The sequence below is a fragment of the Pan paniscus genome, chromosome 23, assembly GCF_029289425.2.
Source record: "Pan paniscus chromosome 23, NHGRI_mPanPan1-v2.0_pri, whole genome shotgun sequence".
Taxonomy (NCBI): Eukaryota; Metazoa; Chordata; class Mammalia; order Primates; family Hominidae; genus Pan; species Pan paniscus.
Window position 1 is genome coordinate 37,127,478 of NC_085927.1, and position 72,089 is coordinate 37,199,566.

At 45.2% G+C, this 72,089-nt stretch overlaps 2 long non-coding RNA genes across 2 annotated transcripts; both read left to right on the forward strand.

Moving 5' to 3' along the window:
• The first annotated feature begins 13,514 nt into the window (after positions 1-13,514).
• Positions 13,515-33,911, forward strand: LOC117977450 (uncharacterized). Its single transcript, XR_004668607.2, has 4 exons — positions 13,515-13,601; positions 14,157-14,321; positions 18,991-19,061; positions 32,775-33,911. It is a non-coding gene; the product is annotated as an uncharacterized LOC117977450 (long non-coding RNA).
• Positions 33,912-60,746: 26,835 nt separating this feature from the next.
• On the forward strand, positions 60,747-62,442 carry LOC130541143 (uncharacterized). The gene is made up of 3 exons (XR_008955186.1): positions 60,747-60,824; positions 61,712-61,762; positions 62,092-62,442. It is a non-coding gene; the product is annotated as an uncharacterized LOC130541143 (long non-coding RNA).
• The last annotated feature ends 9,647 nt before the right edge of the window (positions 62,443-72,089 follow it).

A 72,089-nucleotide genomic window follows, 5' to 3' on the forward strand; every position in this document is an offset into this window, starting at 1 on the left:
GAGGGCTCCCAGAAGGCGGCAGGTCCTTGGCTGAGGATGGAGAACTGCCAGATGGATCAGGCTCCGGAGACAGAGACAGAACCTCAACATCAGAGACAGTTCCCACACACCGAGTATGTGCGGGGAGCCACGTCGGACCTGCCAACATCCCGGGCCTTCCGACTCAGCCCGGCAACATCCCTGCATGGGATTTTGGAAAGCATTGAAAACAGACATCCCTGAACCTAAGACGCATTTCTGATCTTCCGTGGCGAGGGTGGCAGGGTTGCCGGAGACTGTTTCTTTCTGGCAATAGTCAACACCAGCTGGTGCCAGAAAGAGGAAGGAACGAATCCCCAGCTGAGAGCATTGCTCAGGTTCCAGCAAGGGCTGAGGCACCCGTCGCTGGCTGCTGGTTCACTTTGACAGCAGGGTGGGGTGGAGGGGCATTTTTCCCATCCCCTCCTTCTGCATAGTGCTATATAGTTAGTGAAACTTCTTATTGAGATGTAATATAATTTATTCAGTATGGTCATAATAATAATTACTTATATACATATATATAAATTTCACATCTGTGCACCTATCTATATATGTCTTCTCTATCTTTATGCAGATTCTCACAGTTTAGAAATTATAAGTTTAACAGACATGAAAACAAACAGTCATGTGCTGTTATAATGGGGAGAACAAGATACAAGGGCTGTGATTATCAAACTTTGGTGTGTGCAAGAATTATCTGGGAACTTTATTAAAAATGCAGATTGCTGCACCCAACACCAGAGCTTTCAGTGCTGTAAGTCTGGGTCAAGGCTCAGGAATTTAGATGCTAAAAATTGACACTGAATCGAACACTTTAAATTGGTTAATTGTATGCTATGTAAATTTCACCCCCTTAAAAAAATTGCCAGCAGACCTCAGACTACGCATTCTCATACACTGACTAAAACAGCTTGAAGAGGGCTTAACACAGATTGGAACATTAGGAAAAGCTACTGATGGAAGGTGCTGTCTGCATTTTCATGGAGATTTCCAGATGGGCAAGGCAGGGAAGGGTATTTCAGGCAGAGGGCACAGCATGGGAAAGATTTGGAGAAAGAGACAATATGAGAATGTAGAGAACATAGGAATTGATGGGGATAGTTGTAGGGTCCAAGACACAGGAGACCTCACCTGCCAGGGCAAGATGTTGAGGATCCCCTGAGGGCCCTGAAAATCCTTGAAGTATGTAAGGTGAGGTTGTGCTTAGAGACAATCCCAGGCTGACTCATAGGGACTGGCTTGGTCGATCATACATACAAAGCACAGAAGCTAATTCCAGTGGTACAAAAAGCCACAAGGACAATAATGCAGAAATCGATAGAGTAAAAAGTAAGTGCATCCCTAAACCACCCTCCCTTTGAGGCCTTTGTAAGAAACACACCTAAATTAGTTACACAAATTGGACCATGAGATGTAGGCTTTCTAGAAATTCCTTTTCTCTCTTAACAATTTAACATGGACATGTTCTCATAGCATTGCACATGTTAAACTGCCTCATTCGTTTTAATGGCTGCATAGTATTCTATATGGGCACACTACGTTGAAATTGTGAATACACAATCTAGATCATTTTGATCTAGAAAACTAGCCATTTTGGTTTACTTGACCATTCCCATTTTGCCGGATTGTTTTCAATTTTCTTCTATGCTATTGTAATCAATGGTACAATGTTTCTCTTTGAAAACATATCTCTAACCAAATGTGCAAGTATCACACTGAGGGAGATTTCTGAAACTGGAATTGCCAGGTCAAAGGTGGATATATTAAAAATTTTGATGGGTACTGATAAGTGTTCCCTAAAGGGAAAAAAAGTCCCTCATTCCCACTACTAAGAAACTGATAGAAACTGTATTGAAATTGTATCTCTCAACTTTTACACAAATATACTGTACGATAAATGACCACAAAAATCTCAAGGCATACAACAAAAATTATTTCTTCTTGTATTCCATAAAGGTTATACTCAGGGTGTTCAAGAGTGCCTATTTTGTTTGCAACATCCTCACAAGCAGTGTGTGTTATCATTAAATAAAAGTTTGCTAATTTGACCATTTTAAGTTGTATCTGTTCAGATTAGGTGTGTTTCTTTTATTGTTAGTGAAGTTTATTTAGCTTGTGCTATGAGCTTATTGGCCCATTTCTATGCCTTCCTTGATTAATTTCACATTCATGCACTTGATTGTTTTTCTCTATTTGCTTTTATTCTTTGTTTTCTTAATCATATCCAAAAGCTCTTAATATATTGTGTTGATTGACCCTTTGCCGGTCAAAATGAGGCAAATAATTTTTCCCCAGTAATTTTATGTCTCTTATTTGTTTAACCTGTAAATATTTTAGCAGTATGTAGCCTAATAAATCTATCTTTACTTTTATAGCTTATTATTTTGTTTTTATACTTAGAAACGTCCTCACTGCTTGAGGTCATAAAATGCTAGCCCACATTTTCATCAGGGGTTAGGGGAATCATAGAGTTGATGCTTTCCAGTTAACGCCAATCCATTGGGAACTGATTTTGGTGAATGGCTGTGAAGTAACAATTTAACTCTATTTTCAATCTCTACTAGTTAAACAATCATCCCAGTGCTATTTGTAGAATAATCCTTTCCAAACTGAGTTGAAATGCGACCTTTATTACATGCAGCTTTTTACAAATCCTCAGGTCTGTTTCTATATTGTCTTATTTTGAAACTAATAAGCAAAAGCACCTCTAATCCTTCCACCGGATTACATTTCCTGGATCCCAGCTCTGCTTCTGAGGAAGACGTTTTCTCTGTTTTCATCCATCCATCCATCCATCCATCCATCCATCCATCCATCTATCCAGCCATGCATCCATGTATTCATTCCCTCCTTCCTTCCTTCATTCATTCATCCATGCATTCATTTATTTACTTTCCCATATTCATATTTGTTCTAAAGAGTTATGTGGCTCTCAGAATTAATGATACAAAATTAACTCATGCCAGTGAGCTTTCTGCAACAGACACTGGGCTATGCAAGTCACTCGATGAAGAAACTAATGCTCAGAGAGACTAATTAACTTGCCGAAAGTCCCCTAGGTAGTAAGTTCCAAAGCAGAAATTCAAACTCAGATCAGCCTAATTTTAACTTTAACTCTGCTGAGTTCTTTATATAATAATTCCTCATATTTATTGTCCATCTACTATGTGCTGGAAATTGTGGTAGGCAGTGTGAATCCTCCAGTGGCCCAGATTCTGTCTCTGCCTAGAGAAGCTGGTAGAGGCAGGTCACTGGAAATATTACAGTTCAGTGTGTCTAAGGCTAAAAGAAGACAGCAAAGTACAAAGCTAAATGAGGGTTTCCCTGGTGAAGCAAAAGCTCCCAGCTTCTGAAAACATGACTTTACTCTCTTCATGGCAAATTAAAAAGCCCATTTACAGGTGAGACCTGAAAGTCCAGAATCGGGATTTTCTAGTCGTGTCAACCATCCATTTCCACTTGGGCTGTGGTAACTGTGCCAGAGATGAAGGACTCTGGGCAGACTTTATAGGAGAGAGTGGAGGCAATAAGAGAAGAAGAAAAAAAAAATCAACACCCTTCAAATCGGCCTTCTGGGCCCCATAGCTTCTGAAAACCTTGCCGTCTGTTCACATAAGCATGTTCCAAAGTTTTAAGTACCTCTTTTCATGAACTCCGTTAAAGTTAACCTGGCCCCATAATATATGGGAGAAATCTGCTATAAATAGAGGTAAATAGAGATTGTAAAGATAAATAACAATAGCAGCATGTGAGGAGTGATAATGTTCTCTATTTATGGCCCGACTCTAAAAAGGGATGGCCGGCGATACTGCGTCTTTAATGACTTACTTTTGCTTTGGCAGCCGGTACTCCCCGTTAGGGTGCTAAAGATTCAGTGACACAAAAAGCTTACAGATAATTAAATATTGATTTTTGTTTTCTAATCCTACATAAAAATTGTCCTGGGTCTCCCAGTGGTGGTTTTATCTCACCAAGACATGGGGAGAGGCGAGGGCGTCTTTTAACCCTCTTTGCGTTCCCGTTGTGTGAGTCTGGCATGTCCCTTAGACAAAGGGGAGTGTCCAAGACCGACTTCAAGGGGTGAACAACCTGGGCTGTCACCCACGGTCCTACCCTTGGTTTCATGCTCTGCAGGCAACCTCTTGACATTCTTAGCAGTCTTGGCACAAGAGGTTCTGCATTTTCATTTTGCACCAGGACCCACAGTTATGTACCTGGTCCTGGGGGCTTGGGGTCAGCCTGAGAAATTAGGGGTGGACAGAGCTGGACCCCCTGCTGTTCTGCTGCTGCTCAGCATGCTCACCCACTTGCCTGCCCCAAATCTTGCCAGCCGTGCCAGGAACGTCAAGTCTGGGAAGAGGGCCAGAGAGAAATTTGTGATGAGAACAGTTCTTCTCCCACCCTCTGCTCCCTTTGCTCTCTCTCTCTTCCTCTTTCTTAAAAGAAAAAAAAAAAAGAAAAAAAGCACTTTATTGTCATTTTGCATCTGGAGTACAGCAAGGGGCATCTGGCAGTGTGGCAGCGTTTCCGGCTGGCTGGCTGGGAGGGTCAGAGAACTTCAGAGAGGAGAGAGGGTTTTGGAGAGCTGGGCTAAGGTTAGGTCTTTCCTTGGGTTTGCTGTGAGGCCTTGGGCAAACGACGATCTCTTCTGTGCCTTAGTTTTCTCATCTGAAAAATGGAGCTATTAACAATGGTTCCTCTGCCTGCCCCTGTCTCCCACCAGGACCGCTGGGGAGAGCCTCTAAGTTTACAAATAATGAAGATCTTCAAAATGCTTAGAATGAAAGTGATGCTGACCTGCTGCTTACGGGAACAGGAATTTTATACAAGTTTCTTATAGATACCAACTCATGTGTACTTACTAAAGGCCTTGCACATTCTGACTCATTCAAATCTCACAACAATGTCACGAGGTTGTTGCTATGATTAACATCACCATTTTACAGACAGAAAAATTGAAGCACAGAGAGGCTGAGTAATTCGGCTTAGGTTGCACAACCAGGAAATAGCGGAGAGGGATTTGAGTCAAGCACTCTGCCTGCAGAGTCCTGGCTCCTAACCACTGTGCAGGATCCTCCCTTGTTCTTTGGGGTGCATCCTGCAGGAAGTGCCAACTAGGGGTGTGCAGGCCAAAGGTGGCCCCGAGTGCTTTTTTTAAAAAAAATTATTTTTAATTGACAAATAACCACTGTTTATATGTATAGGGTGCAATGTGATACTTTGATATATGTGTACATTCCATTTGAAATTTGAATCAGTTGCCAACATGGAAAATGAATCTCATTATTTCTATATAAAACACAAGGCCAGGCACAGTGGTTCATGCCTAAAATTCCAGCACTTTGGGAGGTGGGGGCGGAAGGATCAGTTGAAGCCAGGAGTTTGAGACCAGCCTGGGCAACACAGCAAGATCCCATATCTACAAAAAATAAAAATAAAAAATTAGCCAGTCTTGGTGGTGCCTGTAGCCCCAGCTACTCAGGAGGCTGAGACAGGAAGATCACCTGAGCCGGGGGAGGTTGAGTCTTCTGTGAGCCGTGATTGCATGCACTCCAGCCTGGGTGACAGAGCAAAACCCTGTCTCAGAAACACAAACAAACAAACACCCCACAGATTTCCAGCATCTATCTCTCTCTCACTCACTAGCTTTTTTTTTTTTTTTTTTTTTTTTTTTTTTTTTTTTGATACAGAGTCTCGCTCTGTTGCTCAGGCTGGAGTGCAGTGGCGTGATCTCGGTTCTCGGCTCACTGCAACCACCGCTTCCCAGGTTCAAGCAATTCTTCTCCCTTGGCATCCGGAGTAGCTGGGATTACAAGTACCTGATACCATGCCCGGCTAATTTTTGTATTTTTAGTAGAGACAGGTTTTCACCATGTTAGCCAGGCTGGTCATGAACTCCTGACCTCAGGTGATCTGCCCACCTCCAGTATCTCTTAGATGCTCTGGTAATGATAGGCTCCTGTACCCACATGGCAAAGATAAGCTGGAGTCAAGCCTCCTCCATTTGCCTCAGTCACCACCACTCCCTACTGTCTTTTTGGCTCTAAGGCCCAGAATCTATTTTCTATTATTTATTTACTTATTCATTTATTTATTTATTGAGACTTAGTCTCACTCTGTCTCCCAGGCTGGAGTGCAGTGGCACGATCTCGACTTATTGCAACCTCTGCCTCCTGGGTTCAAACAATTCTCCTGCCTCAGCCTCCCGAGTAGCTGGGATTATAGGCACATGCCCCCACACCCAGCTAATTTTTTGTATTTTAGTAGAGACAGGGTTTCACCATGTTGCCCAGGCTGGTTGCGAACTCCTGAGCTCAGGCAATCCTCCCACTTTGGCCTCCCAAACTGCTGGGATCGCAGGCGTGAGCCACCGCGCCCGGCCCTATTTCCTGTTATTTTACTGTATCTACTCATTGCCCTCACTTACATCCTGCAGTGTGTCCCTTGGAGGGGTGCTGGCAGAGGACAAACTCAAGACCGCTGTGGAAGACATCAAAAAAGAACAGCAGAATGTGGAGAAAAGACTTCAATTTGTCACAGAATAGAGCCTGTGACTCACAGCCACATGCAGATAAGGATTTCTATCAATGACTTAATGTGGACATAATTAGCAATCATATTAGAGTTCTACCGTGTGCCACTTGGAGTCTGTTATGTATAATTATGCTGAAATTATCAGTAGAGTTCTTCCAGAGAGGGGATTCAGTCATTCTCAAAGAATTCTTTCGTGTTGACTTCATTAAGTTTCCGTTGAAGAATTCCTCTAGGTATTACCGTGGATCCAAGTATGCAAGGCGGTTTCTTTTGGACAAAAACAAATATCAAGCTACCCATGTGGGAGACTGCATTAACTAGATGGGTTTCTCTCGGAAGATTCTACATGGCAAGGCAGTAGAATGCCTGATATATAATAAACACTAAATAAACATGAGATAAATAACCAAATAGTTCTCATGGGTCATAGCTCAGAGATAGGACTTACCCTCCAGGGAAAGGTTGGACAATAGGCTTCATATCACCTGTCAACTCGGAGCACGAATAGTTCTGTCCTGAGGCATTGTGTTAAGAAGGATGCTGAGGGTGTGTCCATGCTCAAGATAAATATGATGGACAGAGGATGTCTGCTGTGGGTGGGAGAGAGGCTCGGACAGCCAAAAGCCTAGGAATTTACCCCTTCCAGGCAGTGATCTGATCAAGCTGTAATCAGAAAGATTGTTCCAGACACTAGGTGGAGGCTGGATTAGAAGAGGTGAGACCCAAAGGATTAGGTTGGTGCACAAGTAATCGTGGTCTTTGCCCTTACTTTCAATGGCAAAGACCACAATTACAAAACAGAAACCATGCCAGGTATTCTAATAGGGTGAGTTTAATATAGGGATCTGGTGTTGACAAACTGGAAAAGCACAAAGAAGAGATGAGGGGGAAGCAGAGACAGTAACTGTGGGGAGCAGCTGCCTTTCTTGGGATGAAAGAGCAAAGGGAGAAGTTGGGGGAAAAAGCCTGAAGGAAGAACCAGAACTCCGCTGGCACTCAAGAGCCCAGATGAGGGGCCATGCAGAGCTTGGGCACTGACTTCTGAAGAGGTGATATGCAAGGCCACTTGTCATAGTGAAAAAAAAACTGCCCAGGAACCGACTGTCATGGCTGGGATGATGAGCCACTGCTTCCGTCATGCTGACAGAAACTGCAGGCAGGCCAGGTGTGATGGCTGAGGCATGCAATCCTGCACTTCGGGAAGCCAAGGAGGAAAAATTGCTTGAGACCAGGTGTTTGAGACCAGCCTGAGCAACATAGTGAGACCCATCTCTAAGAAAATAAAAACGCCAGGCGTGGTGGCATGCACCTGTGGTCCCAGCTGCTCAGCAGATGGAAGCAGGAGGATGGCTTAAGCTCCAGAGTTCGAGGCTGCAGTGAGCTATAATAGCACCACTGCACTCCAGTCTGGGCAAAAGAATGAGACTTTGTCTCTAAAAACAACAACAAAGAAAACAGAAAAATGAAAGAAAGAAAGAAAGAAAGAAAGAGAAAGAGAGAGGAAGAAAGAAAAAGAGAGACAGAAAAAGAAAGAAAGAAAAAAAAGAAAGAAAGAAAAAAGAAAGAAAGAAGGGAAGGAAGGAGGGAAGGAGGGAAGGAGGGAAGAAGAGAAGGAGGGAGGGAAGGAAGGAAGGAAGGGAGGAAGGAAGGAAAGAAGAAAAAAAGAAACTGCAAGCAAAGAGGGACAAGCATGTCCCTTTTCCTGACATCTGCCTCAGGGTTACCTCTAGCACCTGCTATGGGCAGAGGCTTACAGAGGCTCAGCAGGCCCAGCGGCAATACAGGGCACAGAATCCTAGCCCGGGTACTGGGAGGCAGAGTATAAAAGGGTGAGTTTGGAACTAGGAGACAATAGTGTAATGACCTGCACAATTAGGGAGGCTTGGAGAGGTGAACCAGCTCACCTCATCCAAGTGACACGTCTAGAGCCAGACGAACACCCACTTGCCTTCTCACCCTGGTCTGCTGGCTCTGGGCTCTTAATTACATCGAGATTTGCAAGCTTCCTGGTGGACAGGGATGATGGTTTTCATCTTAATCCTCTTCATCCCCCAGCACACATGCACGTGCACCAGCCACTTAGAATCACTCCTTTATCTCCCTTTGCCAGAAATAGATATTCGAGCAATCATTGTTTCCTGCCTCACCCACGGGGTTGTTTCCACTTCTGGTATCACAATCGCCTTGGGTCCAGATCTACTTCCCAAGTTGTGTATGATGTACTTAGTATGAAATGCCTGGATGCGGCTGCACAACCTGGCAGGCGGGTGGGGGTGTTCGTGAGGGTGGCAACCCATGGCATCGCAGGGGCTAGTCCCTCTGATGGTGTCCCCAAGCTGCTCAGCCCTCAGACGTGCAATAAGTCAAGTGACTTTGCATCTTTCTTTTTGTTTCAGCAAGTTGCATCTCTCCTGCAAGAAGACTTCCCTTCCTGTCACATCCCAGGGGCCCTAAGAGCAGTAAAGCTCTTCCTCTAATGCACGGGGCAGCAATCCTCATGCACAAGCTACGTTCTCTTTTGGACCCTGCATGCACATTTGTGCCGAAACATCAAATAGCTCGCCCAGGAAAAATAAATATAGAGAGATTTCTTGCAAAGTGAGCTTTCTTGTCTCCTTTAGGGCTTCATCTGTGCCGAACCGTACAAACACTTTTGTGAAGGCAGAGCCAGTGAAAACCCTGCGAATAAAAGTGGGACTGATTTTATGCTAATATATGTAAAGAATGTGACGATAGAGTCATAGGTAACACAATGAACTTAACTTTTTTCTCCCTTTTTATTGAATTATAATGACTAGTTTCCATAGCAATTACTGCATCACCTTGTACATTACCAGAAAGATCTACTGCACTATTTTCCAGTCATCCTTGTAAACATTTCTACTTTTTTACGATGTTCTAGGGGAAAACACAAGCCCTTTCGGCTTGGCAGCAATTGGAGAGCATATTTCAGGAGATTAATAAAGCCGGCTGGGGTGTTTTTATTTTCTAAGTTCGGCAGTTGGTTTTCCATCTTCGCCCTCACCAGCTACTTGTCAGGCAGACAAAGAGGAAAAGAGGCGAGCAGGAGAGAACAGAGGTGAAGGGGGAGGTATGCAGTCACCAGGGAGGGCAGAGGGGACGGGGCAAGAGCGTTCCTCAGGGGTTCATGTCTGTGAGTCTGTTGATTCTGGAATCGTTTGGAGAGCAACGCCCTCGGGAACAGCCTTCTTCCCACCCTAGGTTTGGAGGAGGATCGGGGGTGTCTATAAGCTCACAAAATATCAGCCATGGAACACACAGAGATATCTTGTCTACAGCTTCAAACCTGTGTCTCCAGGCTCCGACTGTCCCTGGAACGGGATGGGAAGATGGGAATGTGGGCATTCCCCGCACCTCCCCATAGAATGCCCACTTCCAGCCCAGCTTTCTTTAATGGGCTTTTCCTATTGGCTTTCCACATGGTATTTTATTTCCAAAAGGCCGCTGCAGCTGATGGATATTTGAAGATACACGTTTTCAGTTGAGAAATAAGGGAAGTAACACCCAGAGAGGAATGAGCCAGCTACAATGAGTAAGAGGTGTGGTCAGGCCTGGGACCCACCCAGCTTTCTGATGTCTGATTTGTCCCATTGCACCCTGTGGAAGGGCTGAGCTTTGAGTAGGTAAAAGAAGTCACAGTCACAGGGTCTGGTAGATACAAAGACCCTGAGCTGGGCTGGGGGAACCCCATGCAGGGGTTTTGGAGCTTCCAACCAGAGAGCGGGGCAATGACCCCATCATGAGCCCTCAACACCTTCAGTTCATTTGGTAAGGGGGCCTGTTTCACCGTCATTTGTGCATCAGCTCACTGCCTCTGCAGGGAAAGATACCTAGGCATTGTGGAGAGGACTTGCTATTGGGAGCTTGGGCCCCAAAGTCAGAATGCCCGGGCTCCAATCTCTGGGCTGTGCCTGTGCTGAGCTGTGTGGGGGTGAGTGACTTCCCCTTGCTCTGCCTCAGTTTCCTCTGCTCTAAAATGAGTCCAATGGTAGAATCCACCTCTGAGGCATTCGTGAGGGTCAACAGAGATGGCGTGGGTTAGGGTTAAGTGCTCACACTTACAAGGGGCTTCGTTGTTTCCAGCGGGCGTTCATGGACTCGCTTGTAGCTGCAGTGAGGCCTTGAATGGGTTAATTAAATTCAGGGAGTCCTGGCTTTTCCAGCTGTAAAATGAGAAATGTATGCTGGCTGGTCTAGAAAGTTCCTGCTGGCTCTGAAATTCAAGAGTTGTTGGATTGTAACAGTATAGTTGGAAAAAGGAAAGGAGGGAGGAAAAGAGAGAGACAGAGAGAAGAGAGGGGAGAGAAAGAAGAGAGGAAGAGAGAAAAGAGAGGGAAAGAGAGAGAAGAAAGAGAATGAGATAGAAAAGAGAGTGAGAAGAAGGGGGGAGAGGGAGAAAGAGAAGGGAAGGGGGAGGGAGGGAGAGACACTATGTAAGAGCAGATGCCTTAAGCAGAAGGAAAAAGGCCCTAAGTGACAAGAAGCTCTGAGTTCACCAAAATGCTTAACCAAGATAAGAAGGATGTAACTGATGTTGGAAAGATTGTTATGAGATTAATAAAAGTGATTAAGGGATTAAGACTTCTCAAAAGAGATAGTGAAGGGGCCTCCAATGGGAAAATCCTCCCTCACCCTCTGTACCCAGCCTCTCTTCTCGGTTTTTAAGTCCTCAGTCATGTAGGCATCTAACAAAATCGTCTCAGCAGATGCTCAAATAGAATAAATAGAATCCTGGCTTAAGCCCATCTTAGACATTGGGAGAGGTCCCCTGTGACACATACACACACAGTCAAATAACTGGATTTATTTCTGGGAATGTCTCGAGGAATTTAAGGTATGCCTCGAGTCGTGGGTCCAGGGTCAAGGTTAATCTGTGGGGCTGTTCTACTGAGCACATAAGTCCTAGATAGACACGCCTGTAGGGGAACATAGATATGAACTAGGCATCAGGAGGGAGGCTGGGTAGGTTGGGGGCAGGAGGTGTACTTAGAACTGGGAGATCCTGGGGATGTCAATCTCAGTTTTGACATATGGCAGGTACTAAAAAGAAGAAAAATGCCATCCCCTTCCACTGCTTCAACCCTATCCTCAGTTTTGCCACCTGCAACCTCGGAACAAGGATAATTCTCCAAGACACAATGGGTGGGAAAGCACTTTACAAAGGAATCACTGGCCTTCCTTCCCAAAGGGTTTTCCAGCACCCTTGTTGGAAGATTCTTGACTTTTCTGTTGTTCTAGAATAACAAACAGAAACCCGGACCCACTGTCCTGCTCTTCCAGCAATTTTCCCACAGTAGGGAGTAGGGTGGTCAGCTCCAGAGTTGGAAAGGTGGTCCCAGTCATTTTCAGGTTCAAAACCCACCTCCATCTCTTACCAGTTGTGTGTGTGATCTCTGTTTCCTCATCTGAAAAACGGCAGTGATTTTACTGTCTCATGGGTTAGCTGTGAGGGGAAAATAAAATAATGCACAAAAATAGCCTGGGATGGTGCTTGACATAAGGCATGTACAAAAAAAAGAAAAAGAAAAAGAAAAATGCCATGTCCTTCCCCTTCTTCAGACCTATCCTGATTGGTGAAAGGACTTTTCCCTCTCTCCTCTGCCTTCTGCTCTCTATGGCCTGACACAAACTCTAGATTGAACCATATGGCCACCAGCTTCCCAGATGGCTCAAAAAGACACCCACCTCCTGGTGTTCACATCTTCCCAGGCTGTGTGGCCACTGGAGTATGATGGCTGTAATGGCATGCCACCTCCAAGGTTAGGTTATAAAAAGACTGTGGCCTCCATCATGCTTTCCCTCTCCTGCCTCTCTCATGAACCACCCACTCTGGGGAAAGCTGTGCTATGAGTAGCTCTGTGGACAAGTCTACATGGTGAGGAACTGAAGCCTCCAGCCAACAGCTGCTTGAATGAGCTTGGGTCCTTCAGCCTCCATCACATTTTCAGAGACCACAGCCTCAGCCAGAAGCTTGCCGACAACTTCATGAGAGACACTGAGCCAGAACCACTCGGCTAAGCCACTCACAGAATCTTGGCCCTGAGAAACTGTGGGATAATGAAGGCAGGTTGTTTTAAGATGCAAAATGCTGGGATAATTTGTTACACAGCAACAGGTAACAAATACAGGTGATGCAACTAGCTTAAGGTCAGCCTTTCTGAGGTTGAAGTTAACTGTCACACTGTAGATGAAGATGTGCAGTGCAAACATGGTTTTGTGATTTATTTCACAAGGAGAATCTCAGTGACAGACCCCTCCCTCACCCAACGTCAAAAACCTTTGCCTTGTTTTCAGAATTTGCTCAACAGGAAAGAATGAGCTCCATTGCACAGACTGGTACATTGAAGCCTGAGATGGAAAGCCACTTGCTCAAAGTCCCACAGCAAATCCGACGCAAAGCTGGGTAAAAATAAGTCTCCTTACATGTGTGTGTGCATTCCTTCATTCACGAGTAAGTGTTGACTGGAGACCTACTATGTGCTGGGCTCTGCTCCAGGTAGTCTCCTCAGTGCCCTGCCTTAGTAGGGCACCCCAGATAAGCCTGGATTCCGGAAACTCCGGAGAAAGGATGTTGTACACCAATTCTGAGACCTGCTGTGTGCCCCTAGCTATGTTCAGGGGGCAGGAAATAAACCAGACATGGAAGTTCCCTCTTTGAGAGAAACCCTAAAGGGCCCTTCCTCTTTAGGTGGGAGGTGAGCTAGACAGGTACCCAGATTCTCTCGTGAGGCTCAGTGGCTGGCAGAGGCTGAGAAGTACTCAGTCAACTCAGACAGGACAAGTCTCAATCTGGGAGCCTTCTGGCCTGGCAGAGCCAGGTGCTCTCTTCCTACTCAGATGACTTCCATAGGCCCTCAGCCCCTGAGAGCCTTTGCTGGGAAGCCAGGGATGGCCCACATTGCTGCTGCTGGCTGCTTCTCAGCAGCTGGGTGGAACAATTCCTGCTGGCTCAGCTGCTGTAGCCGATGAGAGAGACAGAGGAGGGAATCAAGTGGGATACGGCTGCAGTCACAGCGCAGTGATGGGTAGGTGCACGCCAGCTGAGAGCAGAGTGGTCGGTGCTGGGAGCCCACAACTCCTGGCAGGGCCGGGGCCAGCTTGGAAAATAAACACCCAGGGATGGTACTTTAGGGTGGGGCGTCTGTTTGGAGATAAAGGCACCTCCGCCCCTTGCCCAGGAAAAAGGAGCCATCTGGCCAGGCAGGGGCGGGTGCAGGCTCAGCCCCTCGGTGTCCCAGGCAGCTAGGGGGTGGAGTGCTGTCTGCACAGGCAGGCTGAGCTTAGGACCGAGGCCCCTCTCTGCAGCCTGGTACAGGCAGTGTCCACATAGCCCAGGACTTCTCCACCTCAGCACTAATGACACATAGGGGCAGATGGTTCTCGGGAGCGGGGCGTGAGCCTGTCCTGTACATTGTAGGATGTTGAGCAGCATCCCTGGCCTCTACCTATTAGATGGCGATAGCATCCCCCGTCTCAAATTATGTAAGGCAAAAATATTTTCAAATGTTCCCTGGGGACAAAATCAACCCGAGTTAAGAGCCACTGACTGAGACCGGCAACTCTCTCTCCTCACCCACCAGTTCCCATGTTCCATGCTTTTCCTGGGTAATGAACACCCCTCAGGGCCCAGGAGCTGACTGCAGCAGCTGCTTCATGTACATCTCACTGCATCCTCCCACCAACGCTGTGATGTGGAGGTGAACAAGATCTCCATTTTACAGGAGAAGAAACGAAGACCTGGAAAGGTGAGTTTGCAGAGGTTCAAGGTGGAGGGAGGATTTGAACCCTGTGTTTCTGACTCCCAGCTTGGCTTCTAGAGTGTCTTGTTCTGTGCTGCACACTCAGTGCTTTGCATACAGCAGGCGATCAATAATTAGTTTTCTAGTGAATTAATGAACAAGACAGAGTTTCTCCTAGCATTCTTGGGCAGAATGCTCTAAGTTTGGGAAGCTGCAGACTGCTGTCTAAGCTAGATCAACCTGGCTGAGACAAGATGGGGCTGGGGACTGAGATGCTGTCACAGAGGACAGGGGTGGTGGGGTCCTTCATAACAAAAAGGCCCATTTGGCCCCCATCGTTGCCTGTTTCTCCAGCCTCTTTTTCTTTCATCCATCTTTCTCTCATCAGCCAGCAGCATCCCCAAAACAGGCCAATCTGATCACATCAGAGTCTTCTGTGTTAACCTGTTCTGGCTCCCAGTGGGCCGAAGATTAGAGTCTTTTGATTCATTTGAAAATGCTTCCAATTTTGGTCTGGGTCAACCTAAAATAATCAAAAGAAGGACTGTAACCAAAGTATGCAAAGGAAGCAATCCATGTAACAGTAAGTGACGTGGGCAGGTCTCAATAAATGTGAGCTATTACCATCGTGATTTTTATTGTGCAGGTAACAGTGGGCAGTCTACAGCACTCCTGGGGAAAGCAACACAGCAGGCAGTGGCTGGGAGCACGGTTTGCGGGGTTCACAGTGTGTAAAACTTTCAGCCTCTGGGGTCTGATGAGCCTGGGTTTGAATTTCAGCTCTGCTGCGTAATCTTGGCCAAGTTACTCTACCTCTCTGAGGTTTAGTTACAACTTTTCCATAATGAGTGTTTTAAAAAACTGACTGTCTACATTGGTTGTGAGAACAAAAGGAAATGATATATGTCATAATGTAATCACAGTGTGCAGTATACAGTAGGCACTCACTACTTATTATGGCAAGAATTCATGAATCATTCACAACACCCCAGCAAGGTTGACATTGCAGTTATCCCAATTCAAAGTCAAGGAAACTGAGGGCAAATGTACATGTCCAAGGGGTCCTGGGCCTAGACTTGACCCAGGGCAGCCTGATTCCCCAGTTTTTCTCCTTTGGAAGGTGGCTCCTTCGGGCCCCAGAGAAAGCTGGGCACCTGGATGCATTATTCCAGGGGCTGCCCTAGCTTCATTCATGCTTTGAATGAAGCCAACCAAAGCAACTTAGTGAGTGAGGAATTTTGGGGTCACTTCCAGACCCCTGGTGTTTGTAGCTTGTGTCTGAGCGAAGCTGAGTCAGGCAGCAGAGGCAACCACTCATGAGATGAAAAAACAAAGTCCCCGCCAACCCCTTAGAGGTTCCTGGCACCGGTCTCCTCTGAGATGAAGCAAATGCCCCCAGACAGGGCAGCAGGGCCAGAGTCCTGCCACTTAGAGGGAGATTTAGGGGGCGACAAATGGGAAAGACAGACACACTGGCTGCTGAATTTACTGGTCTTTTCAGCGAGGTCGGCGGGAGGGCCCTTCTGTGTGGAGCTCTGTCGGCAGCTGATATCGCTGAGTTGGTGACAGTGTCCAGCGTCTCCCTGCACAACGCATTGGGCAGAGGAAGCAGACTTGCTCGTGTCCTGGGATCTTTGGGGGTGATTCATGGTTATTACACCATGGAATTTCAAAGCATGGCTGTCTGCCAGGGATTCTGCTGTGAAAGTTATAAGACCAGGATGCCCCCATCCAACTGTTTACTGCGTGCTCACTGGGTACCATACACAAATAGCCCAATTAATAGCCATGAAGGTGTTGCTAGCACTATTCTGTTCCATAGGCAAGGAAGTCTTAGAGATGGGCTGAATTTAGTTTTGCATGCATGGACTACTAAAGCCTCCTCAAACTGAGATTCAAAGAGGTGAACTGAGTTGCACAGAGCCAGCAAGTTCATAAGAAATTGAGATTTTCCTAAACTCCATTTTCTCATCCACAAAGTAGGTATATTGCTAATGCCTGCCTCACGGGTTGCTGGCAGTACTCACCAAGATAATGCATACAGACTCTTAGCAATGCTCCAGCATGCAGCAAGTCCTCCATAAATGCTAGCAGTTGCTATTATCCTTATTTTGATAGGAACCGACTAAAGAAACATAAACACAAATGAGGATTTTCTTAGAATCAGACTGTTAAAACAATTCATTCACTCATTTGGGCAGCCAATATTGATTGAGCAATGGCTATGTGCTAGGCTCTGTCCTACAAAGTAGGCTTGCAGAAATGAACAAGGCATGGGATTGTCTTCATGACTTTGAGCAATGAAGTGCAAAAGAAATAGATTAATAGATGACTGTACAAAGTGGTAGGAAGGTGAAGGACAGGTTCTGTGGTATAAATGACAGGAGTCTTGGTCTTGGGATTTAAGGAGTGAATTCTTCAGGGAGTGATGCTTCAGACCTGGAGGATGAGTAGGTATGAAACTGGCAGAGGTAAAGTGTGTGTGTGCATGCATGCACGTGTATGTTAGGGGATAGGTCTGAGCATTCCAGGCAGAGGGAGCAGCATGGACAAAGGTCCTGAGGTAGTAAGGAATTTGGTGCACTCCAGTGATTTTAAGAAGGTCAGAATGATTGAGCTAAGAGAAGAAAGGGAGCCAGTCTTTGAAAGACAGGCAGAAGTTAAACCCTGCCATGTCATCTCCCACCTGTCTCCACCCCAAACCTCCCTTCTTGGCATCTGTGGAGTGGGTCTCCATCCTCCCACTGCCAGCACATCTCCCTACCTCCGTGGTCACCATACCCTCAGGCAAATGTTGGCTTTGTGACTTTGAATCTGTCTCCCTGGCCAGACTAGGACCAAGCTCTGCTGTGTGAACTTGGCCAGGCTACTCCACCTCTCAGAGCTTTAATTATGACTTTTCCATAATGAATGTTTTAGAAAACTGACTTTCTACATGGGTTGTGAGAATAAAACAAAATTTCAGATATGTAATCACAGTGTGCAGTATACAGTAGACACTCACTACTTATTATGGCATGAATTCATGAACAAGGTCAACATTGTTGTTATCCCAATGTAAAGACAAGAAAACTGAGAGTGAAGAGACCTGTCCAAGGTGTCCTGGCCCTAGACTTGACCCAGTGCCACCTGAAGGCTGGAGTGCAGTGGCATGATCTTGGCTCATTACAACCTCCACCTCCCTGGTTCAAGCAATTCCCCTGCCTCAGCCTCCCGAGTAGCTGGGATTACAGGTGCACACCACCACACCTGGCTATTTTTTTTTTTTTTTTTGTATTTTTAGTAGAGACGGGGTTTCACTATGTTGGCCAGACTGTTCTCGAACTCCTGACCTCAGGCAATCCGCCAGCCTTGGCCTCCCAAAATGCTGGGATTACAGGTGTGAGCCACTGCACCCGGCCACACATAGCTAATTCTGTAGAAAAAAATGAGGGTTTGAGCTTCCGTATATTTGTAAATTCTATACATTCTTCAGTTGCAAACCTCTCTCTGTTTATGCATGCATACATGTGTCCTTTCCTGATTCACCTAACAGAGCAAACTGTACTCCTCACTTCTCTTCCTAACAAGGTTCTGGTTTCTTCTCCCTGGAGATTTTCAAACTGCCTGTGAGATTACATCCATAAACACTTCACCTTACAAAAGAAAATAGCAATAAGTCTTCTTCTTCTGAGCACTTGCTCCCTGAATAACTTTGCAAGCAGTTTTTCACAGAGTAAAATGGCCCCAAAGGGATGGCAGAGTAATCCTTTAAAAATGAAGTTGACTAAGCTATAGGTTTTGGAGGTGGGGGGTGCTGCAGTCACTGGTGTGGGCATCAAAAAACCTGGATATCAGTCCCGTTCTCCCATTTTCTTTGGATAACTTCCCAGTCTTCTTCACCTGCGCTCCTCAGTTCCTTAGTCATTTGCCAACTCTTTTTTTTCTTTCTTTTTTTTTTGAGAAAGAGAGAGTCTCGGCATTTTTTTGAGACACAGAGAGTCTCACTCCATCACCCAGGCTGGAGTGCAGTGGCACAATCTTGGCTCACTGCAACCTCTGCCTCCTGGGTTCAAGCAATTCTCCTGCCTCAGCCTCCCTAGTAGCTGGAATTACAGGCGTGCACCACCACATCCTGCTAATTTTTTGTATTTTTTTAGCAGAGACTGGGTTTCACCATGTTGGCCAGGTTGGTCTCGAACTTCACACCTCAAGTGATCCACCCACCTTGTCCTTCCAAAGTGCTGGGATTACAGTTGTGAGCCACTACGCCTGGCCTTTTTGCCAGCTCTTTATTGTGCACCTACTATGTGCACTCGGAAAGAGTTACAGAGAAGAGCAAATCAGACAGGGTGGTTCTTGCCCTTGGGAAGCTCATGCTCTGGAGGGGGACACAGAGCTGAGCTGTGGATCACTGATCATGTAAAAGACAAAGCTCTAGTTTGATGAGGGCTGTAGAGAGGGGATATAGGTTGCTGTGCACTGGGGCCAAGATATAGATAGAGATTGAGATGGTAGAGGAAGGTAGAGGAAGTGCAGGTGCTAACACAGGTGAGGCTGGTGTGTAAGATGAATGTGGGAGTGAAAGTGGAGAGCACTGGAGCCAACACCTGCCACAACCCCTGTGGACCACTCTCCACCCTGTCCCTCTATGCTTGGTGCTCAGGACAATAACCATGTGGTGTGTCTTTCACAGCATTGATGACTTCAGGTTGCAGCCAGCCATCAGGGAGCCAGCAATAGATGCAAGGATTGGAGGACTCTGAGGTGGGTATATTGTCTCTTCCAGCTTCCTGCATGTAGGGACACTACAGGGCAAGCTGCATTGTCAAGGACCTTCCCACACGGCCTCCTCTCCCCACTCTGTCCCCTGTCCTTCCAGGCCTGGGGGTGGCAGCTCCCCACTGTTACTAGCCCTTGGGGTTCTCCCCTACCTTTGAAAATAGTTCCTGGCTGGGTGTGGTGGCTCATGCCTGTAATCCCAGCACTTTGGGAGGCTGAGGCGGGCAGATCACCTGAGGTCAGGAGTTCGAGACAAGCCTGACCAACATGGAGAAACCCCATCTCTACTAAAAATACAAAATTAGCCAGGCGTGGTGGCGCACACCTGTAATCCCAGCTACATGGGAGGCCGAGGCAGGAGAATCACTTGAACCCAGGAGGCAGAGGTTGCGGTGAGCCAAGATTGCACCATTGCACTCCAGCCTGGGCAACAAGAGTGAAACTGTGTTTCAAAAAAAAAAAAAAAATAGTTTCTTTATCAAAGTCTCCTAAACTGACCCATCTGGGGCTCTCCCTTACATAGCTTGGATCACAGAGGCTTGCAGAGATTTATCTTAAGAGCCTCAAGACCCCACTGAGGGTCTTGAGATGCAGTAACATTATCCAATTTGTATTCTTAGAACTTTTTCTCTGATATAATTGCACACTTACAAAATAGTTGTGAGAATAGTACTGCTCTGTGTTGAAGTGTGTCATCTCAAAAAAGAGATGCTGATGTCCTAATCCCCAGTGCCTTGCAATGGGATCTTCTTTGGAAATGGGGTCTTGTCAGAGGTAACAGAGTAAAAATGAGGTCACTAGGGTGAACCCTAATCCTCCATGACTGGGGTCCTTTTAGAAAGGGGAAATGTGGACAGAGACAGGCATGCACAGAGGGAAGATGGTGTGAAGACACACAGGAAGAAGGCCATGTAGAGATTGGAGGAATGCTGCTGTAAGCTAAGGAATGTTTGAGGCCACTAGAAGCAGGAAAAGATGAGGAAGAATCCTTCCCCTACAGGTTAGACGGAGCATGGCCCTGCTGATACCTCAAGCACAGATTTCTGGCCTCCGGAGCTATGGCTCAACACATTTCTGTTGTTCTAAGCCACCCAGTTTTTGGTACTTTATTCTGTCAGCCCCTAGAGCAATACATTTCTCTTTGCTTTTCTCCAGCTTCACCAGTTGGAAATGTTTTGTCACATTTCTCTTTTCTTGGGGTGGGGGGGGAGTGCAGGGCAGAGTCTCGCTTTTGTCGCCCAGGCTGAAGTGCAGTGACAAGATCTCGGCTCACTGCAACTTCTGCCTCCCAGGTTCAAGCAATTCTCCTGCCTCAGTCTCCTTAGTAGCTGGGACTACAGGTGCGCAGCACCACACCTGGCTAATTTTTGTATTTTTGGTAGAGACGGGGTTTCACCATGTTGGCCAGGCTGGTCTCGAACTCCTGACCTCAGATGAGCCACCCTCCTTGGCCTCCGAAAGTGCTGGGATTACAGGCGTGAGCCACCACACTTGGCCATTGTCACATTTCTTAATCATTTTCTGATTAAATTTATCACCAAATATATAGAAGCTTGCTCTCTCTCTATAGGTGTATATATAGGGACAGGGTGAAAACACCTTTCCATAGGAAATGCCTGTCAGTGTCCCATGTCAGTTTATCATTGCCATGGCAACACCTGGAAGTTACTGCCCCTTTCCATGGCAACAACCCGATGACTGGAAAGTTTCCAACCCTTTTCTAGAAATTTCTGCATAATGCACCCTTTAATTTGCATATAATTAAAAGTGGGTATAAATATGACTGCAGGACTGCCTCTGAGCTGCTACTCTGGGCACATTGCCTATGGGGTAGCCCTGCTCTGCAAGAAGAAGTACCTCTGCTGCTGTGGTACACTGCCACTTCAAGAAAAGTTGCTAACACCACTGGCTAGCCCTTGAATTATTTCCTAGGCAAAGCCAAGAACTCTCCCAAGCTAAACCCCAATTTGGGGGGCTCACCTGCCCTGCATCAGCATAATTTAATACTCACAGCTACCCTCCAAAGCCAGCATCATGATACCCACCTGAGAGGTCAGAAAACTGAGACACAGAGTGATGGCGGCTGACTCACTTCCCCTAGCTGGGACTCACAGCTGGATGCAAGCTGCCTAACCCGAGGCTTCAGGCTCTATCCACAGTCTGCAGGTATATTGACTGGCCTCTGTTTATGCATCTGTGAAATGGGGATGATGAGGGCAAGTATTTATACTATGCCCCACCCAGCAGGCTTCAGGCAATGAGAAACTATAAGCATGGATGTGAATGTGTTCTGGACATGGAATGGATGATACAAAGAGAATGGATACTCAGGTGCCCAGAGAGCCCTGGCTTTGTTCCTGGAAGTGGTCAGATAAAAATAAAAAAACAAAAACAGTTTGGATGTGGAGTCAGGAAGAACTAGGTTCAAATATTACCTTTTCCACTTAATCAGTGCCTGACCTTTGGCAGGTAACTCTACCAACCCTTCCACCCTCCTTTTGTAAATATTCAGAGTGAGGGTCATGTGCAAGATACAGAAGTCAGTCTGGATTCAAATAGGCTCTGCTGGGGTGACATGTAGGAATCTGCACAAGTGATTTGTCATCATCACCATCATCATCACTGAGGCACAGCACACATATAATACAATGCATAAATCTCAAAGCAAAGCCTGAAGAATTTCTGCATGTGCATAGTGTTGTAGACTAAATTGTGTCCTCCCACCCCCTGAAAAGTTATCTATTGAAGTCCTGACCTTCATAACTTGGGAAAAATGGCTGTATTTGAAGACAAGATCTTTAAAGAAGTAAAGTAAAATGAGGCCATTAGGGTGGGCCCTAATCCATTTTACTGATGTCGTGCACGGATACATGTGTACAGAGGAAAGGCCATGTGAGGACACGGCGAAAAGACGGCCACCTGCAAGCCAAGGAGAGAGACCTCAGGAGAGACCAAACCTGCTGACCCCTGATCTTAGACTTCCAGCTTCCAGAACTGTAAGAAAGTAAACTTCGGTTGTCCAACCTACCCAGTCTGTGGTATTTTGTTATGGTAGCCCAGTCAGACTAATACACATAACCTTGTGTAACCAGCACTAAGATTAGGAGCAGAATATTTCCAATAACCCAGCAGCCCCTGCCATCATGACCTTCTCAATCTTGCCCTCTACCCCCAGAAGTAATCATTGCTCTGATCCCTGTTATCATCAACTAGTTCTGTCCGTTTTTGAACTTCATATAGGTGGAACCATACAATATGTTTCCTTTGTGCCTGGCTTCTTTTACTCAGCATTCCATTTCTGAAATGCATCTTTCCTATTGGGTGCAGCCGTCATTCATTCTTTTTCTTTGCTGTATAATATTCCACCGTGTGACTTCATCACAGTTTGTTTATCCATTTCCCCATTGATACACATTTTGGTTGTTTCTATTTTTTAGCTCTTTTGAATAAAGCTCTTATGGGCATTCTTGTGCAAGTCTTCAATAGCCCTGAACACTCGTTTTTCGGGGGGTATATACTCAGGAATAAAATTGCTGAGTCACAGCTTAAATGTATATTTAGCTTTAATTAATGTTAGAGTTTGTGCTTTAACCTTTCCGCGCCTCGCCTTCCTCATCTGTAAAATGGTGCCTGCCACCTAAGGCTGTTACGAGGATTAAATGTGATTATCTATGTAAAGTGTGAAGAAAAAAGCTAGATGCAGAATGATATGTAGGGCTAGATACCATTTATATAAAGTTTAAAAACCTGCATGAGCAACACGACATAATGTTTATGGATACATAATCGTGTAATAAATATTTAAAAACATCTATTGGCATAATAAACTCCAAATTTAGGCTGGTGGTAGGAGGATAGGAGGGAAAACTGAGATTAGGGTTGGCACACAGAGGGTGATTCTATCTGCAGTGTCTTGTTCAAGAAGAAAAAAATCTGCAGCAAAGAGACCATAAGGTTAAGATTTTTAAAAGCTGGTGTTTATGATATTATCTCTATCTTTATCTGTATGTTGGAAACACTTTTCATTAAATCAGATACATTATTACTAAATATATAATATTAATCTACAAAATATTAATACCATGTAAGATTTGCATACTGCCCAGGACACAGTATGCAAATGAGTTCTAGTTATTGTTATTATTAATACTAATTGCCTATTGTATGCCAGATTCTACATCCAAGGGCTCTGGCATGCTGGGTGAATCACACCTAGAAAACTAAATCCAATCCAGACACTGTAGATGCAGCTGTCGCATAGTGCTTGGCTCAGAGTAGGTTCTCAGGAAACGCGAGCTTTTGTAATTTTCTTAAAATGATCGAACGTCACTAAGCATGCTGGCTTTGGCTAAACATGTCAGCCCTTCTGGGTGTCCCAATCTAACCAAACCAACAAACAAAGAAACCCAGAAAACCAGGCATTGAAGGGAGTCACAGAATACTGCTCCTAGCTTAGCCAGAGAGCCTGGCCCGGTGAATGATTCCATTTCTCTGGACACACGCACAGAGTACCCAACAACCAGGCTGCTCATGACAACGGGCTCCAGCTTTAACAAATGTAGCACTAGCACTATTTATTTTCCAAACGTGCTTGAATTTCGACTCGTGGGGATGCAGTTAGGAAAAATAATGACCAGGAAACACACACACACACACAAGCGCACGCACACACACATGCACACACACGCATGCATGCGCACATTGGCTCACACAGAATAAGACAATGGCAACCAGACTTCCTGGGTTAGGAGGGGCAGGAAATGGAAAAGATAAACATAAACAAAAGGAGCTTCTTTTGCATCACTTTAAGAGGAAGAAAAAAGCCCATCAGGCATGCATGCGTGTGTGCGCATGTACGTGTGTGTGCATGTGCGTGTGTGTTGAAAGGACAGCAATTGAGTGAAGAGGGAAAAAGTGTGGTTTGCTTAGGAGACGAGGGGACTTCCTTGACACCAGCCCATAATCCAGCCACCACAAAGGTGCTTTCTGATTTGCATTGCACAAGTTGGTTGATCATAATAAGCACACATTTCATTTTAATAATGTATTGGGCAAGAACAAGGGTTCCTCAGCCCCAGTAAAACAGTGCCCCAGCCTAGCATAGCATGCTGGATGGAATGCTATTTCTGGGCTCTGGTGAAAGTGGAGCGGAGGAAGTAATTGTGCCGCTAATTGCTCCATCTCGGGCTTGGTTTACAGTGATATTAATGCCCTGGTCTCCAGTAGATCAGCTTCATAAAGAGAGAGAGAGAAATAGCAGCCCATTAGAATGGGAACAGGAGAAACTATGGAGCAGGTGGGGGAGGTTCCATGCTTGGGTCTGCTTTGCCGGTTGAATTTCACTGGTGAAATCTTGTGGGATACTGAGGGGGTTTCTTCTGAAGCCAATGGCATTTGAAGCCTCTGGGTTTGAGATCAGGCTCTGCCATTTTCAAACTATGTGCTGGTCCCCCTCTGAAACTCAGTTTGTTCATCTGCAAAATGGAGCTATGCCATCTGCCCTTAGGGTGACAATTACAATGAAGAGTGTCTAGCACTGTGCCTGGCACACAGCCATTCATGCTGGCTGGCCCTAATTTTCAAAGGAAAGAAGAAATGAGGCTCTTCAAAGGCAAGCAGTTTGGTAAGGAAGGCAAAATCTCAAGTGGGGACTAATGGAAAATAGCTCAGGATTGGGGAAGGCTCTGTAAGAAAGGGAGCCAGGTGCTGCTGAGGGACTTGCCTGAGACAGCTGAGTGGGTGCAAATGGCAGGCTGAATTCTTCAAAGTACCAGATTCATTTCATAACAGTATTGACCAGTGAAAGTGGAGAAAAGAGAAAAGTTTTTTTTTTTTTTTTTTTTTTTTTAAGACAGGGTCTGATTGTGTCACCCAGGCTAGAGGGCAGTGTTGTGATCGCAGCTCACTGCAACCTCTGCCTCCCTGGCTCAAGTGATCCTCCCCCCTCAGGCTGCTTAGTACTGGGACTACAGGCACCTGCCACCATAACTGGCTATTTTTTAAAAATTTTTTGTAGAGATGGAGTTTCACCATGTTGCCTAGGCTGATCTCGAACTCCTGAGCTCAAGTGATCCACCTGCCTCGGCCTCCCAAAGTGCTGGGATTACAGGCATGAGCCACTGTGCTCGGTTGAGAAAAGCTCTTTGTTAACCTCCTAATGGGTGCTTTAACTGTCTCATGTAATATTCTGTCCTTATAATGATGCTATTTTCCTCTTTTCCTGACATCTGTTGATTCTGCCAGCCCAATTTCCAATCTTCCTTCTTTTTGCTAAAGATACGTTGATTTTCTTCCCGAAAAACATTCTCATGTGCTTCTAATAGGGTTGTTCTCTGACTGCTATGGGAGAGCAGGAGTCCAGCCATGGTTTAGCCCTGATTAATCAGTGCATTCCATTCCTCTGGTATTAGTGATGGTCAGAGAGATGGGCATGTGATAAATTCCAGAAATGAGACTTGATTGCAGGACTTTACCTGTGACTATCAGGAAAGGGCTGTTTTTTCAATGACAAGGGCTGAACAATAACAGGATGTAGGCTTAGAGTTATTGGCATCCTCTTTGTCATCATGAGGGAAGGTCCTGCCTAAGAATGAAACCAGCACAAAGAAAGCAGAGTGGAGATGAGATACAGTTCTGAGAACACTCTGTGAGCACCTAGATCCAACCATACCTGAAGCTAGTAGAGCTTTTGATTTTATAGTTCTGCGAACTAATACATTCCCCATCTCTCACGCAAGTTGAATTGGGTTTCTGTTACTCAAATCTGAAAGGATCCTGATGCATCCAATTTTTATATGGACAATATATCACTCAGAGAAGCTAGGAAAATATACTTGCCTGGAACCACACAGCTATTTGATAGAGAAGCCATCATCAACCAAATTTTCCTGAATCCTGAATCCATAATCCCAACCACTGGGTAGTTCTGCTACTGACATTAGAGACTGTTTTTCATTGCTGTTGTTGTTGTTGAAAATTTAGGATGGTAATAGCAACAAGTCAGTTGGAAGAGAATAATTAGCTACTGTTGCTGCCATGACTTTTGTACTTTATGAGTCTTTCAGGCCTCACTGGTTCTGGAGGTGATGTTTGCTAATTGTGGCCACATTGACATTCAGGGGCATGCTGAACCATGTCTTGAGTTTCTTTCAAATAGCCCTCATTTGCCTTTCTATCCTCAACCACTACCCCTAAGGGCCAGCTGGACATAGATTTTTTAAGAATATTTTTTCTTTTCATATTTTTAATGTGATTTTATTTGTAAATAGTTTATGATTCCCAAGAAGTTGCAAAAATTGTCATGAGAGTTCCTATGTACCCTTCACCCAGCCTCCCCTAATGATAATATCTTATATGACCATAGTAAAGTTATCAAAACCTGTAAATTGACATTCGTATAATACTATTAATTCAAACATAACCTAATTTGGATTTCATTGGAGTTTTGTTGTTGTTTTTTTTTTGTATTTTTGTATTTTTTTTTTTTGTAGAGACAGGTTTTCACCATGTCACCCAGGCTGGTCTGGAACTCCTGGACTCCAGCAGGACTCAATCAAGTGCTGGGATTACAGGCATGAGCCACCATGCCCAGCCCTGGATTTCTATACTTTTATGTGAAGTGTGTGTGTGTGTGTGTGTGTGTGTGTGTGTGTGTGTGTGTGTATAAAATTCCATGAAATCCTATCATATATAAATTTGAGTAACGATTACCATGACCAAGATACACAACTGTTGATCGTCACAAAAAAACTCAGGCTACCCCTGATAGTCACACCCCACCCCAACCACTCTTGGTAACCACTGATGGGTTCTCCATCATCGTAATGATGTCACTTCGAGAATGTTATGGAAATGAATCACCCAGCCCATCACCTTCTGAGACTGGCTTTCTTTCATTTGCCATAATGCCTTTGAGATCCATCCAGGGTGTTGCATGTATTAATGATCTTTCCCTTTTCATTGCTGAGTAGTATTTCATCACATGAATGTATCACAGTTTGTTTAAACACTCAACTATTGAAGGACATCTGGGTTATTTCCTGTTTGGGGCTATCATGAATAAACCTGCTACAAACTTTCATGTATAGATTTTTGTGTGAAGATAAATTTTTATTTCTCTACAGTAAATATCCAGGAGTGAGAATGCTGGGTCATATGATAAGTGTATGTTTAACTTCATAAGAAACCGCCCAGCTGTTTTCCAGAACATTTCCCCAGCAATGGAGTGTGGGGCATGTAACTGTCTTGTCCATCTTCTCTAGATGAGCAGTACCGCACTTGGAGATTGTCCCTGGATCACAGAAAACATACTCTTCTGCTTTAGTAACTGTACTCAGAGCAAACAGGAAATGAAATCCAGACAAGCACAGTGGCTCATGTCTGTAATGCCAGAACACTGGGAGGCCAAGGAGGGAGGATCACTTTAGGCTAGAAGTTTGAAACCAGCCTGGGCAACATAGGGAGACCCCGTTTCTACAAAAAAATAAAAAATAACAATTAATGGGGCATTGTGGAGCATACTGTCATTCTAGCTACTTGGGAGGCTGAGGAAGGAGGATCACTTGAGCCCAGGAGTTGAAGGCTGCAGGGAGCTATGATTGCATCACTGTACTCCAGCCTGGGCAACAAGTGAGACCCTATTTCTAAAAATAAAAATGAAAGACAGACATGAAATTGAAAACTTGCATTCAAAGCCAACTTTTATTTAATTTTTTTCCTCATTAGAAGCACAGTGCTTACTCACAATAAGAATATCTGGCAAAATTTAGCAAAGGATAAAGAAGAAATAAAAATCTTCCACAACTTCACACTCAGGACAAAATCACAGTTTCAGGGTTGAAATCTCAGAGCTCATTCCAACTCCTTTAAATCTCCACATCTTGCCATCCACCCTCCCAGGTAAATGCAACATTCCCTTTTTCCTTTAGTTAAAAAAAAAAAAAAAAAACGTGGAAAACAAAAAAAACAAAACAAAACAAAACAAAAAAATCGGAGGGGAAATAACACCCAAGGCCTTGACCCTTTTCCTCTCTTATCGGCCTGCTCTTCAGTGAACAGGAGTTTCCTTTTACAGACCTCAGGAATAGACACGTTTCTCGTCTATTCCTGTCACACGCCTCAAGGTTGCGCGGCCCGTTCTTATCAGCAGAAGGCACCTGGTGCATTGTGGGAGAGCCGGCTGGGTGGGAGCCCTTTCCAGAGAGGTTTCCTCCTGCTAGGCCCCTGGTCAGCCGCCTTGCTGACCCGGAGTTGATTATTGCTTCTCCTCACAACTTCCTCCTCCATCACTTTTTCTTGATTAGAGGATCCCCAACCCAGGAGAGACACCTTCTGAGAGTGTCCCCAGAAGGCCCTTAGCCAGGAGGCATTTGTAAGAAAGTTTAAGCTGCTCATTGAGGGGAGAGGGCAGCCTCTAGGGGAAATAAGAACATCCCAGAGCCCACTCAGTCCCAGCAGCGTAGACTCCAAATCTCGGCAAATGTGAGATTGGTATAGTCTTCCCAGGACCTCCAGTGTTCTGATGATCCGAATTTTTATTTTATTTTATTTTTTTGACATGGAGTCTCATTCTGTCTCCCAAGCTGGAGTGCATGGCACAATCATACCTTACTGTAGCCTTGAACTCCTGTGCTCAAGCAATCCTCCTGCCTCAACTTCTGGAATAGCTGGGACTATAGGTGTGCACCACCATGGCTGTCTAATTTTTTGTTTTTTTGTAGAGATGGGGTCTTGCTATGTTGCCCAGGCTGATCTCAAACTCCTGAACTCAAGAGGTCCTCTGTCTCAGCCTCCCAAAGTGTTGGGATTATAGATATGAGCCACTGCACCCAGCCCGATTTTTATTATATATATATAATTTTTATTATATGTAATAAATAAATAAATATATATATTTCCCATGGTTGGGGATATTCATTCAAGTTCATGGTGAGAATTCTAATCTGAGAGTGTTTTGCAGTTTTCAAAAGCTCAGGCCCAGTTACTCTCCCATTTCATCCTTAGAATAACCCTTAGCTGAAGTTGCTATTATTTTTCCAGTTTTATAAATGAGATACAGGATGGAAAAACACAGAGGGGAAAGGACTGGCTCAAGATCACCCAGCCAGGAAGTGACAGAACCAGCATTCTGAGCCAGCTATGCCTGGCTCTGACTACCGGCTATTTCCAACACCCCTATCCTGGGCCTCAGTGTCCCCATCTGCACTAAATAGGGCTTATTCTTGATCATCTCCATGGCTCCTTCTCATCTGAACTTTTGATGACTCTGCTTCAGGATCAAATATTTGCAAAATCCAGCTCAATATGGGGCCTTGACTTCTGGAACTGAAAACGCGAACAAAGTCAGCTGTGGCTTTGCCAAAATGGGAGAAATTGGCCCAGACCCACTCCATCACACACTGATCATGGCACCTGCAGGGAAGGTCAGGCAATCAGACAGGAGAGGAAGGGAAAATGAGATACCAGAGCAATGAGCTTACAGTCATTTTAGGGCTTTGGGGAAAAAAAGTCACAATTAATATGAAATATTCTGGGAGAATGGAAACTTATAAACAAAAATCATCAGAAAACTCCTTGCTTGGGAAGACCATACTTAACATTTAGCTCAAACAGTTCTAACCATCTCTCTCACATATGTGTTTATAGAAGAAGAGCCATGGTTTTCAGACATGGCAGCCCCCTCATGTCCCATCATGGTTTGACTTATGCCCTTGGATGAATTCCTTCTTGTGCTCATAAGTGGCCATCTGATGTTCGTGGTGTCAGAATATTCCAGTACTTAAATACAGTGCAATATGTCAAACTAGTGCCTTAGTGATGGATCTTTCCATAGTTTTCAAACGCTTGCTGTTATGATCAACCCAAAACTGAAATGAGATTTACATGAGAGATATTGTAGGTACAGATCACAATATAAATGTGTGTATAGGTAACTATATTGATATTTAAAGAAGATTTTAACCACTGGTATCAGATTTTACCTTACACTGAGGACTGGCTTTTGGCGGGGGGTCGATGTCTTAATAGCTGATCAATTTTAAGGTGAAAGGTGGAGCCTGAGATTCTCTCTTTAACTTATGGGGCCCAACCTAGGCCGAATGGCAGGTACAGAGTGGGTTCTCTGTAATCATCACTTTCTCCTTTTTTCTTATTCCAGCCTCACTTTGGAGACAACAAAGAGGCAGCTCTCATTGAATAATTCATTCAAAAATTCAAACAAGGACTTCACACCTCCCATGTGCCAGATTCTATTCTGCATTTGGGATGTAGCCATAAAGAAGGCAGGGCCTTCACTTCCAAGGGGCTTGCAGGCGAGGGAAAAACGCCCAGATGAACCTTGAGGTGGGATTGAGCTGTGGTGTGAAGAGTTCATTCAAAGAGGCACGCACAAGGTCAAGGGCGACGGATGCTGCTTGGAGGTTTTGGGGGGTAGGTGGCAATGGCCAGTGAACACCTTCTAGTGGAGGAGATGCCAAAGCTGGGCTGGGCGGGGGTGGGTGGTGATAGGAATTTTCAGGAGGAAAGTGCATCTCAGAGAGATGGAAGAAAGTGGTAAATGCAGGGGACTAAGGGAAAGGGAAAGTGGCCAGGCACAGTAGCTCTTTTGCAAGTGGCAGGTGAGCAGGGCCCCCATGGTTCATTACATTCAGTAATGGAGGCAAAAATAAGATACTCACAGGAGCTGGGCTGGGAATAGATGGTGAACAGGAGTCACCCATCCTGTTTCCAGGGCCCGCTGGTGCCAGGCACCAGTGAAGGGTGTCCCATGAGGGTGTGGGTTACATGTGGTCAGCTCCCATCATTTCTCAGGAGGTGGTGAAAATCACAACTTTGATGCAAACACCTCCTTATTTTTAAATGTTGGCAAAGGATTCGATATAAAAAAATGCACTGAAATAACAACTACTGTAAAAACAACCCCCCACCCCGCAACCGCCGGCCCCACCCCCAGCCCTCACCTCTATCCTAAAATGCGGTTTGGCTACACAGAAGGCATCCAGGGAGATAATTCTCCCCACAGGGACCCAGTTGGCCAGCTCATTCCCTGACACTTCCCCAGGGATTTGTGACATTAAAAGACACTCTCCAAATATAAGCTTCAAAAAAGAGACCTCCCCCCCTTCCATGTGGCTGGGTTTATTTTTAAAGTGAGGCTTCCTTGTCTGTGTTCAACTCGATGGGTGGAGAAAATAATTAGAATTGATTTCTCTGCACCCACTCAGGAATAGAACAGGAGGCAACTCTAGTCTCTATACACAGGAGAAGAGAGGAGAAAAAAAAAAAAGAAAGAAACTTCCTTCCAATCCGTGTCTAATTCCTTGGATAGTCTTCTCACTCCTTGGACTGTTTTAGTGGTGTCTTTTGATTACAACATTGGTTTGAAGAGACACTAATTGTACCCTGCTTACAATGCTTGTAATTATGCGTATTACATTTTGATTCATTTCCATATGTCAACACCACTACGAGATGGGGCGGGGGGGGGGCGGTGGGTGGCTGAGAACCGCTTTTATAATCGGTTATTGTCTATGAAAAAAAATCTGCACAGAACATGAGTGAAGTGTTCTTTGTTGAAATTGGAAATAAGATTATACATAAAAGTCGTCCTCTGACATCCAGAAAATGGACAGTTTAAAATAAATTGCAGCTGCTGATCAACAAGATTGCTAGCTCCCCTTTTCCCTTTTACGTTAATGAGGGAAATACTTTTCAAGCTTCTAATAGCAATATGTTCAAGTGTGTCATTTCAATCGCTTTCTTCTTAATAAAAGATGACCCCAATATTCCCCCCTTAGTGGAAGACATTGTCCTATCCAGACATATTTGTGATTTGAGGCTCCCCTTGGAAAAGAAAAGAAGGAAAGAGTAAGGAGAGGAGGGGAGTCCCAGGAAAAGAGAATGACAAGGGTTCTAAGGGTTCCTAAGCTTGCAGAAACAGAGTATCCTAGGAAGAAACAGAACTGGAGCCCCTATGCACGTGCCTATAGTCCCAGCTATTCGGGAGGCTGAGGCAGGAGAATCGCTTGAACCTGGGAGGCGGAGGTTGCAGTGAGCCGAGATCGCGCCACTGCGCTCCAGCCTGGGCGACAGAGCGAGACTCCATCTCAAAAAAAACAAAAAACAAAAAACAAACAAAAAAAAGAATTGGAGCCCCTACGGTCTGAAGGGAGGTAACTCTGAACCAAATAATACATAAATAGCCCAAACGCAAAAGTAGCCTGTAAAAGCCTGCGTGTAGGTAGACGTCGCTTCCTGCTGAAGGCTTTTCCTGAGCACAGATACCTTTCATGCCTGAGACGAAAGGGCATCTACTTCTTAGCCCGCATTTCCACATGGAGGCCAGAGCAGCTTGTTGCCTGCACCTCTGGACCCTGGAAGGTGCTGAAGCTTAGCTCGGGATTGCAAATCTTGAAGGTGCGAGTGAACACAGGGGTGAGGGCTTTGAAGCAGGATTTGCAAAGGGCTTGGGGAGGGCGTGGCTGAAAGGAAAGGACATGGGTTCAGGTTGGTCCTCTCATATCACCGCTTATGCGCTGAGTGTTCTGGCCACATTGCGCCCCCCTCCCAATTCGTACGTTGAAACTTTAACTACCTCCCGCAAGGAACTGTATTTAGAGAGAGGATCTTTTAAAAGGTAATTAAGTTAAAATGAGGTCTTTGAGGTGGATCCTAGTCTAATCTGATTGATGTCTTTTTAAGAGACGAGCATGTACAGGAAGCACCCGGGCTGTGCACACACAGGAAAGACCACGTGAGGACCCAGCGAGAAGGCGGCCATCCCCAAGCCAAGGAGAAAGGCCTCAAGAGTAAACAAATCTGCCAACACCTTGATTTTGAACTTCCAGCCTCCTGAACTGTGGAAAAATAAATTTCTGCTGTTGAAGCCACTGAGGCAGTGGTATTTTCTTATGGAAGCCCGAGCAGACCCCTATGTGACTTGGTAGCCCCATCTGTGACTGGAGAAGGTGAAGTCCACCGGCCCTGGTGCTGGGAGAATCACACTGGCTGCTGAGACTGGGCCTCACTAAGCTCACAGGTGGGAGATTTTGGGTAAAGAGGTGGAATTTGTGTCACAGTCAATCGACGTGTTCAGTGACAGTAATAACAGAAACTACCGTTCATTGAGTCTTTGAGTGTTCGCCTTGAGCCCGTGTTACACAAGGGCTTCCCCCCTTAATCCCTCCTCCCTGTGAAGTGGGTGACTCTTGTCCATACTCAAGGCGGGGAATCTCATAAGTGGCCAACTGGGATTTGAAACCATCTCAGCTTACACTGGCTCTTTGTAGTTTAGTATCTCTTGGGCTGAGGTGTGAAAACTGTTCGGACCTTTTCCCCTGCCAATTGAAAAAACAAACAAGTGTGAAATGGGGCAGCCCCTCTTCAGTCTCCTCCCCATCCCCCATGCCGCCTTCCACCTCCCAGGCACTGAATGTCTTCCTTTTGATTCCCGAACCACCACAATGGGAATCCAACATTTTCCCCAGCCTGGAGTTTGGAATCCAGGCTCTGAGCAGAGGTGAATTTCTGATCTGTAACATTCCTGAGAGTGTATCATTTTGGGAAGCGCAGCTGCAGAATGAGCATCCGTGGTGAGCTTTGCATGCTTTGGGGGCACAAATGTGGTGTTTTGCGATTTGGTCTTTTCGCGGGACCGCACGTGGCTTTCAGCCTCCTGCCCTGTCACTGTGTGGGACAGCCTCTGGGGTCTTTGCTCTCTGGGATCAGCTGGCCCTGCTGAGAGCCTCAGCTAAGCATTCACAGTAACAGTATGGTCTCCCCTGTAAGCTGTGCTTTGAATAAAGAAAGAGACACCCTCAAAGATGTCCTACAGGCAGTGAGAAAGACATCCCCCCAGCCAAGCACTGATCTGTGAATTTGTTCTCAGCAGTCCTGGCTGTCTCCTATGAACTCCAGCCCCCAGCCTATGGCTACTAACATTACTGAATAACAGCAGCTAGCCTTCACTGTTGTGCAGGTCTGTGCTAGGACCTTAGACTCAACAGAATGTGTAAGGGGAGAGGCGAGGATCCCTGTTTAACAAAGGAGAAGACTGAGGCTCAAAGAGACATAGCAACATGTGAAGGTCACACAGGAGCCTAGGGGAGCTGAGCTGGGATTTGAACCCAGGTCTGTCTGACTCCAAAGCCCATGCTCCAAATTGTTGGGCTGCCCTGCCATTGGATGCCTCTCTGCCTGGAACCTGCATGCAAACCCCGCTTGGGCAGGGAGCCTCCTGTTCCAGTTGGTCCTGACCTTTCCACCAGTTTCCCACAGACTCCAGGGCCATCCATTCAAGTGTCTGTGCCCTGGCTACTCTTGGGTTCTCATTTTGCTGCCTCTGTCTCCTCTGTGGTCACAATGTGGACAGGACATCCCTGGGCCTTAGGGCCCCTGACCTCACCCCATCTTGATAGAGACCTGCAGGAGTTCCAGCACTGTCCTCCAGCTGGCTTTTGGCCTCTGCATCATCTGTGTTTTTTCAACTTGTGATCTTTCATATCTTGTTTTGCCTGCAGCTTCTATGCTAATGTGTATTGATTGGGTTCCACCTCGCCTCCGCCATCCCCAGGCATTGCTGGGGAGGACAGAAGGGCCTCGGTGGTGCCTTGAGCACCACAAGTTCAGGATCCAGTCTGTTTCATTCATCTCTGAGCCTCTCTGCCCTCCTTCAGTCCTGATTCATGCCTAACAAATAGAAGCTCAGCTTACACTGTTGTTATTATCCATTCATTCCTGCCACAGCACCCACTCTATGCCAGACAGTGGATTGCATGCTACGGATACCGCAGGGGCCAAAAGAGATAGAGATCCCTTTCTTCATGGAGCTTCTATTCTAGTGGAAGGATGGTGATGAGGAATAGAAAGTAGGGAAGAAGGAGGAGGAGGAGGAGAAAGAAGAGGAAGAGGAGAGGGAGAGTGAGAAGGAGGAAGAAGAGAAAAGGGAGAACAGAGGAGGGAGAAAGAGAAGAGAGACTTTTGCATAGAAATATCACAGACTATCAAAAATTAGAAAATGTCCACAGATATTGCCTTGTTCTTCAGTTATTCCTCTCTTTTCTATTACCTTATCTTACTGGGTTTTCTGTCAACATTGAGTCCATACAACATGTTTAACCATTAAAAAAAAAAAAAACTCAGAGTTTCTGGACTTGATAAGGTGGAAACCATGGTCTGGCCTAAATGATTAATTTTACCAATGGGGAAGTTGAAGCCCAGAGAGGGTGAGTGACTTGTCCAAGGTCACAGTGTATGAGGGACAGAGTGGAGACTGGGATTCTGGGATGTCTTCTTTTCCTGTAAGTGTAGATTCTCAGGAAGTAATACCCCACAGCAATGTCAGAGGGGAGGGCCCCAGGCAATGCTTGAAGATTTATACCCCACAGCCCTCCTGGGACTTCAGCCCTGATTATGGAGGACAGTTCCAGACAGCTTCGACTTGGGCCATGGTGCCCACTTCATGCACAAGCTGGGAGGTTTTTGCTTTTTGCCTGGGACAACCATGGGAGTACCAACCCATAGGAGAACTGGCCCCACGGTCAACCCTCAGTGATAGGGTCCTGGAGTTGGGATTCAACTCCCCACTGTCTGATCCCTGGATGATCAATTCTGAGAGGTACCCAAGGAATAGAACCCACATTCGCAGCAGTGACCATGACCATCTCCCTAAAATTGGTCTTTCCTCCTCCCCATTTCTCTCTCCCTGTTCCCACACTCCTGTTTCCCCAGCATCATCCTTTGAATAAGCCACTTGCATCCCAGCCCAAGTCTACAATTCAGGATTCATCCACCCAACAGATATTCAAGTGTCCACTGCATGTGAGACTCTCTTCTAGGCAGTGTGGCCACGGCAGTTGGCAAAAAGGTGCAGATTCCAGCCCTTGCTGAACAGACATCAAATAAGTTGATGCCCTTTAAATAAGTAACATGCATAATATGCCAAATGATACTACCAGCTAAAAGCAAAATAAAGCCAAGTTAGAAGGCTGGAGAGTAACAGAAGATGCTACTTTGGAGAGGTGGTCAGGAAAGGCCTCTCTGAGAAGAAGTCATTTGGACAGAGACCAGAGGAGAGGGAGAGAGGGAGCCATGAGGCTATCTGGAGGATGTTCTAGGCAGAGGGGAAAATAAATGCAAACAGGCAGAGGTGGGGGTTCCTGGACTATGAGGAGAAGACCAAGGTAGGGTGGCTGGAAGCTAATGAGCAAAGTGAGAGTGATGAGAGAGGTGAGAAAACCTGGTGTCAGAGAGGGAAGTAATCCCCAAGGTCACACAGTAGGGCTAGGAGTTGAACCCTGTTCCCTCTGAGTCTTTCCTCCACAGCATGCCAAGCATGGCCTTCAAAAATGTTGAGAGGAAAAGAGAAGAAATGAGAGAGGGTGAAATGGGAGAAGTGAGATAAAGAAGGGAAAAGGGAAGGAGGGAGAGGGGAAGGAGGGAGAGAGCAAGGAAGGAAGGAAGGGAAATAGGAAGGAAGGAGGAAGGGAAGGAAGGAAGGAAAGAAGGAAGGAAGGAAGGAAAGAAGGAAGGAAAAGGGAAGGGAGGGAAAGGGGGAGGGAGGGAAGGAGGGAGGAAAGAAAGGAGGAAAGGAGGAAGAAAAGATAGATGGATAACAGATATATGGATGGATGGATGGATAGATGGATGGATGGATGGAAAGAAGAAAGGAAGAAAAGAAGGAATGAAGGAGGAAAGAAGAAAAATGAAAGGGAGAGAGGAAGGAAGAAAGAAAAGCTGGATGGATAATGGATATATGAATGAATGGATGGATAATATATATATGAATGGATGGATGGATGAATAAATGGAAAGAAGAAAGAGAGGAATGAAGGTAAAAGAAAGAAGGAAGGCAAGTAAGAAGAAAAGATGAATGGATGGATAATATATGGGTGGATGGATGATGATAGAAGATGGATGGATGGATGGATGGATGGGTGGATGATTAATAGATAAAACAATGGATGGATGGATGGATGGATGGATGGATGGAAAGAAGACAGAGAAGAAAGAAAGGAGGGAAACAGGAAGGGAGGGAGGGAGAATGGATTCTTTATGTATTTAACCTCCGGGTTTCCTAGACTAAATCTGGCTTCTGGAGTGTCAGGGGCTGTACTCCACCTACCCCATTGTTTCTCTGCATCCCCCCCTCCACCCATCCATGCTGTTGAGCTCACTGAGCCCTCTCCCCAGAAAGGTAATTCTACCCTCTAATTACAGCACTTGTAAAAGTAGCAGAGGGGCTCATTCTTCAGAAATAAATCAATACAAGTTAAAAGGCCATCCTGTTTGTTTCTGTAACAATGCTCTTTAGAAAATTGGGTGCTGTTCCATTTGCTGACGGGTACCCCATCCGTCATCGGCAGCCCGAGTCACATCACATTATGTTGCCAAACATAATATAGCATGATCAGGAAGATGCATCAAGTTGGAGATTGGCAGGAAAATGAATTTAGCAAAGCGATCTCACTTGAGAAAATATCGAAAGCCAAGAAAGAGGAAGAGCTTAGACGAAGTTTTCATAATCAGAGGTGATATTTAGAAAGCTCCATCATGCGAGAATCTCAAGACCAAGAAAATCACAGCAATAACAATATATAATAAGAAGAACATTAATATTTAGAAGAAAAGGAAGGACGAAACCATCACAAGTGTTCCCTCCACCGGGACACACTATAGCCATGTGACAAGTTTTGTTATTCCCACTTTGCGGTAAGAGAGCTCCTGCTCAAAGAGGTTAGGTGCATTCTCCAAAGTCATACAGCCATTAAGCAGCAGAGCCAGGATTTGAAGTCAGATCTGCTGATGCTGGAACCGGGAGCACCAAGGTGTATGGATGGGCAAGGGCAAGTTTCCCAATTAGCAAAAAACATTGCACTTGATTTTGTGTGAAAGGCCCGGAAGCTGACCTAAAGCATCAGACGGCACAGATGTCATCCATATTTGCCAAGGAGGGATGGCTTGCCTGTATGTGCCTTCCAGCCTTGTGGTCCTCTGGGTCTATACATAAGTGGCACCAGGACTGTGTTGATTACTTGGAGGCCAACTGCCTTCATTCTAGGAAACCTAAAACTCTGCTTGGGGCTGGTATTTCTGTGGTTGCTGAGTAGGGATCTGACTTTGTAGCAAGGGTAGGAAGGTACAAGATCAACAAGCACTTTTCCTACTTATGACTCCAGCTGGGGCCTAGCTCTGCTCAAGCCAGGGCTTGGAGGAAGGTGAAGGCTCTGCTCTGCCCTTCTTCTGTCATGGCTGAGTGGTTTCTTTCTAGACTCCATTGGCCCGTCCTTTCTGGCTGATCCAAGCTGGTGAGATGGGCGTGTGAATTTCAGTCCCTCCAAGGGGACTTGAGCAATTACTCTGACTAGGGGAATGAGGCTCAGTTTTTGCACTGGACGAACACAGGGCAGAATACATGTAAACAGAAATAATGTGCTTTCCTTTTTTTGTGAACACTCTAATATCTCAATGGCTGAACACAGTACCAGACTCACAGTGGGGTTCAATAATTGGCACATCATATTGTTGCTACAGTGTGGAATGTTCAACGGCAGAAGCAGGAAGAAGAGAATAATTAACCAAGCTGGGAGGAAGTGGTGAGTTTCAAGTTGGGTTTTGAGGGATGCATAAGAGTTTGATGACAGGCAGACCTATTAGAAGTAAAGACATTCCTGGAAAAGAGGTTAATGGACAGAAAGGCTGGAAGTTATGGTGTGTTTGGGGAATAATGTAATTGAGGAAGGGAGTATTCTCTGGTTTTTCAGGTAGAGTTGGAGGAGGGATAAGAGATAAATTATGAAACCCTCTTAGTAGGTACCAAGCCAGTCCATCCATGGGCAACACTACAAAGAGGGTGTAGGTGCCATATATAACACTTCATATTTCCCTAAATCTGAAGATAATTAACTAGGATGTGCAACTATATTGGACTTTAATGATTATTTTTTCCTTTCTACCCTACTTTCTTTCAAATGATAGGAGACAGAGTCCAGATTTTAGGACATGAAACTGTCCTGAGGTTCTTGTAGAAATGCAGATTCCTGGGCCCATTCCCAGAGGCTTAGACCACACCTGAAGAGATACTGCTGCCTGCAGACCTTGAGCGAGGGCCCCCTAGAGAGAAAATTCTTCATCCTGTAGCAGCCACACCAGGGGTTTGAAGCCACTGATAGACACTCCCCAAGGAGGCACCATCGTTTTAAGTCTGGAAGAAGGGAGGAGGGGTGGCGGCTTTCGATTTCATAGCAAGTATCTCGTGAAATCACAATGGCATAGTTTGCTGCACACCCATAGCAGTGCCTTATTTAAAAAAGATCATCAGGGCCCTTGAAATTGATCATAAACTATTTCCATCAATGTCACACACAACCATGTTTGGGGAAGTTTGCTGGCACATCTGCTAAACTGAAGGGCTTTGGGGTTTGAGAACAAACAAATAATAAATAAATGACTATATAATAAAATGAAGATGGGGGGACAATACCCTTTGAGTTGGGAGATAAGAAATCTTAAGAGAAAGGAAAATGATGTACCAGTGTTGTGTGTGCCCAATATCAAACTTGCGGGAATGCCCAGTGAGTGATGCATGAATGAATGAATGAATGAATGAATGAACAGCATATTTAAAGGACAATCTGAAGGCAACTGTACCTAGAGCAGGAGCTTAAAAAGAACTCCATTCCCAGTCTCTTGTGGTTGATTTCAGTAGTTGGATATTCTCAGTGTTAAAATGAATTACAAGTTTGGGTATCCCCATGTTACCCTCCTGAGCAACTGCCTGCCTATTGAGAAGAGAGGAATGATATAAAATAAGAAAACCGACTTAAAGAAGAGAATTCCCATTGGTAGAATAGGAAGGGCCTTTGGCTGGCATTCATTCACTGTGCAGATGGGCAAATGGGTCAAGCAAGACTCAGAGAGGAGAAATGTTCACTCAAAGTCACATTGTGCTAGAAACCAAGTCTCCAAATTCCTAATCCAGTATATCTTTTTTTTTTTTTAACCTCATGCGGAGAGGATCCAATGAAGTAAAGCGTTCCATATCAAGTTTTTAGAACTATCTGGGGTGCACAGAGGAGCTGACAGCAGGCATAGCTATCATAGCTACTTGTGCCACCTTTGGATCTTAAGCAAGACACATGTGTAGACTGATCTTATGTTTGTTGGCACGTGAAAAAATATAAAGCAAGGGACACTTGCAATTGTCAGCGTGGTTCTAAGTGGCCACAGTATTCAGCAAGTCTTGCGGAAGGTTCAGGCTCTGGGGGCCACAGCAGAAGAGAAGACCAGAGCGGGTCCTGCCCTTGTGTCTTTTACCTCCCGTACCATCAGTACCACTTCTCTGTGCCTGGATGCCTCTTCCGTGCTTGTAAGCTTTGCGAATTCCTGCAGATGCTTAAGTGCCATCTCAAATACTCTCTACCTAGAGAGTAGTCATTCCCCCTCTTATGATCTGGAAAGACTTGTTCATACATCGATTAGGGTGTTTCCCACACTGGTCTGTAAGCCTACCCTACACATCTGCCCCACTTCCAGTCTGTGGGCATCTAACACACTGGGATTCCATGGTGCTATGCGTTCTCAGCACAGGACACATGCCTGGCACATGGTAAGAACTCAACACGAGTTTGTTGCATAAATGGCAGGCATGGTAATAAATCTGATTGCAGCCTGGGGACTGTCTCTTAACTACAGACCTCGCAAGGCTTCCTAGTGCCTCTTGGCATTGGCTACAATTGTCAGGTCAGCAGAGAAGGCTTTAGCCCTGAAGGACCATCCAGCCACAGGGGTTCAAGTGATAGAGAGGGCTACAGAGGGCACATCACTGTCCAGCATCTTCTAATGCAGTGTACCCACTCTCTACTAAAATGCAGTGAGCCTCTCATAGAATGTGGCTCCATGAACAACACAGACCTCAGTCTGAGAGGCTAAGGCCTCCTTCTTCCTTTCTAGGGAAGGCTGAAGAGGGAGTTCTGGACATTGGGACATAGTTCTGTCCCACCAACTATTACCACCATTTTGCAGATGGAAAAACTGAGGCTCAGGGAGGTTAAATAACTTACCCAATGTCACATATTGAGGAAATGATGGGGCTGCGGAATCAACCCTATGTCCATCTGAATCCAGACATGAACTTTCTGGGCTAAGCAGCACTGTGGGGTGCAGGAGTTGGCAGACTGTGGCTGGCACCCTGGGAGATGTGTGGCCCTGAGCAGATGCAGTGGCTACACGGGGTCCTTTCAGTTACTCTCCCCACTGTAGCCTCAGAGTTCCCACAACCATGTTTGCAGAGCTGCAGGGCTTTCTGGGTACTTGCAACAGCCTAGCCTCCCAAATCTTGGACTTCCTCACCTGTAGGGACATTTGTCTCCCTATTAAATATAGAATCATATCCTTCCCCAGCCTACAAGACCCTGCAAGGCTGGCCCTGAAGCCCTCCCCAGCACCCACTCACACCACAACTCATTTTGTTTGCTGAGGACCAGTTACAGACTCTTAATAGCTCTTGGAGAAATCTATATTCCTTTCCATCGCTTGATTTTCAACCTTCATCTAAGGTTTTCCCACCACTTGGGAGGCTCTTTTCTTTCCTTTTCATCTACTTAGCTCCTATTCATCCCTCTGATCCTTCCATAAATGCCATTCCCTGATCCCACCTAAGTCAGGCCCCCTTTTCTAACCTCTCACCACCCCTCTTTCTTCTTCTCCGTATCATTTGTCTCCATTTGAATTGTATGTTTATTTGTATGGTTATCTGATGAATCTGTCTGCTCTGCTAGACTGTAAGCACCTTGAATGCGGAGACCAGGTCTGGGTTTGCCGTACAGCACAGTGTCTGGCACATAATAGGAGCTCAATAAATATTTGTTGGATGGATAGGTAAATGGAGGGATGTATGGATTATAACATAGGTGGATGGATGGGTACATGGATGAGATATTGTAGGGTAGGTGGATAGATTGGTTGCATGAATGGAGAGATGGATTTCAGGAGATGTGGATAGATGGGTGGATGTTTGGGTGGTTGGGAGGGTAGGCGGGTTGTTGGGTGGATAGATATAGAGACGAACTTTAGGAGAGGTGGATGAATGGGAGGATTAATGGATGGATGGATAAATGGATAGATAAATGGATGTTTCATCTGGGTAGATGAATGGATGGATGGATGGATGAAAGGATAGATGGATGGATGACTAGATCAATTTTAGGAGAGATGGATGGATGGATGGATGGATGGTTGGATGGATGGATGGATAAATGTACAGATGTCTAGGTGGGTAGGTTGATGGACAGATGGATAGAGAGATGGATTTTAGGACAGGTGGATGAATAGATAAATGGATGTATGGATTTTATGGTAGGTGTATTAATGGGTTCATGCATGGATGGATAAATAAATAATACTGCTTCCCTAGACTTTCTCAAAGGAAAGTGGACATTATTCCAATATTTTATCTTCTATAAAATTATGTCAAATAGTCTTACATAAGCCATGATTGAGCCACCTAGAGCTGTTTTCAGAGAGCAGCATTCTACACATGTTTACTCAACACTCTAAGGAGATAGAGAGACTTCTGGTACAGCAGTTACGATAACAAGTTCTTCCATCAGTCTCTCTGGGTCAATTACCTCACTCCTCTCCCCATCCCCCATCAGCTGTGGGATGTTGAATTAATGCTCTCAGTTCTTGACTCCTGTGTAGGAAGATGACATGTTCACACCTTTGCTGGGGCTTCAAGGTGTGGGGACAAAGATTCCCCCAACCCTTGACTCTGGGCTTGAACATGTGGTTTCCTCTGGCCCATGGGACCTTGCCTTTTGCCATGAGTAGTTGTAGGTCCAAGGAGGATGGGAGATCAGTGGAGAAGATCTGGGGCTGAGCTCAGTCAAGGCCAGTCTTGGAGACCCCCATTAACTCCTACATGCATAAGGGAGAAGTCAACACTTGTTTTCCTCCAAGATGTCTATGGTCACGTGTCATGTAACATTATTGTGGCCATACCTGACGGATACTTCAACTGTGTGACCTCTAGCAAGTTATTTAAGCTTCCTGTGCCTTAGTTTCCTCATTGGTAAAATGGAGAATAATACTATATTTTTCACCGTAATCAATCTTTCAGAGTTGTTGTGAGAATTATCTGTCATATAACACAAGTAAAGAATTGAGAACAATGCCTGGTTTATAAACGTCCAATAACTTTTGGCAAGTTAATATCATCATCCCTAAGTGACTCCATAAAAGCTGCTGATTACATTGAAGTAACAATTTGGGGTAGACACCAATCAAGATCAAAGTCCAGCAGTATATCGGTAGGTAGATAAATTTTCATGTTTGCAAATAATAATAGCACTTGCTGAACTCTTGTCTTATGCCCAACCCTGAGCTGAGATTACGTAAGTTTTCATCTTGCTGAATTCCCAGAGCTGGGCTGTGAGGTAGACTTTACTGTTAACCTGTATTGATAGATCAGGAAACTGAGAATTGGAGAGCTAGTTCACCTAGTTTGGAAGTGATGGAGCTGGGATTGAAACTGATGGAAACTCCAGGATCCATATCCATAAGCTCCATACTCCACAGCTGAGAGTTCCATACACTTTATAGATGAGGAAACTGAGGCTCAGAGAAGGGAGATGCCTTGGCTGTGGTCACACAGCGGCTACTTGACTGAATCAATTTCCACATGATCTTGTCAGTGCTGTAAGATGAAAGGCATCTCAGAGGGTGGCCCAGAGACAGAGAGAGGGTCTCCATTTTCTAGCTTTATTTCTGGGTGTCCAGGAATGTGTTTTGAGTTGGACTTGAAAAAGAAACTCCCTTGACATCAGAGAGGCAGTACTGGGCTGGGCCAGTGTGTGCCAAGGCTAACTGGGCATGCATTCCTGGACCAACAGCTGGAAAATGTGCAAACGTGGAAACATTTCCCCTGCTGAGTTGTGTAGTGTGCCGCTGTGGAGGCCTGCAAAGCTTGTCAGCCATGACTCACCCCTTCCACAAAGTTGGCCTGGTCATTTCGGGTGAGGACCAGGAGCACACAAGGTTGAATTGGATGTTTATGGCTCCCAAGGGACCCATCAGACGTGCTGCCTGCCTCCCATCTTCATTCTGGCTGAGTTTTCAGAAATGTAGGTTAGGACAAAGTCCTGGAAGGAATAACAGGAGAATAAAGGGAGTGTATTGATAGAGTGCCTACTGCATACCAAGCCCTGGTTGAGCAGTTCTATATGTTATAAACTTGCTCTTTGAAGGATGATCCCAGCAGCATCAACATCCCTGCAGAGCCCGTTAGAAATGCAGGATTTCCAGCCCCATTGTAGACCTGCTGAATCAAAATCTTCGTCTTTAACCATATCCACAGGCGGTTCATCTACAAATCAGCCCTGTTAAAAATCTCATTGCATTCCCTCCAATGCAAACATGCTGACCCCCATTTTACAGGGGGAAACTGAGACTCTGAGCAGCCAAGACTTGCAGAAGGTTCCCCTAGTGAAGGAGAGGCTGCACCGTCACCTGCAATGTGTCAATCTATCCCAGAACCCAGGATCTTTGGGGCGCATTACAAGCAAAATGGCTCAAAGCCCTGCGGTTGCAGGACCATAATAAAGAGGAGGGATGATATTGTGGAAAAAGCTTTTCAGAGTCAGCAGTTTATGTCTCGGCTCTGCCATTATCTTGCTAAGCCATCTCCCTAAGGACTCAGTTTCTTCATCCATGAAATGGGGGCAGGCATCAAACCACATGGCCTCTGCAATCATTTTTAGCTGGGAGATTTTGATTTGAGGACCCAGAGGATTGGTGGTGCTCAGGGTCTCTCCCATCTCAACATAAGGTTGAACCACACCCAACCTCCACTTTCCAAGAGCTTCCCAGGGGCCTCTCCCTTTCCCCAGTCAAACAGAACTGCCCAACCGCCTCAAACGCCACACAAAATCACAGGCAACAGGGCAGAAAACCCAATTATCTCAGCTGTTACACTGCTTAATTTAATATTTCCAACGAGTTCCTTGAGTCTGCTTCTCAAGAATGAAATGCATATTTGGGCTCTGTCACAAAACATTACATTTTGTCAAGGCAATCCATTTTGCTGCGGTAATTCGTAAGTGTGCAGCGCTCTCCCCCATCACCCCACCTGCCACGTGGTCTGGAGGCTTCTATAGTGACTTCTGGGAAGAGACAAGAAACTGGGAGTCTCTGCAATGACAGGCAGGTGGGAATGGCAGAGAAACAGGACCTGATATGCATCTGGCTTTCTGAAACTCCACAAAGAAAGAGTTTGGGGAGAACCAATAGAATCTCTTACCACTGGATTACAGAGGCAGGACCTGGGTAGGTATTTAGCTGGCCCCAGATGATTGCTTAAACTTTTTAAAAAGATTACACAGATCATCATGCATAGTCATTGAAGAAAAAAATTAAAAATTTAGATAATTTTTTTAAAAAAGAAATTGCATGCAAACTCTCGCCTAGAGATGAAGGTGAGTGTTGTTAAATTATACGTTTAGTTTTGTACAAGTGAGTAAAAGTGATCCCCATTTTAAATATCAAAAAGTATAGAAATTAAGTTTCAAGTTAATTTTTTCATTGATACATATTAGTTTTACATATTTTGGGGATACATGTGATATTTTGATACCTGTATACAATGTGTAGTGATCAAATCAAAGTAATTGGGGTAGCCATCACCTCAAAAATGTATCTTTTCTTTGTGTTGGGAGTATTACACATCTTTTCTTCCAGTTATTTTGAAATATGCAATAAATTATTGTTAACTGTAATTTTCCTACTGTACTATCTAATACTAGAACTTATTCCTTTCAACTGTATTTTTTGCACTGTTAACCAACTTGGTTTATAAACACACACACACAACCAAATAGGATCTCATTCGACATGCTATTTTAAATTTTATTTTACATTGAAATAACTTCAGACTTACAAAAAGTGGTAAGAACCTTGTCGAGTTACTGTGTGTCCTTCATCCACCTTCCCCCAGCTTTTATAACAATGGTTCATGATCACAACCAGGAAACTAGCATCCTGCATATGAATTTATTAGCTGACTTTTATACTCACCACTTTCCCATTAGAGCATAGCCCTTAGTTTCAGACTTTAGTGATTAAATCCTGGTTCTTTCTACCCAGGGGATCTTGGCCTAGAGACTTTGGTTTCCCATCTGCAAAATGGGTTGGTAAGCAAATGCTCATCTTGTATCAGGCTTGCTGTGAAAATTAAATGATATAATGCAGAATGCGGGACCCACATGAAGTACTGAGAAGATAATATCTGTCCCTGTATAGTTTTATCCTTGTATTATCACTTCAAATCCCAGAGATCTGGGGAGATGCCTAAGGAGTACTGGGTGGCGAGTGTGGAAAGGGGCTAAGAGGCAGGATCCTTGTTTCCCTACCTAACCGTAACTAAGGCAACTGTTTCATTTTTTTCTAAAAATCTACTCCATGTATTTAAATTTTATAGACAAAATCTGGTTTGAAGAAAAGAGAATTTCAGGGTTTTATAAACAGGTGAATCCCAAGATTTTTAAAAAGGTTTTTCTGATCTCATATGGCTGCATAGAATTTCATTGCGTGGAAGCCCCGTTCTTTACTTGGTCAGTCCCCTTTTGTTAGACATGTAGTTGTTTCTAATTTTTATTAATGCAAAAAACTCTAAAATGAACATAATTGTGCATATATTTTTGCATACTTGTCCAAATATTCTTCAGATACATTTCTTAATTTTTATTTTTTTTAGAGAAGGGATCTCACTCTATTTGCCCAGGCTGGAGTTCCATGGCACAATCGCAGCCTACTGCAGCCTCAAATTCCCGTGCTCAAGTGATCCTCCAGCCTCAGCCACCTGAGTAGCTGTGAGTACAGACATGAGCTATCATGGTGGACTTTTTAAAGATAAATTTTTATCAATAGAATTTTAAATCAGGGAAACCTGATTAAGAAGGAAACAGGTGCTTCTCTCCCATGAGTCACAGCACTGGGGTCTCCTCTTGCAGAACCATGGAGAGGTGTCACAGAGGAAATCTATTTACAAGCTTTCCGCTTAACCAGCTGATTGTTCTGAATGCTCCCATAGTTAGGTATGATAGGAATTTTCCTTCCCATTTTTTTGACGAGAAGACTGAGTTTCCAGGAGGTTGCAGCCGTTTCTCTCGGGCCATATGGCTAATAAGGAGCTTGAGCAGGGATTCAACCTGTTTGCAACCCAAGTTCTTTCCAAGAGGTCTCAGACTACCTCCTCCATCTCCCCCTCTCCCCAACAACACACAAATACAGAGATTTAATTCAGCAGCCAGTTTCTAGGTGGGCTTTGAGCAATCATACACAGTAATCTCTTGGTGCTTTAGTTTTCTCAAATGGGAAATGGAAATGGGAGATTATATAATCTAGGAATATTTGAATTTACATGAAATCCAAGCTTTTCTTTACTACAGGACGTCTCATAACTTTTATTATAATAACATATATTATGGATCTCTAAGAAGGAGATTTGCTGGGCTCCTAGACATTGATTACCAAGAAATCCTTTTATCAAAAGCATCTCATGGGGCTATTATTTCATAGGATTCATTTAAAGGACACTTCATCTAACTAGCTAGGTTATCTGTACCTACACTTAACTATGGCCAACATTCACTGAACTCAGTGCGTGTCAGGCATCTTGCTGAGCATGTTATAAATGTAGCGTACAGTTTAGTCCTCATGATCGTCCTTGAAAGCGTGAGTGATTGTGTGGTTGAAAAACTGTAAGAGTGAAGGAATGAGGGGTGGGTACCAATCGGGGCCCCAGCAGGGAACAGATGGCACATTCAAAGAGGCTGTGATGATAGAAAAGAACTGAAAATAACCACAGAGGACCACACATCACCCTAGGGCTTCTAGAGTAAGGACCTGTCACCATCCCTAGGCCTGAGGGGGCAAGGCCAGGGGGCTATTGCAGGGGATCAGAGATAGTAGCTATTGAAGAGGGCTGCTTGGCAATGGATGTGACCTCTGGTAGAGGGACCCAGCCAGCCTGCAGTCCAGCAGAGAGGAAGGCAGGGAATCAACACTCTCATCTCTTTTTCCCCTCCTTTCCTCCTCTTGCCTGCACCTCCCATTGGCAGGACCTACCCAGAAGCTGGAGGGCTCCAGATCTCCTTGGTGTAGCTCACCCTTCCCGGGCACAGAGCAGGGAGAAGAGGGATGGAGAGTGAGTGTGGAGGGGTAAATGGGAGACATCTCATGCTAAGGAGTGAGTGAGGGCAAGACTTGAGTGACTGAATGAGAGCATGAGGGAGTAGGGAAGGAAACCAGCTGTCTCCCCGTGATCTGAGCCCCTCCCCAAAAGCCACCTTCCCCTCCCTTCTCCAAACACCACCCAGGACCCAGACTTGGGGTCAAACCCTCCTTTGCTCCCCTCATTATCCCATCAGATTGGGGCTGTCATTAGCCCCCAGCACTGAACAAAGGGCCCTAGCCCAGGCGGCCGTATCCACGGGGCTAATTAATTGGATTAATGGTAGTGCAGCCCACACTGGGTTTGCCTCGGATAATTTCAATGAACGCTGAACACCAATCCCCAAAGTCATTGGAATATGGATGAGGCAAATTGAGTTAAAATTGAGGAGATTGCTGCATTCATTAGCCCGCCCACCCTCTGAAGTCGCTGGTTAATATGCAAACTATTAATATGCAAATCAGTGCAAATGGAAAAAAAAAAAAGAAGTGTGAGGTTCCCCCCCAACAACTCCTTGTTTTTTTGGAAACTCGGCTACACTTGGGCAGCTGCTTCCTGTGAAAGGGAGAGGCAAGTTTGTGTGCAGGTCTCTGAGGCAGAAGGGACTGGGAGCTTTCATGTCAGAAATTAATTAAAAGCAGCAGCAGCGACACAGCACACCTTTATCGCCCGCAAACACATGTTAGAGCGAGCAGGGCAAGGTGGGAAAACCGGATTCCAGGGGAGAAAGCTTGCTTGTTCACCTGGGAGCAGGGCCCTGGCAGCCATAGGGAGGTCTGTTTGGGCTTTTAAAAATTTTTGTTTGTGTGTTTGTGATATATACACACACGTGTGTGTGTGTGTGTGTGTGTGTGTGTATAACTGCAGAAGTAATACATGTTCATTACAGAAAAATTAGCAAATAGGTTGAGTGGAAGCTTAGTTGTCTAGGATTAGAACCAAATCAGAAGGAAAAGTTAAGTCACTTTATCTCATAAGTCACTTTATCTCATAAGTCACTTAAAGCAAGGAATCTTTTTTAAGTGACACATTCATACATTGAATATTTTATTCATTTAATATTTGACTCTTTAATCAATCAGTGATACAGTCACATGGTTCAGAATTCTAAAGGGAAGAAAGCAGAAGGAAGGAAGGAAGGAAAGAAGGAAGGAAGGAAGGAAGGAAGGGAGGGAGGAAAGGAGGAAGGAAAGAAAGAGAGAAAGAAGGAAGGGAAGGTGGGCAGGAGGGAGGGAAACAGAGTCTCCAGTTTGTCTTCACCCCTCCTAGAGGCAACAATGCTACAGGTTTTTAAGAAGTCTTCCTGAAATATACTATGCACATACAAGCGATGATATTTATGCATTTCTCTCTTTTGCAGAGATTACTGGGCATGCAATCATGCATCTTGCCTCATTTGCTTAACAATCCGTCTCGGGGATTATTTCCAACCTGTCCATGAAGACCGTCCTCATTCTACTTCATGCTCATGTTATGCCACACATAGAGGGGCCATTCTTCCCTTCACCAGCATATGGTTGATGGATATTTAGGTCGCTTCCTATTAATGTGGCCATTTCAGCCAATTCAGCAATAAGAACCCTTGTCCATATGATATTTTTGTTGTGTGGGAGATTGTCTGCAGGGTAGATTCCTGGAGGTGGAATTGTGGGTCACATGGTAGACACATGAGAAGTTATGTTTGTTAGCTGTTGCCAATTGCAGGAAATTTTTGCCAAATTGCAGGAAAGTTGCACCAGCTCCTGCTCTCACCAAGTATCTTAAAATAAAAGTTAAAAATAACTAAATGAAATAAAATAAAGGAGAGCCCGCGCACAGCCTCAATAACATAGCCGGTTCTTGAACTTTTGAATTTTCTTGAACTTTTGAGTCTTCTTGAACTTTTGAATCTTTGCCAATCCCATCCGTGAAAAAAAAAATGGTGTCTCTAGAAAGGTTTATTTTGCATTTCTTTTCTCAAAAGTGAAGCTGAGCATTTTATTTTCATATGTTTCAGAATGATTTGTATTTTCTTTGTGTTAACTATCTATTAGTCCCTTTAACTATCTTTCTATTAACTAAGTTTTTCTTTCTCATTGATTGGTAAATAGAGCTCTTTACAGACTAAGAAATTAGCCTTCAGTCTGTGATGGGAAGTGCTCTTGCTTTTCCCCAGTTTTCAGTTTGTCTTTGAACTTTGGTGATGGGTAAAACAAAGTAATATTCTATTTCTACTTAAAGCATAGAGTGTACATTTATTCACCAAACTTTTGACGTTAGGCAGAGGCTCTATGCTGCAACTTAGCTTCTCTGCCTGGAGGTCTCTTCTAGCTTATCTTCCTTAAGGAAACCCAGAGTCACAATGCCTCACTTCTCATTGTCAATGCCTGGATTTGATTTCTTTTCAATGCAGCAAAAATAGAAAACATTTAAACAGCCACCTGAATGCTGGATTTTTCTCCATCTTTTAGGATCCTCCTCATCTATCTCTCATAGTTTTCTTGCTTTGCTTTTATATATATACAGTTTTTAAAAGCAACTCACCTTTAAAAAAAAAAGCTATAGAACCATACAACTCACATTTAAAAAACTATACAACTCGCCTTTAGAAAAACTATACAACTCACCTTTAAAAAACTTTTCAAGAAGCGAACTTAATTTTCCTGGAAATGACAGCTTTTCCTTGCACACTCATAGTCATTTGTTTCTCTAAGGTTTAACTAAATGATCTTATTATGCTGGCGAGTATAACTGGAATAAGCAGTTTTGGGAACAAACAGAAGTGACGTCTGGTAAGTGGGTACCTGAACTAGCAAAAGGAGATGCGTCCAGGTGAGGTAAAGAGTGGCCACTGGTGGCTGGGCATGGTGGCTCACGCCTGTAATCCCAGCACTTTGGGAGGATGAAGCGGGTGGATCACTTGAGGTCAGGAGTTCAAGACCAGCTTGGCTAACATGGTGAAACCCCATCTCTACTAAAAATACAAAAAAAATTCAGCTGGGCATGGTGGTGCATGCCTGTAATCCCAGCTACTCAGGAGGCTGAGGCACGAGAATCACTTGAACCTGGAGGGCAGAGGTTGCAGTGAGCAGAGACTGTGCCACTACACTCCAGCCTGGGCAACAGAGTGAGACTCTTCTCGGAATGGCCATTGGCCAAGAGTGCTTTTGGAGCCATGGGCAATTGCACCATGATGGAAGGAATGAGGAACATTGGTTCACCCAGCCAGCTTGGTAAGTGGATCGGTTCCAAGAATCCTTAGATCAATGGCAACAAATGCTAATCAATTGGAGGGAGAGCAGGAGGTCATTGGCTGAAAGTCTCAAAGTAGCAACTCTTTGGGGCAGCTTACTTATTAAGCACTTATTATCTGCCAAGCACCACGTTAAGCATATCACAAGCTTTCTCTTATTTCTTTATTCCCATTTAATAGACAAGGAAACTGAAGTCCAGAGAGGCGAAGTGATTTGCCCTAGGTCATGTTAAAATGAATACTGTTATTTCACTTGTTTAAACTGATGAAAGAAAAATAGAATCACACTGGATTCCTGTTTTGAAACTGGTTTTTTTTTTTCCTTCTCAAATAAGATCTTGCAATCAGTTTTCTTTGAAGAAATAAAATTAAATATTGGGTGGAAATACTTGAATATTTATTGTGTGGGTAGGGTGTAAAAATAGCAATTAGTGAATCCCTTTTATTCAAAACCCAGTTTAAGCAAAAGACCAGAAAGGCGGGTGGCTTTTCACACCATCATGTGCCCTCCTGGGCATCATTCCCTCCTTCTCTCCCACAGAGTAACCACCGTCCTGAATTCAGTATTTATCAGCTGTTGCTGTTCTTTGTAATTTTATTTATATGTTTGTAAACCTCAACAACATATTGTTTACTTTTGTCTATTTTTTAATATTTTAATTTTCTTTTTCTATTGAGACATAATAGGTGTACATATTTCCATGGTACTTGTGATAAGTTAACATATTCATATAATTTGTAAAGATCAAATCAATATAATATGGATATCCATCACCTTAAATATTTGTCTTTTCTTTATATTAGAAACATTTGAATTATTCCCTTTTAGCTATTTTGAAATATACGATAGATTGTTGTAAACTATAGTCACCTTACCGATCTATCAAACGCTAGGTCTTATTTCTTCTATCAAATTGTATATTTGTACCCATTAATCAACCTCTCTTCCTGGTACTTTTGTCTATTTTTGAGCTATCAGTAAACAGAATTGGCCTGGCATACTTCAGGAAGACTCGCCTTTTCCTCTTAATAGGATGCCATGGGCATGCTTCCATGTCAACAGCTGTGCTTCTCATTCTTGGTGTTAATGACGGTGCCCTATGCATTATGTGGGTGAACTCACACTTACTCAGCCAAGGACAATGGTCTGAATGGTCATGCTTCCATCACACCTTGCTTTGCAATGGAGTTTGTTAGGGCCATCCTTCCTGTGCAGGCCCAGAATGGGGATATAAGCATGGCTGCTTTGCTAACAAGTGAAAGATTCTTGGACTCTGTTCACCATGATGACCTGCGGTTGAGAGACCCCCCAAGAAAGAAGGACCTCCAAGCAGGGTTTCAAAAATGACAGATACCAAATCTCAACTCAATCCTCTCTGCTCTAAGGCCTTCTGGGGTTCCTCTTTGCCTCCACTGGACATCCAAAGTCCAGGAAGTACAGGATATATGTTTTGTCCCCTGCTGGAGTCTAGCTCCAGGCTGGGAATAGAGCAGTGCTTAATAATATTGGCTGAAGGAAGGAAGGAAGGTAAGAAGGAAGTCAGTCTTCCCTGGTTCTGTTCTGAAGTCACAAGTCAGCCCTCTTTCCCTCTCATTCCCCATACATACATTTTCCATCCTTCTCTTATACTAAATTGTGTCCATCTTGCAACATTTAGAATTAGCCTCTGCCTATCGGTTCTTTGCACTCAGTGTTGACATGACTTAATCTCCGATTAAGCTGCTGAGTCTCTAAACGTTAAAGACAAGGCAGCACCAATGACCGGCCCCAGCAGAAGTGCACACCTGCAGAAAGGCTTTGCTGGTGAGGATTTCAAGAGTTTCCCATAGAGTCAGCCCACAAATATTGATCAAGCATCTGCCAGACAATAGGCCTAGCTCTAACTCAGTCCACAAACAGCCATAGAGGAGCAGAAAAGAAAGAATTATCTCACTATTATCACTACAAATAACATGTAGGAATCACTCACTGTATACTGTTCCTGCTTCCAAGTGCTGTACATGTTTTAACTCATTGAATCCCAAAAGCACAGGATGATGTAGGTACTTCTGTTATCTGCATTTTGCAGAGAGTAAACTACCTTTTGCAGAGAGGCACAGAGAGCTTAAAGAACTTGCTCAAAAAGTCACACAGGTTATAGGAGAAAGATGAGCTAGTATTTATTAAGGTCCTATTATGGGCTAAGCAATTTAACTCCATCTCTGTATTAAGCCCTCCTGTGAGCCTGTGAGCTTGCTAATGTTGTTTCCCTATTGTAGGCAAGAAGCTGAGAATCAGAGCGATACAGTGACACTCCAGAATCACACAGCCAGTTAGTCGCAGAGTGGGGTCTGTCACTTACGAAGACAACAGCTATTTCCCAGATGGCAAGGTGATGGAACGTGACTAGGACAAAGATGCTGTTCTTGAAGAAGACACAGTCTAAAGGCCGGGGTGGGTAAAGCAGCACACTGAATGGGTGGGACACTGGGGATTCAATGTGATAATGATGGGTGCAGAAGCAGCTGTAGGGAGCTTCAGAAGGAGATGAGCAAAAAAACATGGGGCAAGTCAGAGCCTAACCCCAGGGGAAAATGGACAACCTCATGGGGTGAGAGTTTAGGGAAGCACAAAGGATGCGATGCTCATAAGAGCTGCATTTCTTGAGCACCTACTATGGGATGGGCCCTGTGCTAGACCTTATGAGTGTTCGCGCCTAATCTTCATATGACCCTCCAAGGTAGGAGCTATTTTTGTGCCCACAATAATAAGGTAGCAGTTTATTAACCCATGCACTCATTCCATGAGGTAGGTACTGTTATTGTTCCCATTTCACAGATGAGGAAATGGAGGCCCCTGGGAGGCTGGCGAATACTCAGGTCACCTAGGTAGTAAGTGGTAAAGCTGGTCTGTCAACTCAGATGGGCTGATTCTGGAGTCCCCCCACTTACCCACCTGGCTGCAGCTCAGATGGGTCCAGCCAAGTCTCCCCAAGACAGCAAGCAGCCCCTGAGATGCACTGAGCACGTCCCCATCCTCAGTACAACTCCAAGCTCCACAGCAGACGAGTTTGCCCAGGCAGGTTCTCAGACTCCCCCAAGGCCTGGGGATGGGGACCTGAGCTGGGTCAACTGAAGCCGTGGGTGGCCTGGACCTGCTCTTAAATGGAGAACCCCATGGGGTTGTTTGTGCCGGGTGACATCATGGCTCCAGTTTGGTCTCGACCTCTCCAAATTAAAGAGAAGGTAATTGACTTTGCATTAGGAGGGGCCTCTTTTTAATTTCCATCTGTTCTGGATCGATGTGGCCACTGTTGAGTTAGCTCATTCTGGGAAGTTCCTCCAAAGAGGCCTTTCCATCCTCTTTCCATCCAAAGAGGCCTTGTCATCGTCAGGCTGATGGGGCTGATTCATGGGCAGCTGCTTCCGGAGCTCAGAATGGGCTCCAAGGCCCCACAGCAGATAGAAAGGACCTCATTGAGCAGCCTTGGCAGCTGCGAAGGAGAACTCAGGCCCGTGTCACTCCCAGGCTGGGTGTCAGTGCAGGGTCAGGCAGGAAGATGCAGACTCACATACCTTGAGCACCTACTGCATGCCAGGCTATGCATTGTAAGTCCCCTTGCCTCTGCATCTTCTCAAAAGCCCACAAGGGAGACCTTTATTCCTTCTTCCTTTTGGCGGGCCTTTTATCAGACATTTAGCAAATGCTTAAGCCATGTCCTGCTCCATGCTAAGCCTGAAAGGGTGCTTTGAGGAGCAAAAACACTCAAGTTCCTGCCCTAAAGGGGCCCACAGTCCAGTGCGGAGACGCTGATTGTCAAGTGCAACACATGCAAATCACAAGCAAACACATGCAAATCACATGCAAACACATGCAAAATAGCGACTATAAAAAGTGGGTGGATGAGGGCTGCTTCTTCTCCCTAGGTCTATAATTATGGTGAAGAACCCCCTTTTACTAAAGACATTGAGGTTGCTAAACACAAGCAACAAGCCTGAAGGATAATGTCCACACTCCCTGGGGCAGGTTGCAGGACCTCTACTTGGGGCCTTCCAGCCTCAACCCTAACACTCTACACCTTCACTACAGGGAGCTACAGGCAGATATATTTGTAGCATATTTGCCTTTCTCCTCTCCTTCACCAAATTGCAAGTACCTTCTTAAATAAGGAGTGTTTTTTTACACCCATTGTCCCCTTCTCATGGCAGACTGCTAGTCCTAGTACAGTACTTGACATTTAATAGGTAGTCAGTGAATCTTTGGAGGATGGATGGATGAAAAGTTAGGTGGATAGGTAGGTGGATGCATGGGATTTGGAATGGGCAGATGGAGGAATAGATGCATAGAGCAATGGTTGGACAGGCGAATGGTTAGATGGTTGGATGAACAGATGGATGAATGAGTGGTTGGCTTGATTAATTCATGGATGATTAGATTGATGGATGGATAGGTGGTTAGTTGGATAGATGGATTGATGGATGAATGAATGGACATTAAGTCTTTACATATTTATTTTTATTCTTTGCTATTCTAGCATTACAAATCAATGCATTTTTCTTTAATAGTTCTAAGAAAGACAATAATGAGGTGAAACTAATATTTTTGGCCTCCTTTCACCCATATGTCCTCCTTGCCACTCATTTCTTGGGAATGCACAATATCCTTTTAAATGCTCTGATAAGCCCTGCGATAAATAAAGATTTAACTTTATGTAACTGAGAGTTTACCAATTTAGTCAATGACAGCTTTTATTTTCCCTAAGACCATTTGACACACCTGGATCTACTCTTCTATGTACGACCTTGTAAATGTAAGTATAAAACATCTTCAGAATTTTTTTTTAACTTGGCAATCTCTTACTTCAAGTGTTTCTATGATAGGAAAGCCACTTCGTGTACGTGTGTCTCTGTGTGTGTGTTTGTGTCTATGTATGCATGTGTATGTGTGTATGTGTGCATGTGTATGCCTATATGTGACTCTGTGTGTGTGTGTGTGTGTGTATTCTGATGGCATGGTTTTATAAACACTATACCAGGAGAAAGGAGGTGTTTCATGCCCACTTTGCTGGTGATGAAACTTGCTGTGTGACCTTGGTGGTTCAATCCTCTCTGGTCTCCATGTGTCATCTATAAAAGTAAGAACATCATGGGCGTGGTCTCTAAATTCTCTTCCAGTTCCAGCCTGGCTCTGCTGCATGATACTGCCTGCCTCCCAAGGGATGCGTCCATGTATGGAGGACCTGCCACATCCCTTCCTGGGCTGCCCTCTTTCCAAAGATGCCTGCGCTTCTCCTCTGTCTAAGGAACAGACTTGTCACAAAGGGGTAAATTACCCATACCTGCTCCAAATGTCTGGACACCTTGATGCTATGACTCAATTTTCTTTGCCGGCCCTGCAGGCCTTCGCAGAGCAGGCACGTTCATCTTCCTAGCATGGCCCAGCCCTGCCAGGCATTCAGCTCCCAGCACCGGCTGCTCTGTCCCAGCTGCATGCCCCCACCTGCCCCTCCACGGAGCAAACTAACCCATCACTGCGTTTTGACTGCAGCCACTTGCACCCGCTGCTCTGGTTCCTCCTGTCTCTTGGGAATCAGCAGTGACTGAGCTGACAAAATCATTCTACCCCAAGTGTTCCCAGAAGCTCAGAGCAACAGCACTAGGATCATCATCACTACAGTCCCAGTGAGGACTGCCGGGGGCGCAGCCCAGTCTCCCTGGGCCCAGGAGACTTGGGGAAGGTGTCTGTCTGACTGGAGATGGACAGCAGGGCACCTGGACAGACTGAACAGAGGCTCAGCTCTCAGGCTCCTGAATGAGAGCTCCTGAGAGGCTGGTGATGGTCACTACCAACCCCAATCTCCACCATCAAAGTGGAATCTGTCTGCAACTCCCATTCCTTGAACAGAGCTGGCCAATGAACATGGTAAAGGGAACCAAAAGACACCTAAAATCCATCTTCCTAGGACTTCCCAAGAATCCCAGCTTGCCAGGAACCTGCTCCATGGATAAGGAGAGCAGCAGGAACCATGTCCAACACTGGCATATCATAGGTGCTCAGTAAATACCATCCAATAGGCCTTTGCTTGCCACCGCATCATTATTTTATGTTTCACTAAGAAAAAAAATCTACCAATTAAAACATGGCATGTCATGCATTGTATGATGAAACTTGATTTCAGAGATATTAAAAGCTAAACAAGCACACTTGAATCAACTACATAGGGCACCTGTTAAGTGAGAGGATGAATAACAAACGGTGGGAGGTTTAGGTTTACAGTTTTGTATTTACAGATCGTGCTGCTGCTGACTTGCTTTGTAACCTTGAGGAAATCACTTTCCATCCCTAGACCTCAGCTTTCTCACTAGTCATGTGGGATTCACCATCCTCTCCAGCAACCCCAGAAAGCTACTGTAGAAATCAGATAGGATCCGGGCAGCAGCAAATCTTCAAAAGCTGCAAAGCCGTTGAAATAGGAACCCAAAATGGTCAGTCAACCAGTGAAATCCTCATCCAGGGCATTTTCTGTCAGTGTATTTGCTGTGTGACTTCGGATAAGTTGCTTTGCCTCTCTGGGCTTCCATTTTCCCCAGTATCACCTATAGAGGCAAAGGAATATCTATATACACACCATATAGGTGTATATATATGATATATATGATATAGGTGTATATATATGATATAGGTGTATATATATGATATATATGATATAGGTGTATATATATGATATATATATGATATAGGTGTATATATATGATATATATGGTGATATATAGGTATCGATATCTATATATACACCATATATATGATGTATATATAGATCTATATATACATCATATATATACATACACACCATATATACACATAAATATACACACCATATATATATACACACACACCGTATATATACATACATACATACATATATATATATATCTTGCAGGGCTGTTGGGAATATTAGAGGACGTGATGTTTGCAAGGTGCTTAACACCATGCCTGACACATGGTAAACCAGGCCTATGGACACCAGCTGCCGTTGGTGTTGGTACACATATTCACATTATCTGAGTGGTGGGAAACATGCTTCCAGCGGCCTCGCTCCCCATTTTCTTTAAATCACCATTTGCATCCCCAGTGTCTTGTAGACAGTAATTTGCTCGTTGAACAATCTGATGAATGAAAGGATGAATGAATGAATGAATGAATGAATGCATAATCTTGGGTGTGCAGGTAAGGCTGAATTCTACAGGCATAAACTTTTTAAATCACTCACAGGCAAAACAAGAAACAAATCACCTTGGAGATCATGCAGCCTCACCCCCATTTCATTAGAGAAGGAAACTGAGGCTCCAAGAGGTTCGAAGTTGTCCAAAGCCACACAGCCCACAAGTAGACTCCAGATCAAGCCCCCAACCACCACCCCCAGTATTTCTCCTTCAGCCTCAGACCCTGGGCCAATGTCCAGTCCCTCTCCGACTCCAGTGACCAAGGACACAGTCTTCCCAGGTTAAGCATTGTTCCATTCTCCCTGACACAAATGCTTCCCAAGGAAGCCCTGGGTGGAGAAACAGCCACTGCCTCCGGGGCCTCAGACCTGGCCCCATTATTATTCCTCTCGGTGTAATAAATACATTTTAAGAGAAACAGATGCCGGAACAGTTGGACAGGAAGGGCCCAGGCCTGTGAAGAGGAATCTGGTTTGTGAAAATCTGTCTATTTGCCAGACGGTGAGCAATATGCTGCTGCCAGCCAGGTCTGGGTCCGGCTGCCAGGTAGGCTAATCGAGCCTTCCCGCCGTGCCTGTGGGTCCTTCCAGACCACCATCCTCAGGTGCTCAAACGGGCATCCAGCTGTCGTGCCTGCTGCAAAGGACCCCAGGATGCCGATCATGTCCCCTTAATCCCTTCGGCCACTTTTGTGGGAGGGGCACCTCCAACTCAAAATCCAAAGCAACTTACGCAAAGTGTGGCAGGGATAGGGAGGCATCTTCCGATTCAGACACACCACCATCCATGAGTGGCTTTTATCTTCCATCAGTGTCTGAGGATGCTTGTTACCTGCAAATAGCTGCCTCGATACCTGACCCTTTGAAAGCGTGATAGGAAAGGGTCCCCTTACCGCCTTTTCTGTCTGGCAAGTCTCTTCACTCTCTCTGCATCGCTGCCCTGTTGGAAAAAAAGAAATGTGGACTAATTTACAAAAGGCATCTTGGCTGCTATAGGTGCAGGCTCCAGCTTCCACGAGGTACAGATACCCAGATCAGACTTTTGTCCTGGAATCGACACCCCATCAGACACATTCTCCGTTGGCTTGAGCTCATAAATCCCAGTGATTTTTGGCAGGCCCATGGGCAGGGGCAGGAAAACAGAACACTCAGTGTATGGTCTGACTTCGTGTCCTCATAGCCATCCAGCAAAGAGAAGAGATTACCTCCACTTTGCAGATGAGAAAGAAGAGGTTCTAGGAAGAACGCAACCTGCCCAAGGTCATGCATCCCAGAAGGGAGTATCGGGGTGGGGACGGGGACACACAGGGCTGTCTGATTGTGATTTCTCACCTCTTTTTGCTGACTCAGTTGCCTTTCTAGGAACAGACTAATAACTCTCCTCCATCCTCCCAAAACACCGGATGGAGATGAAGATATTCCACTGTTTTCTTCACATGCTCTGTGGTCCTAAGCAAAGTGAGGCATTCGTTTGCTTCTGGGTGAACTAATACCAAGAACCTCTTTATCTTTCACCTCCCTTCTCGGAGCTGCCCCACAGAGGGGGATTAAATGTATACTAAGCTTTCCCCTCAATAAATTTGGCTTTCAGTATTCTTTCCCATCGTCCCCCAAAAGCTAAAGAAAAGCCCTGGTAATTCAAGAATTCTGCATCTGAATTATATTTCTCCAAGGATTCCTTGTTCTTAGAAGTGGTAGGAAAATACTTCGTGTGATTGTGTAACCTGATTTTTTTTTTTTTTTTTGGTGTTGGTGGTGTCGGTAGGGAGATGAGAGGAGTTAGTCTTTTCTAAAACTGTGATAATAATAATGGTCTCACTGCCTACCATGTGTTGAGGGCTTAATGGTATTCCAGGCTCTGCACTGAGCATTGTGCAAGCATCATCTTATTTAACCCTTTCAGCCCTGCTAGGAGATGGCTGCTGGCATTGTCATGTCATAGTGACAAGAAAGCAAAGCATATTTTTGTCACTTGCCAAAAACCACACAATTAGAGAGTGGCAGAGCTGGAATTCAGTTTCTTAAGTGCTGGGTCCCCTGTGCAGCTTCACTAAACTTCCATCCCACCTTCTTTGGCCTGGAGAGGAAGCAAAGTTAAGCAGGATATCTCTTTTTCTTTCCTTCTTTCCTTCCTTCCTTTCTTTCTTTCCTTTTTTTTTTCTTTTCTTTTTTCTTTTTTTTTTATGGAGTCTCTCTCTGTCGCCCAAGCTAGAGTGCAGTGGCACAATCTCGGCTCACTGCAAACTCCGCCTCCCAGGTTCAAGCAATTCTCCAGCCTCAGCCTCCCTAGTAGCTGGGATTACAGGTGCTCACTACCATGCCTGGCTAATTTCTGTATTTTTTTTTTTTAGTAGAGACGGGGTTTCGCCATGTTGGTCAGGCTGATACGAACTCCTGGCCTCAGGTGATCCAGTCACATCAGCCTCCCAAAATGCTGGGATTACAGGCATGAGCCACCGCACCTGGCCTAAGCAGGATATTTCTAGACTCTCTTGAAGCTAGGCTTCTGGATGCAGATTTTTTCCTGCCAATGAGAGGTATTGATGTGAGATTTAGGAAGCTAATGTGAGTCCATCCTCTGGCAGTTTGTGGCTATTGCTATTGGCAAATAGTGTGGTGGTAGTAACTGGAGGTTTTCCTGCAACAGGGACCTCACTTCATTCTCCCACATCCTAGACATCAAGAGGCAGTGGTGTTAGAAATACAACAGCGCCTTGCATCTGGCATAAGTCTGGCAGTAGCTGTCCAAGTGCCTCTGCTCTGTGTATTCTGGGAGTTATTCTAGGAGACTTAACCTAGAACTTGCTCCTTCTCCGCTTCCAGTGGTCTTACATGCCCTGGATTCCCTGTATTAAATCCCTTCCTGCTCAAGATACCTAGGCTGGATTCTGTTTCCTGCATGGAGCCTGGACTGATACATTGGGTGGCATCAGGGAAACCCATTCTAGTTTCTGAGCCTTACTTTCTGTACCACTTGCAGAATCATAGAAAGGCTGTAATGAGGGAGTGGAAGCAAAAGAGCTTCCCAAAGGTAAGTCTTTCTGCAGATATCGTGGCCCGATCAGAAGGTACTCTTCCAAATAGAAGACATGGGATGTAGTTTCCCCAGTAAATGGCCCATACTCACCCGTTACTTTGAAAGCCATTATAGAGCCTGCTACCTAAACAGCTCGCCAAGGACTTGGAGAGCACCTGGAATATGGAACAAGGGGCAGGACAGGCTTTTAGCTCATGTCTGTTTCTGCTCCTCTTCACTCTTGATTCTACCACCTGTGCCAGCTCACCTGGGGGCCTTGCTATGACAGCACAGTGAGGAGCTCCTGACATGAGCTACATAACCCTTGCCCTTCTATTTTACAGGGGACATGGCAGGATGCCCCAGGAACAGACTCCACCTCACCACTCTTGAGATGTTGCAGCTGCAGGAAGTCTGCAGTGCTGATCAGGGACCCGCAGGATCTTGTTCACCTAACAGAGAAATAGGTCTGAAGCAGACTACTGTGAGAATGAAGTCAGCTATCTGCCAGGATGCCTCAGCCACCATCAAGACTTTTGTGTGCAGAGAAACAGGATTTAAGAGGGGAGGGACTGAAAGGCTGTGGAAGCCACTGGGTTCAGTCATCCATTCAAACCACATTTTTTGACCACCCCTTATGTGCTAGGCCCTGTGCTTACACTCAGGATTTAATAGTAAAGAAATTATTGGACCCCATTGGGCTGATAGTATTTCAGGGGAGAGAGACGTGAACATGGTTATACATGAGGGTGATTAGTGTCAAATTGTGGGAAGCAAAGTGGGTGGGGTGTGTGTGCTGTGGAAGCCCAGGGAAACCACCTGATTCAGTCAGGGGCAATCAGGGAAGGATACCTGGAAGAGGTGACACCTAAGCCAAGACTTGATGAACATATACGAATATTTTTGGCAAACAGGGATGGTGAAGTGAGGGGAAAAATGCTTCTAGAGAGAACAGCCTGAGTGAAGACTCTGGAATGAGAATGAATTTATCCCAGGACTCAGAGATGTTCAGAAGTGCTCAGTAAGGGGTGATGGGGAGAACAGCAGAGCCAGACCTCACAGGGCCCTGGAGACCAGGCTAAGGAGCATGGCTTTGTTGTGAGGACACTGAGAAACCATGGAACGGTTTTGGGCAGGGAAAGGTGTTACAGTTATTGATGGTTGCATAAATCCATAGAGCTTCTATTTCTCTAATAGACTATTTTTTAGAACAGTTTCAAATTCACAGCAACATTGAGAAGAAAGTACAGTGAGTTCCCACCTATCCCTCACCCACCAACATAGCCTCCCCCACCATCAACATCCTTACAATAGATGAACTAACACTGACATATCATTATCAACCAAAGTTCATAGTTTACATTCGGGTTCGCTCTTGGTACTGTACAGTCCATGGTTTTTGACAAATTTATAATGACACGTATCCACCATTATAATAATGTACAGAATAATTTCGCTACCCTAAAAGCCCTCCATCTCCCATGGAACTTTTTTAAAGGAAGGATTTGTGGGTTTCTCTCTCACATCTATAGAATTAGAATCCTTACAGGTAAGTCCCAGGAATTTGCATATTAATGTTTCCCCCACCTATTTCCATATAGAGGGTGAAATTTAGACAGCTAATCCAAGCCATGATCTGTCTACAGAAACTTCTGGGTGATACAATATCTAAGGCCTCTTCTGTGCCTTGGCCTGGAAATCCACTTCCAGTTGACTTTAGAAATAACCAAGCAGTTCTCATGGGACCCCGGTGGCCTTCCCTGAATGATTGGTGTTGAGAAAAGATCCTTCCCCCTGCAAAGCTTTTTCTTCCCACCAGGGCTGTTGGACTTCTAGCCTTCCTCTAGGGACACTCAGCAGAACTCTTTCAGGGGAATATGTGGTGCATGATGACCAAAGTTTGGAAACAAAATGAAGGGAAAGAGCAAAAATGCATACATCTTCTGGAGTTAGCTCCCCCCATCTTTGCTATAGTAGTCAAGATTCTCGCCTGTAATCCCAGCACTTTGGGAGGCTGAGGCGGGTGGATCACGTAAAGTCAGGAGTTCAAGACCAGCCTGGCCAACATGGGGAAACCCCATCTTCGCTAAAAATACAAAAATTAGCCAGGTGTGGTGGTGCACACCTATAATCCCAGCTACTCAGGAGGCTGAGACAGGAGAATAGCTTGAACTCAGGCACGGAGGTTGCAGTGAGCCGACACCGTGCCACTGCACTCCAGCCTGGGTGACAGAGCAAGTCTCCATTAAAAAAAAAATTCTCAAAGTGCTGTAGCAGCTTCCTGTACACTAACGAAAGCACACTTTATCCATTAATGCATGTGGCTCTTGCCATGTCTAAAGTGGAAAAAAATATGACTTGGATCAAGGATGGAAGATTCTCATTCAGTAGAGTGAGTTCTTTGTAAACTAGGAGGTTTTATTATTTCTTTCTGTATCTGTAGTGCTAAAAGGTTACTGGCCAGGGGGAAGCTTAGTGAGTGTCTGTTGAATGAATGAATGAATGAATGACTTAAATAGTGAAGAGGAGACAGTTTGCTTCAATGCTTGGCACACATAGGTGCTCAGTTTAATGACACATTCTTATTGTGAGGCCTAGGTCAGCTGTCAGGAGCCTGGGTTATTAATCTGGCATTACCTTTAATACACTATAAAATGGTGGGTCAGTCTCTTTTCCTGTCCAGACCTCAGTTTCCTCATCTAAAAGATAAAGGTCCTTCCAGTTCAGGCATTTTATGAAGTGGATGAGAATTTGGCACTGACTTTTTTAAAGAGGTCTATACACACAGCGAGACTACTACATACCCACAAGAATGAATAAGATGAAAAAGACTGACAACGCCGAATGTTGACAAGGATGTGGAGTAACTGGAACTCTCATACATTGTTGGCAGGAATGTAAAATGGTACCAGAATTTTGGAGAAAGATCTTATGTGGTTTCTTACAGCACTCAACATAGTCCTACCTTCTGACCCAGCAATTCAATGCTTAAGTATTTACCAAGAGACATAAAAATAAATGTTCACAAAAAGATTTGTATCAGAATGTTCTTGAAGCTTTACTTATAGTGGCCTCAAACTGGAAATAACCCAATGACCATAAACAAGAGAATAAATAAATCAATTGTGGTAAATTCATACATTGGAATCCTACACAACAGTAAAACGGACAAAGTACTGCTACATGCAACAACAAAAAACAGTCTCCAAAACCTTATGTTGAATGAAAGAAGCCAGACACAAAAGAGTACAAATTGTATGATTCTACTTACACGAAGTTCCCTCTAGACTTTACTCATATACTTGCCACCACAGCCCTGTGATGGGTATTGTCCATCATACCCATTTGACAGATGACAAAACTGAGGTTTGGAGAGGGAAGTGAGTCATCTAGGAGGTAGCAGAGTCAAGATTTGAACCTATGACTCTTGAACCTTTTGAGATGCAGCTCTGCCTATAGTGTAGATCAAGGACTGAATGGTGGCTAAAGCCTGTTGGATCCATGAGTATGAAATTAATTCTGATATTGACACTAAAATCCAAGGTTTTTTTTTTAAGGTATATTCTGTGCTGCTTTCAGGAAAAAAAAAAAGAGAGAGAGAAAGGGAGAGAAGAAGTGATTAAGTCTACCTTCCTCCTGCCCACCCTTCCCCTAACACTTACCCTTTCAAAGGTCCATCGCTGGACCCATAGGCATGGGTGTGGGGTTTATTGTCATCTACAGCAGCTGAGATGCAGCCATTGCAGGCCACATGGTGCGAAAAATATTTGAAAGTTCACAGGGGAAAAAAAGGGAGAGGAGGGAGCGGTGAGAAGCAACTTTTGCCAACTCTGAAAACAGTTCCGCCCACTAAGTCTTCACTGTGCAGAAGGGGCCAGATCAGATTAGGGCCACCAGTTGCCACAGGATACTGTCTTGAGTCCACTAACTCTCACTAAGCTCCGAAAATCCCGTTTACGGTGTTTAGGACACCTCTGGAGGAGTTTGCTGTGTAAATATTATTCCACCATTAAATCCTACAACCAGGCCACCGTCAACAAGTGGATTCGCAATGGTTTCGCCAAGGGGGGCTGCGCTGGGGACCTGTGAAGTGCGGCCAAGGGGCTTGGCCCAGAAGCCAGTATGAGTGGTAAAGCGCCTCATTCTCCTACTAAAGCCTCCTGCCACTTGGGCCTGCTTAATAAAACGGGGCCGCTGGGGCACTCGATTTGGGCTGGGAACCAAACACACCTCAGGAGCCACTTAGAGCTAGGGCCTGCCTTAGACAGCTGGCGTTCCTATTTACCGACCTTAATCTCATGCAGGGCCCTTGTGGGCTGCAGCCCTCTTGGCTGAGACTGGGACTTAGCTCCACTATCTCCCACTTCGGCAGCAGATCTGACGTGGGCATCGTTCTGGGGAGGTGACTTTTTCCCAGCCGGAGGCAATTTTGCTTTGGGTGCCCTTTCTGTTGTCTGCAAGCCCAGACCCTTTCTTTATTAATTTGTGTATCTGGAGGAGGGAAATGGCTGGATGACGAGCCATCGATTATTGTGGATGGATAACCTATCTGACTCAGCAGATGCTGCTGTTGCTGCTGCTGCGATGGCTGTCACTGTTTTTTGCTTTTTTCTTTCTTTTTTTTTAAAATTAATTAATTTCCTTTTAAGCTGATTTGCAGATTGCACTTCTGGGATGTGGTGAGCAAGGATGAAGGACTTAAATTTGAAAAGTGCCTAGCTCAGGTATGGTAGGAATTCATCATTCCAGAATTGTTCTTTGCACTCAACCGTGGGCAAGACAAGCCTGGTGCTCTCACAGTGAGAAATCCAATGTTCTGAACCTAAAGGGATATGACCCAGGTAGGTCCTGACACACAAGGGTGTCCAGTAAATGGGGACTGAGGCATATGAAGCCCCAAGCACCACTGTGTCTGGCACATAGCAATTGCTCAATTAACATTCTTCTTTCGGGAGTTTGAGCCCCAGCTCAGTCATGTTTGCAGCTGCGTGATGTTGAGAAAATCCCTTTCCTTTTCTGAGCCTCCGTTTCCACATCCGTAAAATGGAGCTTATATCTGCAACGTGGAGCTGCTTAAAAGGTTCATTCATCCACACATGGGCTTGTTTAATATGTAGTTTTCGACTACCTACTATGTGTTGGTACTGAGGGTTTTGTGATGAATAAAACCCAGTGTTTCCCTCAAGGAGCTGGTGGTCCACAGAGGAGTTAACAGGTAATTAGGATGTTCTGTTGTCAGTACTGTGATGTGGAAACCCTGATGAAAGGCCCTTAATGTAGCCTGCCCACAGGACAGGGGGTGACCAGCAATTACCTCTCAGAGCAAGGTTTAGCAAACTACTGCCCCCAGGCTAAATCTGGCCCACTGCCTCTTTCGTACAGCTCACAGGCTAAGAATGGTTTTTACACTTTTAAATGGTTTTACACAATCAAAATCATGTTTCATGCCACTTGAAAATTATACGACATTCAAATTTCAGTGTCCATAAATCACGCTTTATTGAAACATAGCCATGCTCATTCATTGGTGTATTGTTTGTGCCTCTTTGCACTTTGACAACAGAGTTGAGTCGTGGCAACAGAGACCAGGTGCCCCCACGAAGTCTAAAATATTTACTGTCTGGCTCTGTACAGAATAAGTTTGCTGACCACTGTCCTAGAGGAAGTGATATGTGAGCCAAGCCAAAGGACAGGGAGAAATTGGTCAGACGGAGATGGATGAAAGGTGTGAGAAGAGAACCTGCTTTACAGGTTGCAGAAAATTCGTGGCATCTTCAAAGATGATGCAATTCCTGTGCAACAAACTGCAAAGTACCATACCAACTTGAGTGAGTATTCAGAACAGTGGAGGACAGGCCCATCACCAGTCTCCTTAGAGAAAGTACAAGGGGAAAAATCATGACACAACATCTCATTTATTCAGCACCTATTTGGTCCACTGTAGTTTTCCTAACACTCTCATATTCAGTCCTCCAAATGGACCTGAGAAATGGGATCATTAACCCACTTCACAGATGAAGAATTGGGAGCTCAGAGAAGTAAAGACACCCAGCCAAGGTCACACAGCAAAACAGAGAACAGAATGCCCAGGCTGTCTCCTTTGCAAATTCATGTTCCAAACCCACACTCATAAACCAGTCATTTGTCAGCCCTTATCCTGTAACGTTAAAAAACTACATGTTGGTAAGAAACAAGAAAAATAAATGAAAAATGAAAGAACTAGAATCCAAAGTAGATTTTTTTTTTTGAGACAGGGTCTCATTCTGTTGCCCATGCTGGAGTACAGAGGCGTGATCACAGCTCACCGCAGCCTCGAACTCCTGGGCTCAAGCGATCCTCCCACCTCAGCCTCCCAAAGTGTTGGGATTAGAGGGATGAGCCACGGCGTTTTGCCCAAAGTAGAAATTTTGCAGCTACTCTCCAGCCTCCAACATCTTGGATGCTGTATCCTCTTCCCTCCCCTCAACTCTTGCAAGTCCTTCTGAAATCCAGCTACACCGCTGGGAAGGAGAAAGAGAAAAATAAAAATAAGCCAGGCTTCCCAGAAAGAGCCAGCAGGAGAGAGCTCTCTGAGATGGGTGGAGAGACGCATCCCTGAACGCAGCAGAGTTGGCAGGCCCAGCTCCCGGCAGCTGTTGGCTGCGCACAGAATAAACACAAGCGGATGGATGGGTTCGGGCAGGGAAGCCACCTCGCCTGGCGGGCTCTAGGCAAAGCCGCGAGGCGCGGGGTGGCAGGCCTGCCAGCTGACGGGAAGTGACTCGGGCGCGGGGTTTGTGCTTTTGGCTGCTTGGCGCAGGTCTGCGCAGCATCAGGGGCATTGGTGAGAGACATAGGAAGCTATGGAAGTGGGAGGTCCTGGCAGCTCCTGTCTGCGTGTCCTGGGGTGAGACTGTTTACCCATCTGAACCTCAGTGACCTCATCCATATGTGGAGGTAGCAGTACCCTCCTTTGGGGACAGTTGTGCAGTGGACATTAAGAGGTGCTGCTCGGATCCCTCTTCGAGGAAAGTCTCATCGTCCCAGCATCTGGGAGTGCTCGCCTTAGCCACTGGCCCCTTAAGGGATGGCCCCAGCTCCAGAACTTCATCTGAGGTCATATCCTTGTGGGGATAGGAGGCCTTCATCCAATGACCGATCCATGTAAGTTATAAAGGCCTGGATGGCACTGAAGGGCTGTTCTAGTTTCAGGGCTGCCCATGTTGTTGGCTGAGGCCATTGTTCAGCCTGCATCGTGACTCAACTTCTCCCTCCACCCACTTCCCCTCTTCCCTCCCTTCTGTGGGTGTCAATCCGAAGAGTCTTCCTAATAAATGACATGCATGGTAAACTCTGCCTCACTATGCTTCTTGGGCACCCAACTTGGGACTATATGCTTGAGAAATTGTGTTTGGAAAGCACCTATGGCCCAGAGGGAGCTCAATATGTGCGAATAAGCAAAAGGGAGATGAGAACTGCAGAGGAACCTACTTCAACATGTCCACATCCCTCTTGATGTTAAAGATAATGAACAAAGTAAATCAGCAGAGCAGGAGTCCTTTTCTCACACATTGGGGCATTTGTTCTGCCATCAAACACTGAAGCCCAGATATGCACCAGACATGCACAAGCAGCTAAAGGCATTATTATTCCCACTTGACAGAGGTGAAGACTGAGGCCAAGAGAAATGATTACAATCTGGCAGAGTATGCTGCATGATCATTTATTCATTTATTCATAAAGTATTGAGTGCTGGGCTCTGGGGCAACTGGAGCCTGCTCAGAGCCCAGGAGAGAGACACTAGGTGAGCCCAGCAATGAAAATGACACAAAATTTGAGAAAAGTACGATGCACACATGCAGGGGGTGATTAAGGGATAAAATGGGGGAACCTAAGGTGGCCAGGAGGGGTCACAGCAGGATTGAAATTGACATCTTCCAACTCTGCTTCCTCAGCTGCCCAACAAATTTCTGTTTGGAGAGGTAAACTGGAGAGGCTGGGTTCTCAGCCATCCCTAGCTTCTTCCCACTTCTGTGTTTAAGAGCCAACACAAAAGCCCCAAATGTCCCCACCCTCTCTGCAACTGAGGAGCCAGAATCCCATAGCTGAGTTTCTTCTCCAGCCAATCCAAGACTTAGCAAACTCGGTTGTCTCCAAAGCAAGATGGCCAAGTTTGGAAGCAACTCCGAATCTTCCCTTTCCTCTGCATGTCTCCAGCGAGTGGACAGCTTCTCTTTCCAGTAATCCAAGCCAAAGTCATTTCTCTCCGTTTTCCTCCTTTTTCTCTCATAGGCTGAAGCATCTGTCCTCTGCAGAAGCTCTTTCCTCCTCTGAAGTCCCCCACCCAGGTCTTTTTCCTGGCAACATCAAGATGCTTTCTCAGCATGGGGAAAAAGAGTCTAGAAGGGTCATGGCTCAGTGGCAGCTATTGGATTCCTGGGAAAAGCCAGGCTCAGAGTGTGAAACAGAGAGAGGAGACCATCAGAGCTATGTGGATGCAGTGGTGAGTGCAGCAGAAATGCCCCTTCAAAGCCACAGCCTTGGGAAGCTCTCTCAAAGACAGCCTGGAACAGTCTCACTTGTACCAGCACAAGTCCCAGAAAGCCTGGCCCCTGCCCAGGTCTGCAGCCTCCAAGCCCACTGCTCCATGTAAGTGCCCCAGCCTGCACTGCTGCCAAGTTCCTCCCCTCTCTTCCTTCTGTCTGGAATGCTGGTCCTCCTGTTGGCTAGGACCAATAGATTCTTCCAACTGTAGCTCAAGTAGCACCTCCTCTGAGAAGCATTCCTGGCCAGCCCTAGCGCTTTCGTACCTCTCCTATAGACCTCTTCATGTAAGAGCACTTGTCACACTGAATTGTCATTGTGGGTTGACTCATCTTCTTCCCTCACCAGTCTTTGAGCCATTTGAAAGCAGGGAACACTGGAGTTTACTCATGCTGTGACCACCAGAAGTTAGTTCAGAGCCTGCACATAGTAGGTGCTTTGATGTTGTTGCCCGACTTCACCAGGGCTCCCCTTCTCTCTTTTTATCTTGGCTTCATCCTTCAAATAGGCCTGAAATTGTACCTGGGATGGCCATCCACCTTCCTGAACTGGTACATCCCTTGCTTAGTAACCCACCAAGAGAAAAAAAATCTCAGGGAAGATTCTCATTGGTCCAGAATGGGTCATGTGCTTCTCTCTGAAACAATCACATGACCTGGGGAAAGGATGGCTTTGATTGGCCAGGTCTGGGTCACATGTGGCTCCTGTGGCTGGCAGTGAGATCAGCTACATCAGGAAGCAGTAAAGGAAGCAAAAGGAAGCAGTGGTTGTATTTCTGGAAAATGAGGAGGAGTGTGAGACAGGGAGAGACAACATATTTCCACCATGAACCATGTAGATCAATCTTGGGGGGAAAAGATGTGTGTTTGCTTTACCAAACTGATTATTTTGTGGAGTAACTGGTGATTTTCTCCAAAAGGAGAGATTCTGAAATTCCTCTGATAAGAGCCTATATTGGGTTATCAATGCACCTAGTGAGCAGTTGACAAATATTTAAGAATGAGGCTGGAGTGTGAAAGGCCTTGAATGATTCAAGATGTTTGATCCTGTAGCTGAGCAAACTACAGCCCTGGAACTGGCCATCTGTTTTATAAATAAATCTTTATTGTAAAACAGCCACACACATATTGTCTAAGGCTACTTTCACTACATCTGCAGAGTTGAGTGGTTGTGAAAGTGACCGTATAGCCTCAAGCCAGAAATACTTAATGTCTGACAATTTACAGAAGGTATAGGGACAATGGGCCATGCGGTTCATTGGGTGGATCTGTAAGTGGTCGCTGGCCCACTGGTCTTTCTCTCAGGTGGGGCTCCCTAGAAACAGACCCTGAGACAAAGAAACCAGTGGGAGTTTATTTGGAAGGTGATCTCAGGAAGCACCATTAGGAAAGGGGCAGGGAGTCAGAGAGGAAAAGGAAGACAAACTTTAATAGGGGCATTAGGAGTATGTTATCATTGTCAACCAGAGCTTAGTTCCACTGGGAACTCTGGGAGTGGCATAGATTAAGTACTTCTGTGGGGTAAAGGAGCTGGGGTATTTATACACCAACTCCCACCTGGGACTGGTTGAGGACTGTTCCTAGGGCAGTGTAAATTATTTGGCACTTGCATCCTTGCCCATGCATGGGTCGAGCAGGCTCACAGCCAGAGGAAACCAATGAGCCACAGGTGCTGGCAAGCATGCTCTCTTCCCCAAACCCAGAGCAAAGAATCTGGCCCTAGATAATTCCTTGAGGCTGATTTTCCTCAGCTTCTGATGGAGGTGTCTTTGTGAACAATCTTGAGGAATTCCCAGGGGAGGGCTAGTGGTGGCAGAAAA